General features: G+C 46.3%; 1 long non-coding RNA gene across 2 annotated transcripts; it reads left to right on the forward strand.

The window, feature by feature from the left end:
- Window positions 1–36,606: 36,606 nt before the first annotated feature.
- On the forward strand, window positions 36,607–39,263 carry LOC125521094 (uncharacterized). 2 transcript variants are annotated; one of them, XR_007289011.2, is made up of 5 exons: window positions 36,607–36,858; window positions 36,950–37,061; window positions 37,604–37,651; window positions 37,744–37,863; window positions 39,004–39,263. It is a non-coding gene; the product is annotated as an uncharacterized LOC125521094 (long non-coding RNA). The 2 variants fall into 2 exon arrangements; XR_015611910.1 differs by lacking the exon at window positions 39,004–39,263 and having other exon boundaries at window positions 37,744–38,997.
- The last annotated feature ends 32,826 nt before the right edge of the window (window positions 39,264–72,089 follow it).

The following is a 72,089-nucleotide window of genomic DNA, read 5'->3' on the forward strand; positions in this document are numbered from 1 at the left end:
CGTGGACGACCCGGGACTCTTCTGACCCAACTTAGTCCCAAAAATCATATAAAATAGCATATAAATTCATATAAAACATCCTAGATGGAAAATATAATAGCATGGAACAATAAAAAATTATAGATATGTTCGAGACGTATCAAGCATCCCCAAACTTAATTCCTGCTCGTCCTCGAGTAGGTAAATGATAAAAACTGAATTTTTTATGTGGAATGCTACCTAACATAATTTTCAATGTAATTTTCTTTATTGTGGCATGAATATTCAGATCCAAAAGATTCAAGACAAAAGTTTAATATTGACATAAAAACAATAATACTTCAAGCATACTAACCAAGCAATTATGCCTTCTCAAAGTAACATGGCCAAAGAAAGCTATCATTAGAAAATTATATAGTCTGGCTATGCTCTATCTTCATCACACAAAATATTTAAATCATGCACAACCCCGATGACAAGCCAAGTAATTGTTTCATACTTTTGATGTTCTCAAACTTTTTCAATCTTCACGCAATACATGAGTGTGAGCCATGGACATAGCACTATAGGTGGAATAGAATGGTGGTTGTGGAGAAGAAAAAAGAGGAGATAGTCTCACATCAACTAGGCGTATCAATGAGCTATGGAGATGCCAATCAATATATATCAATGTGAGTGAGTAGAGATTGCCATGCAACGGATGCACTAGAGCTATAAGTGTATGAAAGCTCAAAAGGAAACTAAGTGGGTGTGCATCCAACTTGCTTGCACACAAAGACCTAGGGCACTTTGAGGAAGCCCATCATTGGAATATACAAGCCAAGTTCTATAATGAAAAATTCCCACTAGTATATGAAAGTGGCAACATAGGAGACTCTCTATCATGAAGATCATGGTGCTACTTTGAAGCACAAGTGTGGTAAAAGGATAGTACCATTGCCCCTTCTCTCTTTTTCTCTCATTTTTTTGGGCCTTCTCTTTTTTTATGGCCTCTTTTTCCTTTCTTTTTTATTTTTTGTCTGGAGTCTCATCCCGACTTGTGGGGGAATCATAGCCTCCATCGTCCTTTCCTCACCGGGAGAATGCTCTAATAATGATGATCATCACACTTTTATTTACTTACAACTCAAGAATTACAACTTGATACTTAGAACAAAATATGATTCTATGTGAATGCCTCTGGTGGTGTATCGGGATGTGGAATGAATCAAGAGTGATATGTATGAAAATATTATGAATGGTGGCTTTGCCACAAATACGATGTCAACTACATGATCATGCAAGGCAATATGACAATGATGGAGCGTGTCATAATAAACGGAACAGTGGAAAGTTGGATGGCAATATATCTCGGAATGACTATGGAAATGCCATAATAGGTAGCTATGGTGGATGTTTTGAGGAAGGTAAATGGTGGGTTTATGGTACCAGCGAAAGTTGCGCGGTACTAGAGAGGCTAGCAATGGTGGAAGGGTGAGAGTGCGTATAATCCATGGACTCAACATTAGTCATAAAGAACTCACATGCTTATTGCAAACATCTATTAGTTATCGAAACAAAGTACTACACGCATGCTCCTAGGGGGATAGATTGGTAGGAAAAGACCATCACTCGTCCCCGACCGCCACTCATAAGGAAGACAATCAAAAAATAAATCATGCTCCGACTTCATCACATAACGGTTCACCATACGTGCATGCTACGTGAATCACAAACTTTAACACAAGTATCTCTCAAATTCACAACTACTCAACTAGAATGAATCTAATATAATCATCTTCATATCTCAAAACAATCATCAAGTATCAAACTTCTCATAGTATTCAATGCACTTTATATGAAAGTTTTTATTCTACCCATCTTGGATGCCTATCATATTAGGACTAATTTCATAACCAAAGCAAATTGGCATGATGTTCTAAAAGACTCTCAAAATAATACAAGTGAAGCATGAGAGATCAATAATTTCTATAAAATAAAACCACCACCGTGCTCTAAAAAGATGTAAGTGAAGCACTAGAGCAAACGACAAACTACTCCAAAACATATAAGTGAAGATCAATGAGTAGTTGAATAATTATGTAACTATGTGAAGACTCTCTAACATTTAAGAATTTCAGATCTTGGGATATTATTCAAACAACAGTCAAAACAAAATAAAATAAAATGACGATCCAAGCAAAACACATATCATGTGGTGAATAAAAATATAGCTGCAAGTAAAGTTCCCGATGAACGAAGATGAAAGAGGTGATGCCATCCGGGGCATCCCCAAGCTTAGGCTCTTGGTTGTCCTTGAATATTACCTTGGGGTGCCTTGGGCATCCCCAAGCTTAGGCTCTTGCCACTCCTTATTCCATAGTCCATCGAATCCTTACCCAAAACTTGAAAACTTCACAACACAAAACTCAACGGAAAACTCGTAAGCTCCGTTAGAATAAGAAAATAATATCACCACTTTTGGTACTGTTGTGAACTCATTATTTATTTATATTGGTGTAATATCTATTATATTCCAACTTATCTATGGTTCATACCCTCCGATACTACTCATAGATTCATCAAAATAAGCAAACAACACAATGAAAACAGAATCTGTCATAAACAGAATAGTCTGTAGAAATCTGGAGGTTTTGAATACTTCTGTAACTCTGCTACCTCTTGAGCATGCCTTGGTTTTCCCTTGAAGAGGAAAGGGTGATGCAGCAAATTAGCGTAAGTATTTCCCTCAGTTTTTGAGGACCAAGGTATCAATCCAGTAGGAGGTAACATGCAAGTCCCTAGTACCTGCACAAACGAACAAGAACCTCGCAACCAACGTGATAAAGGGGTTGTCAATCCCTTCACGGCCACTTACGAAAGTGAGATCTGATAGAGATAATAAGATAAATATTTTTGGTATTTTTATTGTATAGATTGGAAAATAAAGATTGCAAAATAAACAATGATAGAAATAGCAAGTAGATAGGAAAAAAATATAATGGAAGATAGACCCGGGGGCCATAGGTTTCACTAGTGGCTTCTCTCAAGATAGCAAATACTATGGTGGGTGAACAAATTACTGTCGAGCAATTGATAGAATATCTAGGCATGATCATGTATATAGGCATCACGTCCGCGACAAGTAGACCGAAACGATTCTGCATCTACTACTATTACTCCACACATCGACCGCTATCCAGCATGCATCTAGAGTATTAAGTTCATAAGAACAGAGTAATGCATTAGGCAAGATGACATGATGTAGAGGGATAAACTCAAGCAATATGATATAAACCCCATCTTTTTATCCTCGATGGCAACAATACAATACGTGCTTTGCTGCTCCTGCTGTCATTGGGAAAGGACACCGTAAGATTGAACCGAAAGCTAAGCACTTCTCCCATTGCAAGAAAGAACAATCTAGTAGGCCAAACCAAACTGATAATTCGAAGAGACTTGCAAATATATTAAATCATGCATAAAAGAATTCAGAGAAGAATCAAATATTTTTCATAGATAATCTTGATCATAAACCCACAATTCATCAGATCTCGACAAACACACCACAAAAAGAATTACATCGAATAGATCTCCAAGAGAATCGAGGAGAACTTTGTATTGAGATCCAAAGAGAGAGAGAAGAAACCATCTAGCTAATAACTATGGACCCAAAGGTATGTGGTTAACTACTCACACATCATCAGAGAGGCTATTGTGTTGATGTAGAAGCCCTCTGTGATCGATTCCCCCTCCGGCGGAGTGCCGGAAAAGGCCCCAAGATGGGATCTCATGGGTACCTAAGGTTGCGGCAGTGGAAATAGGGTTTTGTGGTGCTCTCGAATGTTTTCGAGGTAGATGAGTATATATAGGCGAAAGAAGTAGGTCGGCGGAGCCACGAGGGGCCCACGAGGGTGGGGGCGCGCCTACCCCCCTGGGCCCTCGTTTCTTCCTGGACGTCCACTCCATGTCTCCTGGATTGTGTTTGTTCCAAAAATAACTCTCCCGAAGGTTTCATTCCGTTTGATATTCCCTTTCTGTGAAACACTGAATTATGCAAAAAAAACAGCAATTTGCACTGGTCCTTTGGTTAGTAGGTTAGTCCAAAAAGTAATATAAAAAGGTATATTAAAGCCCATTAAACATCCAAAACAGATAATATAATAGCATGGAACAATCAAAAATTATAGATACGTTGGAGACGTATCAAGCATCCCCAAGCTTAATTCCTGCTCGTCCTCGAGTAGGTAAATGATAAAAACTGAATTTTTGATGTGGAATGCTACCTAACATAATTCTCAATGTAATTTTCTTTATTGTGGCATGAATGTTCAGATCCGAAAGATTCAAGACAAAAGTTTAATATTGACATAAAAATAATAATACTTCAAGCATACTAACAAAGCAATCATGTCTTCTCAAAATAACATGGCCAAAGAAAGTTATCCCTACAAAATCATATAGTCTGGCTATGATCTATCTTCATCACACAAAGTATTTAATCATGCACAACCCCGATGACAAGCCAAGCAATTGTTTCATATTTCTGATGTTCTCAAACTTTTTCAATCTTCATGCAATATATGAGCGTGAGCCATGGACATAGCACTACATGTGGAATAGAATGGTGGTTGTGGAGAAGACAAAAAGGGAGAAGATAGTCTCACATCAACTAGGCGTATCAACGGGCTATGGAGATGCCCATCAATAGGTATCAATGTGAGTGAGTAGGGATTGCCATGCAACGGATGCACTAGAGCTATAAGTGTATGAAAGCTCAACAAAAGAAACTAAGTGGGTGTGCATCCAACTTGCTTGCTCACGAAGACCTAGGGCATTTTGAGGAAGCCCATCATTGGAATATACAAGCCAAGTTCTATAATGTAAAATTCCCACCAGTATATGAAAGTGACAACATAGAAGACTCTCTATCATAAAGATCATGGTGCTACTTTGAAGCACAAGTGTGGTAAAAGGATACTAACATTGTCCCTTCTCTCCTTTTCTCTCATTTCTCTTTTTTTATTTTGTTTTTTGGGCCTTTCCTCTTTTTTATGGCCTCTTTTATTTATCTTTTTTTATTTTTCGTCCGGAGTCTCATCCCGACTTGTGGGGGAATCATAGTCTCCATCACTCTTTCCTCACTTGGGATAATGCTCTAATAATGATGATCATCACACTTTTATTTACTTACAGCTCAAAAAATACAACTCGATACTTAGAACAAAATATGACTCTATGTGAATGCCTCCGGTGGTGTACCGGGATGTGCAATGAATCAAGAGTGACATGTATGAAAATATTATGAATGGTGGCATTGCCATAAATACGATGTCAACTACATGATCATGCAAGGCAATATGACAATGATGGAGCGTGTCATAATAAACGGAACGGTAGAAAGTTGCATGGCAATATATCTCGTAATGGCTATGGAAATGCCATAATAGGTAGGTATGGTGGCTGTTTTGAGGAAGGTAAATGGTGGGTTTATGGTACTGGGGAAAGCTACGCAGTACTAGAGAGGCTAGGAATGGTGGAAGGGTGAGAGTGTGTATAATCCATGGACTCAACATTAGTCATAAAAAACTCACATACTTATTGCAAAAATCTATTAGTTATCGAAACAAAGTACTATGCACATGCTCCAAGGGGGATAGATTGGTAGGAAAAGACCATCGCTCGTCCCCGACCGCCACTCATAAGGAAGACAATCAAAAAATAAATCATGCTTCGACTTCATCACATAACGGTTCACCATACGTGCATGCTACGAGAATCACAAACTTTAACACAAGTTTCTCTCAAATTCACAACTACTCAACTAGCATGACTCTAATATCACCATCTTCATATCTCAAAACAATCATCAAGTATCAAACTTCCCATAGTATTCAATGCAATTTATATGAAAGTTTATATTGTTCCCATCTTGGATGCCTATCATATTAGGACTAATTTCATAACCCAAGCAAATTACCATACTGTTCTAAAAGACTCTCAAAATAATATAAGTGAAGCATGATAGATCAATAATTTCTATAAACTAAAACCACTACCGTGCTGTAAAAAGATATAAGTGAAGCACTAGAGCAAACGACAAACTACTCCGAAAGATATAAGTGAAGATCAATGAGTAGTTGAATAATTATGTAACTATGTGAAGACTCTCTAAAATTTAAGAATTTCAGATCTTGGGATATTATTCAAACATCAATCAAAAATAAATAAATTAAAATGACACCCCAAGCAAAACACATATCATGTGGTGAATCAAAATATAGCTCCAAGTAAAGTTACCGATGAACGAACACGAAAGAGGGGATGCCATCCGGGGCTTCCCCAACCTTAGGCTCTTGGTTGTCTTTGAATATTACCTTGGGGTGCCTTGGGCATCCCCAAGCTTAGGCTCTTGCCACTCCTTATTCCATAGTCCATCGAATCCTTACCCAAAACTTGAAAACTTCACAACACAAAACAAAACAGAAAACTCGTAAGCTCTGTTCGTATAAGAAAATAAAATCACCACTTTTGGTACTGTTGTGAACTCATTATTTATTTATATTGGTGTAATATCTACTGTATTCCAACCTCTCTATGGTTCATACCCTCCGATACTACTCATATATTCATCAAAATAAGCAAACAACGCAATGAAAACAGAATCTGTCAAAAACAGAACAGTTTGTAGAAATATGGAGGTTTCGAATACTTTTGTAACTCCAAAAATTCTAAGAAATTAGGACAACCTAAATAATTTTTATATTGATCTACTGAAGTTGGAATTGGTATTTTATTGCTCTTTGGTAAAAAATGAAAATTATTCTCGTGAGCGCATACTTTCTGTTTTGCAGCAGAATCAAATCAACTATCACCGTAAGCCATCCCAAAGGTCTTACTTGGCACTTTATTGAAACAAAAGCTATAAAACATGATTACTACAGTAGAATAATCATGTGAACACACAAAAACAGTAGGTATAAATGTTGGGTTGTCTCCCAACAAGCGCTTTTCTTTAATGCCTTTATAGCTAGGCATGATGATGACAATGATGCTCACATAAAAGATAAGAATTGAAACATAACGAGAGCATCATGAAGCATATGACTAGAACATTTAAGTCTAACCCACTTCCTGTGCATAGGGATTTTGTGAGAAAAAAACTTGTGGGAACAAGAATCATCTTGCATAGGAAGGTAAAACAAGCATAACTTCAAGATTTTCAACATGTAGAGAGGAAACTTGATATTATTGCAACTCCTACAAGCATATATTCCTCCTTCATAATAATTTTCAGTAGCGTCATGAATGAATTCAACAATATAACCATCACATAAAGCAATATTTTCATGATCCCCAAGTATAGAAAATTTACTACTCTCCACATAAGCAAAATTCTTCTCGTTCATAATAGTGGGAGCAAACTCAACCAAATAACTATCATGTGAGGCATAATACTCCCTCATTACTATTTATAGCATACATGTCATCACAATAATCATCACAGATAGGAGGGATGCTTTCATCATAATAAATTTTCTCATCAAAACTTGGGGGACAAAAAATAACATCTTCATCAAACATAGCATCCCCAAGCTTGTGAATTTGCATATCATTAGCATCATGGATATTCAAAGAATTCATACTAACAACATTGCAATCATGCTCATCATTCAGAGATTTAGTGCCAAACATTTTAATACATTCTTCTTCTAACACTTTGGCACAATTATCAGAATCCTTATTTTCATGAAAGACATTAAAATGATGAAGCATATGAGGCAACCTTAATTCCATTTTTTTGTAGTTTTCTTTTATAGACTAAACTAGTGATCAAACAAGAAACTAAAAGATTTGATTGCAAGATCTAAAGATATACCTTAAAGCACTAACCTCCTCGGCAAGGGCGCCAGAAAAGAGCTTGATGTCTACTACACAACCTTCTTCTTGTAGACATTGTTGGGCCTCCAAGTGCAGAGGTTTGTAGGACAGTAGCAAATTTCCCTCAAGTGGATGACCTAAGGTTATCAATCCGTGGGAGGCGTAGGATGAAGATTGTCTCTCTCAAACAACCTAGCAACCAAATAACAAAGAGTCTCTTGTGTCCCCAACACACCCAATACAATGGTAAATTGTATTGGTGCACTAGTTCGGTGAAGAGATGGTGATACAAGTGCAATATGGATGGTAGATATAGGTTTTTGTAATCTGAAATTATAAAAACAGCAAGGTAACTAATGATAAAAGTGAGCGAAAACGGTATTGCAATGTGTTGAAACAAGGCCTAGGGTTCATACTTTCACTAGTGCATGTTCTCTCAACAATAATAACATAATTGGATCATATAACTATCCCTCAACAAGTGATAACCCACAAGTATAAGGGATCGCAACAGTTTTCGAGGGTAGAGTATTCAACCCAAATTTATTGATTCGACGCAAGGGGAGCCAAAGAATATTCTCAAGTATTAGCAGCTGAGTTGTCAATTCAACCACACCTGGAAACTTAATATTTGCAGCAAAGTGTTTAGTAGCAAAGTAATATGATAGTAGTGGTAACGGTGGTAAGAGGTAACGGTAGAAAAAGTAATATTTTTGGTGTTTTATAGTGATGATAACAATAGCAACAAAAAAGTAAATAAGCGAAGAACAATATATGGAAAGCTCGTAGGCAATGGATCGGTGATGGAGAATTATGCCGGATGCGGTTCATCATGTAACAGTCATAACCTAGGGTGACACAGAACTAGCTCCAGTTCATCAATGTAATGTAGGCATGTATTCCGAATATAGTCATACGTGCTTATGGAAAAGAACTTGCATGACATCTTTTGTCCTACCCTCCTGTGGCAGCGGGGTCCTATTGTAAACTAAGGGATATTAAGGCCTCCTTTTAATAGAGTACCGGACCAAAGCATTAACACATAGTGAATACATGAACTCCTCAAACTACGGTCATCACCAGTAAGTATCCCGATTATTGTCACTTCGGGGTTAACGGATCATAACACATAATAGGTGACTATAGACTTGCAAGATAGGATCAAGAACTCTCATATATTGATGAAAACATAATAGGTTCAGATCTGAAATGATGGCACTCGGGCCCTAGTGACAAGCATTAAGCATAGCAAAGTCATAGCAACATCAATCTCAGAACATAGTGGATACTAGGGATCAAACCCTAACAAAACTAACTCGATTACATGATAAATCTGATCCAACCCATCACAGTCCAGCAAGCCTACGATGGAATTACTCACGCACAGCGGTGAGCATCATGAAATTGGTGATGGAGGATGGTTGATGATGACGATGGCGACGGATTCCCCTCTCCGGAGCCCCGAACGGACTCCAGACCAGCCCTCCCAAGAGAGTTTAGGGCTTGGCGGCAGCTCCGTATCGTAAAACGCGATGAATCCTTCTCTCTGGTTTTTTCTCCCCGAAAGTGAATATATGGAGTCAAGGTTGAGGTCGGTGGAGCGTTAGGGGGCCCACGAGGCAGGGGGCGCGCCTAGGGGGGTAGGGCGCGCCCCCACCCTCATGGACTGGTGGAGGCCCCCCTGACGTGGATCTTCCTTCCAGTATTTATTATATATTCCAAAATAATTCTCCGTTGATTTTCAGGTCATTCTGAGAACTTTTATTTCTGCACAAAAATAACACCATGGCAATTCTGCTGAAAACAACGTCAATCCAGGTTAGTTCCATTCAAATCATGCAAGTTAGAGTCCAAAACAAGGGCAAAAGTGTTTGTAAAAGTAGATACGACGGAGATGTATCAAATCCCCCAAGCTTACACCTTTGCTTGTCCTCAAGCAATTCAGTTGATAAACTGAAAGTGATAAAGAAAAACTTTTACAAACTCTGTTTGCTCTTGTTGTTGTAAATATGTAAAGCCAGCGTTCAAGTTTTCAGCAAAGGTTATGAACTAACCATAGTCACAAGAACATTTAGGTCTCATGTTTACTCATATCAATGGCATAATCAACTAGCGAGCAATAATAATAAATCACGGATGACAACACTTTCTCAAAACAATCATGATATGATATAACAAGATGGTATCTCGCTAGCCCTTTCTGAGACCGCAAAACATAAATGCAGAACACCTTTAAAGATCAAGGACTGACTAGACATTGTAATTCATGGTAAAAGAGATCCAGTCAAGTCATACTCAATGTAAACTAATAGTAATGAATGCAAATGACAGTGGTGCTCTCCAACTGGTGCTTTTTAATAAGAGGATGATGACTCAGCATAAAAGTAAATAGGTAGGCCCTTCACAGAGGGAAGCAGAGATTTGTAGAGGTGCCAGAGCTCGGTTTTTAAATAGATATGAATAATATTTTGAGCGGTATACTTTCATTGTCAACATAACAACCAGAGATGGCGATATCTTCCATGCTACACACATTATAGGCGGTTCCCAAACAGAATGGTAAAGTTTATACTCCCCTTCCACCAACAAGCATCAATCCATGGCTTTCTCGAAACAACGAGTGCCTCCAACTAACAACAGTCCCGGGGGAGTTTTGTTTGCAGTTATTTTGATTTGATTTGCATAAAGCATGGGACTGGACATCCCGGTGACCAGCTGAGGGAGTCCTGGATTAGGGGGTGTTCGGATAGCCGAACTATACCTTCAGCCGGACTCCTGGACTATGAAGATACAAGATTGAAGACTCCGTCCCGCGTCCGGAAGGGACTTTCCTTGGCGTGGAAGGCAAGCTTGGCGATACGGATGATCGGATCTCCTACCATTGTAACCGACTTTATGTAACCCTAACCCTCTCCGGTGTCTATATAAATCGGAGGGTTTTAGTCCGTAGGACAACAGACACATCAACAATCATACCATAGGCTAGCTTCTAGGGTTTAGCCTCTCTGATCTCATGGTAGATCAACTCTTGTAATACCCATATCATCAATATTAATCAAGCAGGATGTAGGGTTTTACCTCCATCGAGGGGGCCCGAACCTGGGTAAAACTTCGTGTCCCCTGCCTCCTGTTACCATCCAGCCTAGACGCACAGTTCGGGACCCCCTACCCGAGATCCGCCGGTTTTGACACCGACATTGGTGCTTTCATTGAGAGTTCCTCTGTGTCGTCGCTGTCAGGCCCGATGGCTCCTACGATCATCAATGGCGATGCAGTCCAGGGTGAGGCCTTCCTCCCCGGACAGATCTTCGTCTTTGGCGGCTTCACACTGTGGGCCAATTCACTTGGCCATCTAGAGCAGATCAAAAGCTACGCCCCTGGTCGTCAGGTCAGATTCGGAAATTTAAACTACACGGCTGACATCCGCGGGGACTTGATCTTCGGTGGATTCGAACCACCGCCAAGCGCGCCGCACTGTCGTGACGAGCATGATCTAGCTCTGCCGCCGAACAGTGCCCTGGAGGCCACACCCGCATCGGCTCCGACCCCTAGTTCGGAGCCAACCGCGCCGATCGAGGATGGGCGGTTGGACACCACCTCGGGGGCTGCAATCCCAACGGCAGTTGAGCCGAACACCAGCCCCGTACTCTGCAAGACTCGTGACTCCATGGAGCCGGATTCTTCTCCGGACTCCGAGCTCTCCGCGCCCCTGCCGAGTGAATCCGATTGGGCGCCGATCATGGAGTTCACGGCCGCAGACGTCTTTCGGCACTCACCTTTCGGTGATATCCTGAAGTCACTGAAGTCTCTCTCTTTATCAGGAGAGCCCTGGCCGGACTACGGTCAGCAAGGTTGGGATTCGGACGATGAAGAAATTCAAAGCCCACCCACCACCCACTTGGTAGCCACTGTCGACGATTTAACCAACATGCTCGACTTCAACTCCGACGACATTGACGGTATGGACGCCGATGAAGGAGATGATGAAGAACCAGCGCCCACTAGGCCATGGAAAGCCACCTCGTCATATGACATATACATGGTGGACACCCCAAAAGAGGGAGAGGGCGATGGAACAGCGGAGGACGACCCCTCCAAGAAACAGCAAAAGCACTGGCGTCAGCGGCGCCGCTCAAAATCCCGCCAACACAAAAACGGCGATTCCAGCACGGGAGATAATAATACCCCTGAAAGCGCCGAAGAACATCCCCCTGAGCAAGATTTAGCACAGGAGGATGGAGAAACCAGCCCTCATGAGAGAGCGGCCGACAGAGAGGTCGAAGACAATAATTGTATGCCTCCCTCCGAAGACGAGGCAAGCCTCGACGACGACGAATTTGCCGTGCCAGAGGATCCCGTCGAACAAGAGCGTTTTCAACGCAGGCTTATGGCCACGGCAAGAAGCCTCAAGAAAAAACAGCAACAGCTTAAAGCTGATCAAGATCGGCTAGTCGATAGATGGACTGAAGTCCTTGCGGCCGAAGAGCATAAACCCGAATGCCCCTCCAAGTGCTACCAGAAGCGTAGGTTGCTACCCCGGTTAGAGGAGGAAGCACTCGACGCGGCCGACAGGCCACCTTGTGGCCGCGACAGAGAGGCCTCATGGCCCTCCACCCAAGCCGCACCCCGTACCAAGGCACGGGAATATGCGCCGGACTTACGAGACATGTTGGAGGATAAGGCAAGGCAAATAAGATCGATCTACGGACCGCGTAGGCACCCCACGGCTCGAGACGACAACCGTCACGCCGGCCACAAATTCGGCAGGGCCGAACACAGTAGACAAAGCTCATTGGAGCTACATCATGATATCGCCCAGTACAGAGGCGCCGCATACCCATTGTGCTTCATAGACGAAATAATGGATCATCAAATCCCCGAGGGTTTCAAACCCATAAACATCGAATCATATGATGGCTCAACAGATCCCGTGGTATGGATCGAGGATTATCTCCTTCATATCCACATGGCACGCGGCGATGATTTCCACGCCATCAAATACCTCCCACTCAAGCTTAAAGGACCAGCCCGGCAGTGGCTTAACAGCCTGCCAATAGGGTCAATCAGCTGTTGGGAGGACCTAGAAGCCGCATTCCTCGACAATTTCCAGGGCACTTATGTGCGACCCCCAGATGCTGACGACCTAAGCCACGTAATTCAGCAGCCAGACGAATCGGCCAGGCAATTCTGGACACGGTTCCTAACAAAGAAAAATCAAATACTCGACTGTCCGGACGCAGAGGCCTTAGCAGCCTTCAAGCATAATATCCGTGACGAGTGGCTTGCCAGGCACCTAGGACAGGAGAAGCCGAAATCTATGGCAGCACTCACGGCACTCATGACCCGCTTTTGCGCGGGAGAAGACAGCTGGCTTGCTCGTAGCAACAATATGACCAAGAACCCTGGTCGTTCGGACACCAGGGACATTAGTGGCAAGTCGCGTCGCAACCAACAGAAGTGCCGCATCAACGGCGACAATGCTAAGGATACGGCAGTTAATGCTGGATTCAGAGGCTCTAAATCCGGTCAGCGGAAAAAGTCATTCAAAAGGAATCCCAGGGGCCCGTCCAACTTGGACCGAATACTCGACCGCTTGTGCCAAATACATGGCACCCCCGAAAAGCCGGCCAATCACACCAACAGGGACTGTTGGGTGTTCAAACAGGTAGGCAGATTAAGCTCTGACAATGAAGACAAGGGGTTGCATAGCGATGACGACGAGGAGCCCCGGCCGCCGAACAACAATGGACAAAAGGGTTTTCCCCCACAAGTGCGGACGGTGAACATGATATACGCCACCCATGTCCCCAAAAGGGAGCGGAAGTGCGCGTTAAGGGACGTATACGCGGTAGAGCTAGTCGCCCCAAAGTTCAACCCATGGTCCTCCTGCCCAATCACCTTTGATCAAAGAGACCATCCCACTAGCATCCGTCATGGCGGATTCGCCGCATTGGTTCTCGACCCAATTATTGACGGATTTCATCTCACTAGAGTCCTTATGGACGGCAGCAGTAGCCTGAACCTGCTTTACCAGGATACAGTGCGGAAAATGGGCATAGATTCCTCGAGGATTAAGCCCACCAAAACGACCTTTAAAGGCATAATACCAGGTGTAGAGGCCAGCTGTACAGGCTCAGTCACACTTGAAGTGGTCTTCGGATCTCCGGATAATTTCCGAAGCGAGGATTTAATCTTCGACATAGTCCCATTCCGCAGTGGTTATCATGCACTGCTCGGGCGAACCGCATTCGCCAAGTTCAATGCGGTCCTGCACTACGCATACCTTAAGCTCAAGATGCCAGGCCCTCGAGGAGTAATTACGGTTAATGGAAACACCGAACGCTCCCTCCGAACAGAGGAGCACACGGCGGCCCTTGCAGCGGAAGTACAAAGCAACCTCTCCAGGCAGTTCTCCAGTCCGGCCATTAACCGTCCGGACACCGTCAAGCGCGCCCAGAGTAACCTAGAACAAGACCGCCTGGCACGTTCCGAGCAGGCATAGCAATGCGGCCCCAACCCCAACCCTCGCAAAAAGGCGACGCCAGTACTTCGCGTCCATAACTACGCTCTGGAAATACCATGGGCATAGGGGGAGGGGCACCATCACGGCACGCCCAAAACACGGCTTAAACCGCACCAGGGGTTGCCGATTTTTTACTCTTCTCTTACTTTCAGGACTCCACTCTTCGGAAGGCCTGTTCGGCAGTTCAACTGCCGCACAAAACGATGCAAGAACCAGAGAAGCAGACAAGACATGCCGCATTACAGAAATCCCAGGTGGTCTCTATCACGAGCACTATACCTGTTCCGCATACTATTCCGCAGCTTGCCCCTGGAGCAGACATGTTAAATAGTCCAACTTTTCGTTTATCGCATTACTTGTATCGTTCTACTTTGATCGCAGCTATTTTAATTAAGAATGCATAACTTTTGTCCATTTTTTGCATTACCTTTTTTTATATATATGTTCCTTAATGACATGTTGCACCCGTACACTTTGGTACGGCCAAATACGCCAGGGGCTTCAGTACCCCTCAATATGGTGTAAGAAGTCCGAACACTTTAACAAGTGCGGCACCCCGAACTTATAGCATTATATGCATCGGCTCTGAATCATGTCTTGGGTCAATAGTTGGGTTTGCCCGACTCCTATGTTTTGGTGCCTTACGTTCCGCTATATCAGCTAAGGTAGCACTAGGAGAACCACTGCGATTGTGCCCCGATTGAGCTGGGTCGAGCACCTCAGTGGAGAAAGCTAAAACTGACCGTCATGATGAGGCGAGAGATGGTCGCTGTTCGAGAGGTCTTTTCGAGTCCTTAAAGACTTATGCCGCTTAGGGCGAGGAGTCGGCTCTGTCCGGCCAAGGCGTGGATAGCGCCCCGAATTCGGTCTTCCGAATACTAGGGGCTTCGCTAAAATTTAAAATTATAGAATTCTATGGCTAAGTGAGAGTGTTCACGCATTATAGTCTGATTGCCTCGTTCGTTGGGCTGAGCGCCTCCCTCGAAGGACCCAAATATGGGAAAAAGAGCGCCCAGGTTTATCCCCGAACACCCCAGCACTAGCGGCAAGGGGGCAGAAGCCGATGACTCGCCATCTCTCAGTATTGATAAACAGCCGCACAGAAGGTAATATTTTAAATTCAAGCAGCATTGCTTAGCGCATATGAACAAGTTTTCAGCGCACAGGATAACACGAGCGGGTTTTACTCAAAAAATACATCCTTGGTACATTCATCCGCGACAAGGCGGGCACCCTTCAGAACATCCTTATAATAATTCTCGGGCTTGCGATGCTCTTTCCCCGGCAGTGGCCCGTCCTTCACAAGCTTCTCCGCATCCAGCTTGCCCGAGTGCACCTTAGCACGGGCAAGGGCCCTACGGGCACCTTCAATGCAGATGGAGCGCTTGATGTCTTCAAGCCTCGGACAGGCCTCCACCAGCCGCTGCACCAGCCCGAAGTAGCTCCCAGGCAGAGCCTCTCCAGGCCACAGCCAAACTAGGAGGCCCTTCATGGCCTGTTCGGCCGCCTTGTAGAACTCGACCAGTTGCTTCAGCTGGTCGCTCAGGGGCACGGGGTGTCCGGCCTCAGCGTACTGAGACCAGAACACCTTCTCCGTCGAGCTGCCCTCCTCGGCTCGATAGAATGCGGTGGCATCGTATACACTCCGGGGAAGATCTACGAACGCTCCTGGAGAGCTCCGGATTCGGGTAAGTAACAGGTAACTCACATTTATGTGTTTGCTTTGCATTAAGAATGCCTTACCCATCGCTATTCTCTTCACCTCATCCAACTCCTGGAGGGTCTTCTGGGATTCGGCCTTGGCAGACTTGGCATTTTCAATAGCCGCTGCGAGCTCGGACGCTCGCGTCTTCGAGTCAAGCTCCAAACTCTCATGTTTCTTCACGAGAACCTGGAGCTCTTGCCGCACCTTGCCAACCTCGGCCTCATACCTCTCCCGCTCGGTGCGCTCCGTGGCCGCACTCTTCTCGGCCTCGAGCAGCGCCTGCTTAAGGGTCGCCACCTCAGATGTGGCCCCTACAAAATAGCCATGTTAATCCTGTCATCTCTTGCAATTGCACCTTTTCTATATACACATTCAACCAAGGTATTTCTTACCTTCCTTCTCCTCGAGCTGCTTCTTGGCACGCCCGAGCTCTTGCTCGGACTTCTCGAGGCTCTGCTTCAGCACGTCCACTTCCGCAGTCAGTGCGGCGGACGCTAGCAGAGAAGCCTGCATACGCATATTGACTCCTTTTGTTAGACTCCTGCGAATTCTTTGATCCTCTATTCGGCTTTTCTTCCCAAACGCCCAACAAAGCATCAGGGGCTACTGTCTATGCGGTAATATTATTTGAACATTCTTTACTTACCTCAAAGCCTGTTAAAAGGCTTGTACAAGCTTCAGTCAGTCCGCTTTTGGCGGACTGAACCTTCTGGATCACCGCACTCATAATAGTGCGGTGCCCCTCGTCGATGGAGGCACCTTGGAGCGCCTCCAACATATTGTCCGGCGCCTCCGGTTGGACGGAGGTCACCGGCACGGTAGACCTGCTCCTCTTGGAAGGAGGTCGCCCGCCGGAATCTGGAACCTTTGAAGATTCCGGAGCTGTGTCCGGCCTTAAGCCGGACTTGGAGCCTTGGGGGGTTTCCTCCCCTTTACTCCTGGAGTCCGGGAGGTCGCCTTGCGGCGCCTCTAGGACCACCTCCTCCCTGCTTGGAACCTGTTGGGACAACACTTCGGTGTCGCCCGTAGGGCGGGGGGAGGAAGCCGTCGGAAGCGAGTTCACCTCCGACGAGTCCAGTGAGCCGCTCGACGACGCGTTGAGCCAGTCTTTGGGTGGGCTGCATAAACACATTCGACATAAGGGAAAGCTGTGCAATAAACAAATACTATGAGTCACTCCGGTATCCGGATACTTACGATTTCGCCAGGGGCTTGGCCCTGGGCTGCCACTCCTCTTCGTTGTCGGTGGCGTCGGTGGATCGGTCTGGAGGAAGGGTTTTCCCCTTCTTGGACCCTCCGGCCTCCTCAGAGAGGGAGGCCTTCCTTTTCTTCTCTCCTCCCGCTGGAGGGGGAGAGGTCTCTTCTTCTTCGTCCTCGTCTTCACAAGAGGAAGGCGCTTCGGGACCGTCGGATGACGAATCCGACACCTCCTGGCGCCGGGCACTCTTTCAAGTCCCCGTGGCGCTTTTCGTGGCCTTCTTCTCCGGCACCACATAGGGCGCCGAAACCAGTAGCTTCACCAAGCGAGCGTCCGCTGGGCCTTCGGGTAGAGGAGCCGGACAGTTGATCTGTCCGGACGTCACCACCCAATCCTATCAAAGATAAGGGAACTCAGATCCCGCATAGAGTCAAACTATGAAAAACTGATACCCTGCAAAGGGACAAAAGTAGCTTACCGCATGAGTGTGATGCTGAGTACTGAATCCGCGATCCTCGGCAGTGGATGCGGGAGCCTCGGCGCCCTTGAAAAGCATCCTCCAGGCATCTTCGTACGTCGTGTCGAAGAGCCTGTTTAGAGTTTGATGCTACGCCGGGTCGAACTCCCACAAATTGAAGGCCCGTCGTTGACACGGGAGGATCAGGCGGATGAGCATAACTTGGACTACGTTGACAAGTTTGAGATGCTTATTCACCAGGGTTCGGACGCATGTTTGGAGTCTGGTCAGCTCTCCGTTTTTACCCCACGACAGGCCGGTCTCCTTCCAGGTGGTGAGCCGCGTAGGGGGTCCGGACCAAGACTCGGGGCTGCGACCCATTCGGGGTCGCACGGCTCGGTGATGTAAAACCACCCCGATTGCCACCCCTTCAGGGTCTCCACAAAGGAGCCCTTGAGCCACAGGACGTTGGCCATCTTGCCAACCATGGCACCGCCGCACTCCACCTGGCTGCCGCGCACCACCTTCGGCTTGATGTTGAAAGTCTTAAGCCATAGGCCGAAATGGGGGCGGATGCGGAGGAACGCCTCGTACACGACGATGAACGCCGAGATGTTGAGGACGAAGTTCGGGGCCAGATCGTGGAAATCTAGGTCGTAGTAGAACATGAGCCCCCGGACGAATGGATGCAGAGGGAAGCCCAGTCCGCTGAGGAAATGGGGGAGGAATACCACCCTCTCATGGGGCCTAGGAGTGGGAATGAGCTTCCCCTTTTCGGGAAGCCGGTGCGCGATGTCGCTGGCCAGATATCCGGCCTTCCTCAGCTTTTTGATGTGTCCCTCCGTGACGGAGGAGACCATCCACTTGCCTCCCGCTCCGGACATGACTGGAGAAGGTTGAGGTGGTAGTGCGGACTTGGGCGCTGGAGCTCGAGTGCGCAAGAATGGATAGGCAAAAGAGGAAGAAGGCGTGGGTGAAAAGGTGGATCCTTATCCCCTTATATGGGTGGGCGCGACTACATGTCCCCACCAACCTGGTAAAACTTGCTTATCTCCAAGCGCCGTAATCAAAGGCGCGGTTGGGTTACCCACGCCCATATTGATGAGAATCCCGGAATAAAGGGACACGATCTCTGCTTTGACAAGACGTGCCAAGGAAACCGCCTCGCATAACGCGCTGAGGTGGGATAATGAAACGATTTGGATAAAGGCTTGGCCATGGCGTGTCGCACCACGGAATACGTCAGCAGATTAGATTTGTGTTAATATTATTATTCTCTCTATGGCAATATGTGGAAACTTATTTTGCAGAGCCAGACACTATCTTTGTGTTCAAAATCTTCTATGAAGTACTTGGAGGAGGAACCCGCCTTGCAATGCCGAAGACAATTTGCGTGCCGGACTCGTCATCATTGAAGCCTGGTTCAGGGGCTACTGAGGGAGTCCTGGATTAGGGGGTGTTCGGATAGCCGAACTATACCTTCAGCCGGACTCCTGGACTATGAAGATACAAGATTGAAGACTCTGTCCCGCGTCCGGAAGGGACTTTCCTTAGCGTGGAAGGCAAGCTTGGCGATACGGATGATCGGATCTCCTACCATTGTAACCGACTTTATGTAACCCTAGCCCTCTCTGGTGTCTATATAAACCGGAGGGTTTTAGTCCGTAGGACAACAGACACATCAACAATCATACCATAGGCTAGCTTTCTAGGGTTTAGCCTCTCTGATCTCGTGGTAGATCAACTCTTGTAGTACCCATATCATCAATATTAATCAAGCAGGACGTAGGGTTTTACCTCCATCGAGAGGGCCCGAACCTGGTAAAACTTCGTGTCCCCTGCCTCCTGTTACCATCCGGCCTAGATGCACAGTTCGGGACCCCCTACCCGAGATCCACCGGTTTTGACACTGACACCAGCCATTTTCTCATGAGTGAGGAGCGGAGTCCACTCCTCTTGAGAATAACCCGCCTAACATGGAAGATACGGACAGCCCTAGTTGATACATGAGCTATTAGAGCATACAAAATAGAATGTTTATTTGAAGGTTTAGAGTTTGGCACATACAAATTTACTTGGAACGGCAGGTAGATATAGTATATAGGTAGGTATGGTGGACTCATATGGAATAACTTTGGGGTTTATGGAATTGGATGCACAAGCAGTATTCCCTCTTAGTACAGGTGAAGGCTAGCAAAAGACTGGGAAGCGACTAGCTAGAGAGCGACAACAGTCATGAACATGCATTAATATTAATTAACACCGAATGCAAGCATGAGTAGGATATAATGCACCATGAACATAAATATCGTAGAGGCTATGTTGATTTTGTATCAACTACATGCGTGAACATGTGCAGGATCAAGCCACTCGAATCTTTCAAAAGAGGATACCACCCAATCATACCACATCACAACCATTTTAATAGCATGTTGGCACACAAGGTAAACCATTATAAGCTCCTAACTAATTAAGCATGGCATAAGCAAATATAATCTCTAATTGTCATTGCAAACATGTTTATCCATAATAGGCTGAATTAGGAATGATGAACTAATCATATTTACAAAAACAAGAGAGGTCGAGTTCATACCATCTTTTCTCATCTTAATAAGTTCATCATATAATCATCATTATTGCCTTTCACTTGCACGACCGAATAGTGTGGATAATAATAATAGTGCACGTGCATTGGACTAAGCTGGAATCTGCAAGCATTCAATTCAAGAGAGAATGCAAGGTAATATGGGCTCTTTGTCAGATCAACAATAATGCATATAAGAGCCACTTTAACATTTTAATTATGGTCTTCTCCTCTCGACCCCCAAAGAAAAGAAATAAAACTATTTACACGGGAAAGCTCCCAATAAGCAAAAGGAGAACGAGAAATATTTTTGGGTTTTCTTTTTAATTACTACTACAAGCATGGAAAGTAAACTAATTAAAGGCTACAACTAATTTTTTTTGTTTTTTATTAAGGTTTATTAAACTCACAAGAAGAAAACATAAAAAGGAAAATAAACTAGCATGGATGATACAGTGAAAAAGTATGAGCACCGACAACTAGCAATGAGTGCGTGAACATGAATGTAATGTCGGTGAGAGATACGTACTCCCCGAAGCTTAGGCTTTTGGCCTAAGTTGGTCTATGGCCACGGCTGGCCTGGCGGATATCCATAGTAATAGTTGGGGTCGTACTATGAAGAAGCCTTGGATTGCCACTGGTTGGCAATCACCTCCGGATCCCACTGGTAATCAGACTGTCATGGAGGATCAAATTGTGGTTCCAGCTCTGGCTCTGTAGCTGATGTGGGGTTCCGTTAGGCATGAAAGGACTCCAACGGAACAAGGTACTTGCCTGCGGATAAGTTAAACAAGGAAGGAGCAAGCAAGGTAATAGTCTCAGGATGATTTTTACCAAATATTAATTTGTACTTAAGCTCCTTTTCCCTATTATTAACAATAAAGTCATGTGCTACCATACTCTTATAATCTAGATAAACAAGAGGCAGCAACTTCTCTTCCTTCTCATAATGCCTAATAGGTATGTTGAAGTGTGCAGCAAGGCGCGAGGCGAAGATGCCTCCAAGGACGGGGCCCTTAGTACGGTTAAGATTTAACCGCTTTGCAACAATAGCGCTCATACTGAATGTGTCATCACGAAATAAGGCATGGCACAAAATAACAATATCAGGGGCACTCAGGTTTCCACAGTTTCCACGCCCAATTAAGCATCTACTAGCAAATATAGCAAAGTAACATAGAACAGGAAAGTGTATGCTAGTAATTCGTGCGCCGGAAACCTTCCTCGTTTCCCCTACAGCAATGGTATCGATAAAACCATCCACATCGTCACGATGTGGTTCCTCTACGCTGCCCTCGAAAGGGATCAAACAAACCCGACAAAAATCATAAAGTGACATCTCCTTATGCTCATCATATAAATAAAATTCCACCGTAGGTGGTGAGCTCCTGGCATGGAAATGAAAGTTTTGCACAAAGATATTGGTGAGTAAGAGATATTGTTCATGTTGGACATGGAGGAAGGCGGTGAGGCCTGCATTCTCAGTCAACTCATAGAAATCATCATAAATCCCGGCTGCTCTCAAGAAATTATCACAAGGCCATTCACACGGACGAACTTCCGTGGTGCTAGGGAGATTATATTTGGGCCTCTTATCCTCCTCACTTTGCTTATCCTTCGAGCTTCGGCTCGATGAGCCCCTCAAAAATCTCTTCATCTTTTTCTGAAAATTTCTAAAATTTTAGTAACTTCAAAATAAAAGTGAACCAAACTCAATAAAATTGATATCAACTACTCCCACAAGTGCCTAGAGGATATATCATGCATTAAAACTAATTTTGACCATACAAAATTGACATGCAAGCTCAAGAACAGGGTCAACTAAGCAGCAAAAATGTGCAATGAATAAAGCACTAGAACAAAAACTAATTGGACCATTGGAGGAGTCACATACCAAGGAACAATCCCCCAAAGCAATTTTGTGAGAGGTACTTTGAGCAAGGAGATCGAAATTGGCAGCAAGATGAGCTTGGACTCGGGTTTGAGCTAGTTAGTGATGTTTGTGGGAGGAAGAAGGAGTGTGTGGTAGCTGGAATAAGTGGAGGAGAGTCACCATGGGCCCACGAGGCAGGAGGCGCGCCCAGGGGGTAGGGCGAGCCCTCCACCCTCGTGGCCAGGTGCTTGCTCCCCTGCTGTGATTTTAGTGCCAGAAATTCTCAAATATTCCAGAGGAAATCATATTTAATTTTCAGGGCATTTGGAGAACTTTTATTTTCAGGGTATTTTTTATTACATTGATAATTTAGAAAACAGACATAAATTGATATTTTTGCTTTATTTAATATTAATAACAGAAACTAAAAGGAGGGTACAGAGAGTTGTGTTTTCTAAATTCATCCATCTCATGCTCACCAAAAGGAATCCACTAACAAGGTTGATCAGGTCTTATTAACAAACTCATTCCGAATAACATGGAACCGGAGAATTTTTGAATAACACTAGGTTACCTCAATGGGGATATGCACATCCCCAACAATAAGAATATCATATTTCTTCTTGACAGTAGGAAGAGGAAATTCAAAACCTCCAAAAATAATCGATGGGATTTTTCCAATAGAATTGATACTGTGGACTTGAGGTTGTTTCCTCGGAAAGTGTACCATATGCTCATTACCATTAACATGAAAAGTGGCATTGCCTTTGGTGCAATCAATAACGGCCCCTGCAGTATTCAAAAAGGGTCTTCCAAGAATAATAGACATACTATCATCCTCGGGCATATCAAGAATAACAAAGTCCGTTAAAATAGTAACGTTTGCAACCAGAACAGGCACATCCTCACAAATACCGACAGGTGTAGCAGTTGATTTATCAACCATTTGCAAAGATATTTCAGTAGGTGTCAACTTATTCAAATCAAGTCTACGATATAAAGAGAGAGGCATAACACTAACACCGGCTCCAAGATCACATAAAGCAGTTTTAACATAGTTTTCTTTAATGGAGCATGGTATAGTTGGTACTCCTGGATCTCCAAGTTTCTTAGGTATTCCACCCTTAAAAGTGTAATTAGCAAGCATGATGGAAATTTCAGCTTCCAGTATCTTTCTTTTATTAGTAACAAGATCTTTCATATATTTAGCATAAGGATTCATTTTAAGCATATCAGTCAAACGCATACGCAAAAAGATAGGTCTAATCATTTCAGCAAACCGCTCAAAATCCTCATCATCCTTTTTCTTGGATGGTTTAGGAGGAAAAGGCATGGGTTTCTGAACCCATGGTTCTCTTTCTTTACCGTGCTTCCTAGCAACAAAGTCTCTCTTATCATAACGTTGATTCTTTCATTGTGGGTTATCAAGATCAACCGCAGGTTCAATCTCTACATCATTGTCATTACTAGGTTGAGCATCAACATGAACATCATTATTAACATTATCACTAGGTTCATGCTCATTACCATATTGTGTTTCAGCATCAGAAATAGAAATATCATTGGGATTCTCAGGTGTGTCTACAACAGGTTCACTAGAATCATGCAAAGTCCTATCATTTTTCTTTTTCTTCTTCTTAGAAGGACTAGGTGCATCTACATTATTTCTCTGAGAATCCTGCTCAATTCTCTTAGGATGGCCTTCAAGATACAAAGGTTCCTGAGTCATTTTACCAGTTCTAGTAGCCACTCTAATAGCAAAATCATTATTCTTACTACTTAATTCATTGCGCAAATCATTCTGAGCTTTAAGTACTTGTTCTACTTGAGTGGTAACCATCGAAGCATGTTTACTAATAAGTTTAAGTTCACCTTTAATATTTTTCATATAATCACCCAAGTGTTCAAGCATATCAGCATTGTGTTTTAATTCTCTACCAAAATAAGCATTGAAGTTTTCTTGCTTAACCATAAAGTCATCAAACTCATCCAAGCATGGGCTAGCAAACTTAGTAAATGGGATTTCAGCTTTATCATATCTATAGAGAGAATTTACCTTTACTACCCGTGTCGGGTTATCAAGACCATGTATTTCTTCAACAGGCGATAAATTAAGACCATGTATTTCTTCAATAGGAGGTAAATTCTTAACATCTTCACCTTTAATACCTTTTTCTTTCATAGATTTCTTTGCTTCTTACATATCTTCAGGACTGAGAAATAGAATACCCCTTTTCTTCGGAGTTGGTTCAGGAATTGGATTAGGGATTGGATCAGGAAGTGTCCAATTATTTTCATTAGTCAACATATTATTGAATAAAATTTCAGCTTCATCTGGTGTTCTTTCCCTGAAAACACAACCAACACAACTATCCAGGTGATCTCTGGAAGCATCGGTTAGTCCATTATAAAAGATATCAAGTATTTCATTTTTCTTAAGAGGATGATTAGGCAAAGCATTAAGTAATTGGAGAAGCCTCCCCCAGCTTGTGGGAGACTCTCTTCTTCAATTTGCACAAAATTATATATTTCCCTTAAAGCAGCTTGTTTCTTATGAGCAAGGGAATATTTAGCAGAGAAGTAATAGATCATATCCCGGGGACTACGCACACAACCAGGATCAAGAGAATTAAACCATATATTAACATCACCCTTCAATGAGAACGGAAATATCTTAAGGATATAATAGTAGCGAGTTTTCTCATCATTAGTGAACAGGGTGGCTATATCATTTAATTTCGTAAGATGTGCCACAACAGTTTCAGATTCATAGCCATAGAAAGGATCAGATTCAACTAAAGTAATTATCTCAGGGTCGACAGAGAATTCATAATCCTTATCAGTAGCAAAGATAGGTGAAGTAGCATAAGCAGGATCATATTTCATTCTAGCATTCAGAGTTTTTTGTTTGAGCTTAGCTAATAATTTCTTAAGATCACTCCTATCATTGCAAGCAAGAAAGTCTCTAGCAGTTTCTTCATCCATAACATAACCCTCAGGAACAACAGGCAATTCATATTTAGGGGGAGAACCTTCATCATCACTTTCATCAATATTATCAGTCTCAATATTTTCATTCTCTCTAGCCCTAGCAAGTTGTTCATCAAGAAATTCACCAAGTGGGACAGTAGTATCAAGCATAGAAGTAGTTTCATCATAAGTATCATGTATAGCAGAAGTGGCATCATCAACAACATGCGACATATCAGAATGAATAGCAGAAGCAGGTTTAGGTGTCGCAAGCTTACTCAAAACAGAAGGTGAATCAAGTGCAGAGCTAGATGGTAGTTCCTTACCTCCCCTCATAGTTGAGGGATAAATCTTGGTTCTTGGATCTTTCAAGTTCTTCATAATGATAAGAAGATATAAATCCCAAGTGACTCAAAGAATAGAGCTATGCTCCCCGGCAATGGCGCTAGAAAATAGTCTTGATAACCCACAAGTATAGGGGATCGCAATAGTTTTCGGGGGTAGAGTATTCAACCCAAATTTATTGATTCGACACAAGGGAAGCCAATGAATATTCTCAAGTATTAGCAGCTAAGTTTTCAATTCAACCACACCTGGAAACTTAATATCTGTAGCAAAGTGTTTAGTAGCAAAGTAATATGATAGTAGTGGTAACGGTAGCAAAAGTAATATTTTTGGTGTTTTATAGTGATGATAACAATAGCAATGGAAAAGTAAATAAGCAAAGAACAATATATGGAAAGCTCGTAGGCAATGGATCGGTGATGGAGAATTATGCCGGATGCGGTTCATCATGTAACAGTCATAACCTAGGGTGACACAGAACTAGCTCTAGTTCATCAATGTAATGTAGGCATGTATTCCGAATATAGTCATACGTGCTTATGGAAAAGAACTTGCATGACATCTTTTATCCTACCGTCCCGTGGCAACGGGGTCCTATTGGAAACTAAGGGATATTAAGGCCTCCTTTTAATAGAGTATTGGACCAAAGCATTAACACATAGTGAATACATGAACTCCTCAAACTACGGTCATCACCGGTAAGTATCCCGATTATTGTCACTTCAGGGTTAACGAATCATAACACATAATAGGTGACTATAGACTTGCAAGATAGGATCAAGAACTCTCATATATTGATGAAAACATAATAGGTTCAGATCTGAAATGATGGCACTCGGGCCCTAGTGACAAGCATTAAGCATAGCAAAGTCATAGCAACATCAATCTCATAACATAGTGGATACTAGGGATCAAACCCTAACAAAACTAACTTGATTACATGATAAATCTCATCCAACCCATCACCGTCCAGCAAGCCTAAGATGGAATTACTCATGCACGGTAGTGAGCATCATGAAATTGGTGATGGAGGATGGTTGATGATGACGATGGCGACGGATTCCCCTCTCCGGAGCCCTGAACGGACTCCAGATCAGCCCTCCCGAGAGAGTTTAGGGCTTGGTGGCGGCTCCGTATCATAAAACATGATGAATCCTTCTCTCTGTTTTTTCTCTCCCCGAAAGTGAATATATGGAGTCAAGGTTGAGGTCAATGGAGCCTCAGGGGTCCCACGAGGCAGGGGGCGCGCCCAGGGGGGGTAGGGAGCGCCCCCATCCTCGTGGACAGGTGGAGGCCCCCTGATGTGGATCTTCCTTCTAGTATTTATTATATATTCCCAAATAATTCTCCATTGATTTTCAGGTCATTCCGAGAACTTTTATTTCTGCACAAAAATAACACCATGGCAATTCTGCTAAAAACAGCGTCAGTCCAGGTTAGTTCCATTCAAATCATGCAAGTTAGAGTCCAATACAAGGGCAAAAGTGTTTGGAAAAGTAGATATGTCGGAGATGTATCAACGTGCAACAAAGAGTCACTCCAAAGTCACTAATAGCGGAGAACAAACGAAGAGATTATTGTAGGGTACGAAACCACCTCAAAGTTATCCTTTTTGATCGATCTATTCAAGAGTCCGTAGTAAAATAACACGAAGCTATTCTTTCTGTTCAATCTATCCTAGAGTTCGTACTAGAATAACACCTTAAGACACAAATCAACCAAAACCCTAATGTCACCTAGATACTCCAATGTCACCTCAAGTATCCGTGGGTATGATTATACGATATGCATCACACAATCTCAGATTCATCTATTCAACCAACACAAAGAACTTCAAAGAGCGCCCCAAAGTTTCTATCGGAGAGTCAAGACGAAAACGTGTGCCAACCCCTATGCATAAGTTCACAAGGTCACGGAACCCGCAAGCTGATCACCAAAACATACATCAAGTAGATCACATGAATATCCCATTGTCACCATAGATAAGCACATGCAAGACATACATCAGTTGTTCTCAAATCCTTAAAGACTCAATTCGATAAGATAACTTCAAAGGGAAAACTCAATCCATTACAAGAGAGTAGAGGGGGAGAAGCATCATAAGATTCAACTATAATAGCAAAGCTCGTGATACATCAAGATCGTTCCGAATCAAGAACACGAGAGAGAGAGAGAGAGAGATCAAACGCATAGCTACTGGTACATACCCTCAGTCCCGAGGGTGAACTACTCCCTTCTCGTCATGGAGAGCGTTAGGATGATGAATATGGCCACCGGAGAGGGATTCCCCCCTCCGGCAGGGTGCCGGAACGGGTCTAGATTGGTTTTCGTTGGCTACGGAGGCTTGCGGCGGTTGAACTCTCGATCTAGGTTATTTTATGGAGGTTTCAGTATTTATAGGAATTTTTGGCGTCAGGAACAAGTCAGGGAGGTGCCTGAGTCATCCACGAGATAGGGCGCGCCCCCACCCTTGTGGACGGCCCGAGACTCTTCTGGCCCAACTCTTTTACTCTGGGGGCTTCTTTTGGTCCATAAAAAATCATCAAAAATTGGCATGTCAATTGGACTCCGTTTGGTATTCCTTTTCTGTAAAACTCAAAAACAAGGAAAAAACAGAAACTGGCACTGGGCTCTAGGTTAACAGGTTAGTCCCAAAAATCATATAAAATAGCATATAAATCACTACTGCAGGATGCTGCTAACACGACACTACGATCGGAGACCCTTCGAGAAACTGTGTGCGATGCAATAATCGCAAACGGTGCTGTATGAAAACCGTCAGAAATGATGCAGAACGTTTGCGATGAATGATACATCAAACGTGGTTCTGATTATAGTTGCGTGTGCGATGAGGGGCATACGGTTGATCTGTACGAACTGTTTGCGATGAGACAGAACAATATAAATGGGCAGCCAGATCAAGGTGTGTGCGATATTCAGCATACAGTTTGGTCCGATGAACCGTTTGCGATGAGTGAGGTGAACACATACGATTCAGCATAATAAGATGTGTGTGATACCCGGCAAACAGGTCGGTAATCAGAATTGTGTGCGATCATTATAGACAGCCCATACGGTCTTTTTTGTTACTTGTGTGCTCGTCAGGGCACACAGTTCAACAAACCAACCTGTTGGTGATAATGTAGAAGATCTCTGTCGAATACATATTACTAACCGTGTGCGATGAGATTGATAGGATAAACAGAGATATATACAGTCTGCTTAATTTAGTCCTTCTTCTTCTTGTTCTTGTTGGATGGCCCTGCGACATCGTCTTGGCGAGGACGCTTCTTGCCGCTGACCGTTGGCTTTTCATCGCCGCCGCGGTCGTCATCTTCGTTCCTGTCGTCATCGTCCTCCTCCTCGTTCGACCATTCCTCCTCCTCATCATCATCGTCCTCTTCTTCGTCCTTCGACGACTCCTCGTTCGTCTGGTTGTCATTTGACGACTCTGGAGGTGGCGTCCCTTCCATGAACTGGATATAATCGAGGTCTGGGCTCGACGCCGGAGTCATGGAAGATGAGCGGGATGATTCCGATGTTGACATATCATCGGGCGCTAGACTGCTGGCTGAACTGTCATCCTTGCTATCGCTCGACATGGCTGCAGAGTGTGCCAATGTGTAGCGCGGCCTGCCGGGGACGATGAATATGGTGGACACTTAAGCAGGGTATGCAGAGAAGAGGAACTGCCAATTGAAGCGGGGATTGAAGCGGGGTTTGATGTATTATCTAACCGCTGACATAATCAACCGCAATTATTTGTACCCAGTCGCTCCAAATTCCCGGGGTTGCGTAGGACTCCTTTTTTTAGGGTTGGTTGTGCAGGAGTCCTATTGGCTATTTGGCTGGTTTCCTTTTTCAGGACAAAAACAAGGAACAAGTTTTGGTATTATGCACCGGTACCGGTACAAACGGAGTAGGACAATTGGCAAGCAATACATTGAGCTCTTCTTATTGATAAAGCCAGTAATAATCAAACTAGAAAGGAAAAGAAAAAAGACAAAGAAAAATATTTGCACAAATCTTCGCGTAACATCAATGGCATAGGACCTAGATGTGCATTACTTAGAGCACATCTAGATGTGATTTAGCAATACTGTTAAACAAAACCCCTAATCATCATTGCAAACAACGCATAGAACATGGCCAACGCGACAGCCACAACTAGACATGCTAGTTCCTTCTTGTCTCTTGCTTTCATCTGTTGCCTGTGATTGATTCATCTTGTCTCTTGTGATTGTACATTCCAGATTAGCCGGTTTCTTCTTCAGCTTTACGTTATCTTCTGTGAGCTTGGTGATAAAACTCCGAGCCCTGCCATGCCATTCTTCATCCAGCCAGTTAACAAAGGCACAAGCCTCATATCCCTGCCAATGTTAAATAGTATTCTGGATGAGCGATGGCTTTAACTGAAGTAAAATGATGAACTTAATTAGCACCAACCTCTAAGGGGCACCTGAGAAACCGCCTGCCAATGTTGAATCCCTCCATGCATACACGTTGAGCGGGAGTATGCCCGTGCACACAACCCAGCTTTTGGTACTTCTCGGTGCCGCAAAACTCGGAGTCGAACTCGTGTTGCGGGAGTCTAGAGTCAAGCCCCGGATCCAGCGGCAGATCGCTTTCCTGGGGGGGGGCTCATTCAGGACAGATTCAGCAAGGATCTATACTTTGGAAATGCCAAAAAAGATCGGGACAGATTGGAACCTGACAGGACGATTCAGATCCGTAGTACACCTGCCTTTTGATGACCTTAGGCAAGTGCTCGGCGGCGACTACCATCGTGGCGGCGATACGAGCAGGAGTAGCCGCACCGAAACCATCAGCACCACTTGTCCGCATTCCCCCAATGAAGTGCCACACGAGGGATTTTGGAGGCTATGTAGAGATTTGGGGCAAATGGGGAAACTGTGGAGATAAGCTAACGGTCGGGAACTACTAATGGCACTATATATATGTTGTATACGGCACACTGTTTGCACATGTCGTTTGTGTTGGTTATTACAACGTCACACACGATTTCCGCACCAAACTGTGTGAGAAGACAACGTAGGTTAGACACGGTTGCCGTTACATAACCGTATGTGATATACTACCCTATCCATATAATTTGTTACGGTGAGATACCATGTGAACAGCCGCTCCACGGATATCCGTAAAAAAACAGCCGCTCTGCATATAGAGATGGCGGCGGCAGCCTAGGCAGCGGCTACCGGAGAAGAGGTCAATCCTCGGTCGGTAGGCGTTGGCGGCAACATAGGAGGTTAATCCTCGGTCTATGACAGGAGATAGGAGGAGCTCAACCATCAAGGTCGGCGGCGGCATGATTCGAGCGCATCCATCACGGTCGATGGCGGGATAGTGGAGGTCGAACTTCAGGCGGCGGCCGCACTAAGCTTTGCTCCTCGACCCTGCTGTCTCGGCATGCCGCTGCATCGTGCTTGTGATTTCTTCAACAAATTATAATAAACACACTCATTGACCTTTGTGATTTCTTCAACAAATTATGGCAGAAAGTTGTAGATCCTGAAGAGTTGGATAATATGCAAGATGATATTGCAAGAATATTGTCCAACCTAGAGATGTTTTTTCCACTATCATTCTTTGATGTCATGGTCCATCTCATTGTGCACCTTGTCGACGAGATGAAGTATTGCGGTCCTGTGTTTCTTCGCAACATGTGGGAATACTAAAGCGCTTTTGTCGGAACCGAAACCATCCAGAGGCAAGCATCCTACAAGGTTATACCGCGGAGGAGGTGGTTGAGTATTGCACCGAATACATGAAACAAAGACCTATAAGTTTGCCCCTCTCTCGCCACGAGGGAAGGCTGAAAGGTAAGCCGGTCCTTGCTGGCACGCAAATGGCTACACCCGGAGAATTGGCAGAGAACACCCATTTGACGGTACTGCTTAACAACCCAGTTATCATCGCTTATGCCGAAGAACACTTGGCGGATATACGCCAAAGCTTCTTACCAATGGTGCCTGTCGGTGTCAAAACCGGCGGATCTCAGGTAGGGGTATCGAACTATGCGTCTAGGCCGGATGGTAACAGGAGGCAGGGGACACGATGTTTTACCCAGGTTCGGGCCCTCTTGATGGAGGTAAAACCCTACATCTTGCTTGATTAATATTGATGATATGGGTAGTACAAGAATAGATATACCACAAGATCAGAGAGGCTAAACCCTAGAAGCTAGCCTATGGTATGATTGTATGTTGTGATTGTTGTCCTACGGACTAAAACCCTTTGGTTTATATAGACACCGGAGAGGGTTAGGGTTACACACACTACTAGGAAAAGGGCTATAGATGGAATGGACACTAATGGCACACTTGTCATGTGGTGCGCCACTACTATATAGCAGTGGCACACCATGTGCTGGTGCGCCATTAGTGTGGAAGACACTAATGGCGCACCAGGCACACGGTGCGCCACTAGTAACAAAATGTTTTTTTTCATTTTTTCAAACATACTAATGGCGCATCCGGGCAGAGTGCGCCATTAGTAGTTAGAACTACTAATGGCGCACCAGCCATAGAGTGCGCCACTACTGTATTTTTTTTACTTTTTTGCAAAACTACTAATGGCGCACCGTTGCATAGTGCGCCATTACTAGTTTAAACTAGTAATGGCGCACTGTGCCATGGTGCGCCATTAGTATAAAAATTATTTTTAATACTTTTTTGCAAAACTACTAATGGCAAACGTCACCGCGAAAAATGAGCCATGGGTACTGGCTTCACAATTGGACCAATGCTTCTTCATTACCGACCCGTCAAAGCCCAGTCGTGTTGTCGTGAGGAGAGGCAAAAGGAAGATCATCGGAATGGATGGAGTAGCCAATGAGCAAGACTTCAACAAGTACTGTTTTTATAAAAAATATTACTATTTCATATTCATATTCATTTTTTAAAAAATAATAAAAAAAGTGTAGACTACAATTGTTGTTAAACAACAATTATTACTGTTTTTTTAAAAAAATATTATTGTTTCATATTCATATTCATATTCATATTCATTTTTTAAAAAATAAAAAAATTCTTACTTATGGCGCACGGGTAACTGGTGCGCCATTGCTATCTAAAAAAAGAATACTTATGGCGCACTGTCCCGCTGGTGCGCCATTGCTATGAAAAAAACATTCTAATGGCGCACCGCTTGGGGTTGCGCCATTAGTAATCTTCCCCCATCCATACACCACCGACCCACTGCGCCCCCGCCGCAGCCGCCCACGCGCCCCCGCCGCCTCCCTCTCCCCTTCCTCCCCCTCGAGCGCCGCCTCCCTCCCGAGCCCCGCCTCCCCCCGAGCCCCGCCTCCCCCCCTCGAAACCCTAGAAACCCCGCGCCCCCCGCATCGGCCCCTGCCCTGCGCCGCCTCTACCTCAGTCCGGGCACGGGGTGCAGGATGACGACCGCGGCCGCCGGCCTCCCCACGACCAACCAAGGCACCCTAGAGCCATCCCTTCGACGCCGCCGCCGCCGACCCCGACCCCTCCGGCGATCGGCCGCGCCTGCGCAGGTACCTCTCCTCCTTCCTCCTTCCTCCCTCTCCTCCTTCCTCCTTCCTCCCTCTCCACCCTTCCCCGACCCCTCCGGTGACCGACCGCGCTCGCCCAAGTCTGTTCTTTGCAGGATCAGAACAAGTTTGTAACAGGATGCTCTACAATTTTTTTTCAATTGTGCTGTGCTATTTACAAGGATGTAGAAGTCACCCTAAAAAAAGGATGCAAAAGTCTTTCAGTGCAGATTAACTTTGTAGGTTGGAGTTTGGTTAGCCATGGTTCAGCCAACTATTTCTAGCTTGATTGTTTGCTGGTTTAGGTGGTGTAATCTAGTGCTGTGCCGCTGATGCAACTGGTGTCCATGAGTACTTATAAATCTGGTTAGAATTAGTTTAAGAATTGATCTGTGTGTATCAATGTGATTGTAGTTTTTCTTGTCATCAAGTTTAGTTGATGTTTATTTAAATATAACTTATATGATCAGCCACTCTATGTATGATTGTGGCTTGATGGTTCTGGAAGAACATTTTTCCTTCAAATTCTATCTGGTGGCATTGTCCTAGACTCCTTTGTTCTGTTGTTAATTGTGCTTCTATTAAAAGAATTGGGAGTTACTCACTGTACTAGAACTCTGTAGGTTCAATTTTGGTTAACTAATACTGACGTTATGAGAATGTAAGCACCTATTATTGCTACTGATATCATTGGCTCATTGCTACCTTTGTGCAATGCAGAACTGTTAAGAGTGATTTGGAGGATTCAAGATTCTGTGAAGCTCTTTTGACATTTAAAGCTCAGAACTGAAGGTACTTAATAAACTCAAAAGCATTGATGATAACTCTTGTTGCCTAGAAACAGAGGTAGTTTACATCTTGCATTGCTGGTGTTTGTTTATGTTTAGAGTTTAAGCACGTGTAGTGTAGTGTAGTGTGTGTAGTGAGCTTGTTCTAGTGTAAAATCAGACTAGTATGGCCCTGACCACAATCTATCAACTTAGCCTTCTCTGATTTTCAAAACAAGTTAACTGCATTCAGATCTCTTGATGCTCAAAACTGTCAATTTCTATCAGCTTTTGATCTATCAAGTTGATATTCAGTCAAGTTGATGTCAAACTTGACACATAAACAACAACTTTAATAAACAGAGACAAGATGTAGGGTTTTTTAGGTGCTGCCAAAACACAAAGTCTATAGATGCTGAAGTTGTCAGTATTAATTATCAAATCATTCAGAGTAGATGATGCTCTATTTTGTGGACGTAGTGAACATGATAAGACAAGCCAGATGCTCTATTTTTAATTAACAGTAATCCATGATCTTGCTTACTAGTGAACATGATGTTCGTTTGTTTACAGAGATCCTGCTTATATATACTGATGATGAGTCTTGTTGAAACCTTACATATACAGTGAGGAGCTACTGTCAAAAACTTGAGCTACTGTAAAAAAATTCAGTTAGGTACAGTGAGGAGCTAACTGTGTATGAAGGTAACAAGTGTTAAATCGGTGAAAGTAAAAAAGTGTAGTAGTAGTACTTGGTACCAATAATTCTCTGGGCAAAGCAAAAGAGCAAGAGGAGGGAGACATGGAATAAGTCTTGACCTGAAATGTAAACTGAACCTAAAACAAGACTTTCTGCATTTAAACGAGTCCCAATGGACCTACTGCCAGCTTATTTGTTCTAGGACAGTATAGTTTTACAAGCTTCGGCAACTTTTTCTTAACTACTGCTGCTGCTGTTATGCCTGTATTCACTTCTGCTACTATTGTACTTGTCATGGTGTTGTACTTGTGATGATGCTACTTGTGATCTTCTGAATGACCCATTGGCGACTTCATTATGCGGGGATAATGATTTTGCAGGTACCCCGAGAGGCCCTTGAGTTTGCCGGAATGTCGATTAACTTCCGTTCCGGCAAATTCAGGTACTCCATATGTCCTATTTTCATCAAAGGTCATGCTAAAATTTTCCGTGAATTTTAGCATGACTTTGCTAAAAATAGGACATATGGGGTACTTGCGACTAATGTTGATTATCTTCTACTCAAAATTTATGCTACTATAATGTTGTAAGGGTACTAATTGGTCTCTTCTGCTGCTTATCAGAGATGGGGGGAAGCAGCCACCGCCACTCTACCTCACCGGAGTACGAGTTGGATGCTTTCGAGTTCTTCACCAGCATACTTTCTTCTTCGGTATCAGCCACGAGGCAGGTATATAAAACGAGAGATCTCCCCTTCACCCATCTCATTATGATAACTCTGTTGTTTGCTAAATCACTCCTTGTCCCAAATTGCAGAGGCTGCCTGATGCTTTTATGAAGATGCTGGGTGAAGATCCGCCAGATAATGTGAAGCTCCGACAGGTCGGCAGCGGGGTTCGCAGGCTGTGGGACGTGGAGTTGGTGATCGAGGAGGGCCACATGTACCTGTGCCGTGGCTGGGAGAAGTTCTATAGTGCCTATGACCTGCGGACCGGGTACTTTCTTCTCTTGAGGTACGACAATGACGCCACAATGCTCATCGTGAAGGTTTTCAACAAGACTATGTGTCGCATGCGCTACGCTGAAGACAAAGATGCCAGTGCGTTCTGCCTCTTCTTATTCCTCCATATTTGGCTTTGTCTCACATTGATTGTTAATGGTCATTGTTGCATTTGGACAGGCAATGGGAGCAGCAGCAGCGACACTGGCTACAGCCAAAGCAGCAACGATTATGGCTGTAGCAAAAGCAACATCGATTCTGGCCTTAGCGAAAGCAGCAGTGATTCTGGCAGCAGCGAAGACAACAAGAAGGATGATCCGGACTGGAGTGGGGGAGAAGAGGAGCAGAGTGGGGATGAGGAGCTGCAGGATGACGATGGGCATCAGGCTGAGGATGACCTAGCGCTGGTGGTGGCTGACCAAGGGCAAGAGATGGTGGTGGCTGACCAGGTGCAAGAGATGGTGGTGGCTGACCATGGGCAAGAGATGGTGGTGGCTGACCATGGGCAAGAGATGGTGGTGGCTGAGGGTGGCCTCGCGATGGTAGTGGTGCCTGACAATTACCACGCACTGGTGGTGGCGCTGGCGATCCCACAGCTGGGCGACATGATCACGCCAATTGTGGTAGAAGACTACATCCGACAGCTACCTCCACCGCCTCGCCGCTCTTGGCGCATCAGGCTGAGGAAGGAGAAGGAGAAGCACAATGAGAACTGAACTATGTCAGGTATGTCACATCTCCAAAATGGTATATATATATATATACTTAGTTACCTATTTATCTCTAATATGCTTAGTTTCCTATAGGTTAGCTCCAAAATTACTTATGTTAGCACAAAATGATCAAGTTTACATAATAAGCTTATAGTCTTCTTCTTATTCTTCTTCTTATCCAAAATGACATATGTTAGCTTCATTTCACTACAAGAAACCTGTTAATCCATGACGGATTTCCGGTGATAGTTTCGAAATTCGTCATGAACCGCCTAGTACAGACCCGCAAGCCCAGTAAAGCCCGCCTAAAGCCCTAAACCTTTGCCCCGTATAAAAGCTAACCCTAAGACACTTGTGCCCCCAATCTATTCCTCCATCCGCCGCCAGAACGCTTTGCCCCCCCCCCCCCTCTGCCCCGTCCTCCGCCACCAAGCGATGAGAACGACCCGAGATCCATGGCTACAGCGGCCGCACCGGCCCGATGGAAGCGGCGGCCAACCCTCTGCTGCTCACAACCAACGACCTGGGCCATGGATCTGCCGCAGTGGCCTCCCTCCTCTGTCTCCCAGGCTGCGTAGCTGCCTTTCCATCTAGAGATTTGGAGCAGCAAGCACCGGATGCGGGAGGCCCGCGCTTGACCTCGCCGGCGACATCGCAAGGTCCCTCCCTTCTTCCCCCCATCGTCTCCTCTCTCCTCCATTACTTCCTTTTCTCTCCCATCCCCAATCAATATTTCTTGCTTCGATTCAGATCTGCAGGAGCGCTCCGCCTCTTCAGTTCAATGGACGGTGACGACCAAGACCCGGACGAGCTCGATGGCCAGGTCCTCCACCCCGACCACCATGATTCCGCAGAGAACAAGGTCGACCCTTCTCCCTCAGTTTTTCTTTTCTTCCCAAGTGATTGCTGCTCTGCACTAGCGTAGTTCTCCAGGGGCTGTCCTTTTTTCTTGGACTGAACCCGATACAGAAAACGTGGCCACTTCGTTTCCTGATACTGGCAAGTTCCTTCCAACGATAGACTAGTACTGGTGGCTATTTGCCTTTTCTTCTCTCACCATGCAAGCACTAGCAGTGTAGAATTTGTGAGATCCGCTGGTTTGTTAATAATCTACTAGTTTAATAATTAAATGCCCATGAGATGCTTCTGTTGGTTCCTTGAAATTTTCTTGTTTATGGAATAAAAGTAATTCATTAATCTCACTCAATCAATTGACCAAAAGCAAGATTGTTAACTTGGGCTGCTATTACACCGCTACCCTGTTATATATTATGTGCAAACTTTCTATGTGTTATCATCATTTCGTTGATCAGTCCTCCTTGCCAACTCTCGCTCTCGCACTAATTACATACAAGTTTAGTGTCAGATCCATGAAATGTACTTACTACCATCATTTGGTTGCAGCAAAATTACATATTTTGTTCATCGCACCTTGTTGTACTCACCGGCAAGGTATTATTTCCTGCCATCTTGGATTGTAACAATTGGTTTATTTACTATTATTCTGTAAGCTTTTTCTCATGCTAGTTTTCTGGTTTGTCTAGCCTGAACAGCCTCTAACATTGGTTTTCGTGGAGAGAAAATGAGAAGCTGATCCATTGAGATATTGGCTATACAACAGATGTTTCCCTGCAACGGCGATCCATGGTGAAAGAACAAAGGAGGTTAATACATATTTTGAACTCTTCTGTCACTTCCTAATTTTTCCGTTAGCAACAATATAAAACTGCAATGACCGCACGTTATAGCTAATATTTTAGTTTGAGATATCTGCCATGCTGTTTTAACACTAGAAGCTCAAGAACAGGTTACATTTTTCTGAGCATGTTATATACTTGTACGAGTTAGACTTCATAAGCATCAAGGATATATCTAGCTTAAGCATATGTACACCTCTTGTTATACTTATGGGTCTGCTTGGAGTATCTCTGCTAAGATTTTAGCTAGTTTTATCTACCTCGTGTCCACCTGTTCTGTTTGGCTGGATATAAAAACAATTAGGATGTAGTTATCATTACACTATCAATGAGAGTTGTATGTAGTTACTCCAACATGTGATTCACATTATTTCTGAAAGAGGCAAAAGCTTTTGCATATTAAGAAAGAAAAAATTGTCAAACTGTAAGTGTATGCTAGAGTTGCATATGTAACAGGGACATCTGCTCACAGATTGCTGCTAGTCTATTTCTTGTAACCATGTGAATGGATTATTTGTTAGACGGCACTCCTTTGGCATTTTCTTAAAAGTTGCTTGATCAGTCTATACCACTTAAATATGTTATGCATTGTTTGATGTTGTCTTTTTTTCCGGGGGACATTGTTTGCTGGTGCCAGCGCTTCGAGATGAACTTGCAACATAAACATTGAGTTTCATGTGTAAACTTGTTTTCATTTGAAGTTTACGCTACCTGGTTCGACCATCAGAGGCTTCCCGTTGTGCATATGTTTATTAGTGCTGCCATATTTTTGGCGTGTAGATACTTTGTTATTCTTATTTGTAGGCACTGTAAGATTTAAGAGCTCTGGACAGTACGTAATTAATTGTTTTCGTTTATTCTAATTCTTTTGTTTCTACTATCTATTCATATCACAAGCGAAAGCTCTATCACAAGTATCTAATGTTGTTGTAAATATGCTGGGTATGACGATGAAATGATAGTTGCCTTCAGGTGGTTTGACGACAAGAATCTCAATGATATAGTACTTAGTTCTATGATGTGTGTTTCGATACTTCATCATAATTATATATTATTTCTACTATCTATTCATATCTACAAATATCTAAGGTTCTTGTAAATATGCAGGTAAGATTGGGAAGTAGGCTACTTGGTGCTGCTCAATCAGCCAAGACATGATGGTTGCCATCAGGAGGGCTGACAGCAAGAACCTAAATAGCAGCCTAGATAGTTTGTATGTTCCGTTGATGTAAAATGAATTGTACTCATTCCTAACTACGATGTGTGATATATTTTGTCAATCTATATTGTAAGTTATCATTTTGTCGACGATTTTGTAAACTGCTATGTTGTAGATACATACAGCTTGCTGCATACTGGTTGAACTATGTAATGTCATACACTTTGCAAATACTTTCTCTTACCAAAATTGGCATTATGATTTGTCTTATGCATTATGCTAAAAACGTATCAGGTAATAATTCGGCCGAAAGAAATGGGCTAATGTGCTCAATCATGACGAATTTTGTGACAGAAAATAGTATCCACGTAGGCAGCCACGTCATCCGAATCAGTCAATAAAAAATCCTACATGGCGTTAGTCCATGACGGTCTGTTCCATCAACAATGGATTGGGCCTGGGCGGGCTTCGGGTAGGTCCATGACGGAAAAGAACCGTCATGCAATGTACGCTGTCCAATTATGACGCGGTATACATGACGGATTCTGGATCTGTCATGGACCGGCACCCATGACAGTTTTCTGCTGATCCATGACGGATCAGAACTGTCACGTATTAACAGATTTCTTGTAGTGTTTTACCTAAGTTGGCTCTAATATGCTAACTTAGAGCTTATATGCTTAGTTTCCTATAGGTTAGCTCCAAAATTACTTATGTTAGCACAAAATGATCACGTTTACATAATAAGCTTATAGTCTTCTTCTTATTCCTCTTCTTATCCAAAATGACATAGGTTAGCTTCATTTTACCTAAGTTGGCTCTAATATGCTAACTTAGAGCTTATATGCTTAGTTTCCTATAGGTTAGCTCCAAAATTACTTATGTTAGCACAAAATGATCAAGTTTACATAATAAGCTTATAGTCTTCTTCTTATTCTTCTTCTTATCCAAAATGACATAGGTTAGCTTCATTTTACTTAAGTTGGCTCTAATATGCTAACTTAGAGCTTATATGCTTAGTTTCCTATAGGTTAGCTCCAAAATTACTTATGTTAGCACAAAATGATCAAGTTTACATAATAAGCTTATAGTCTTCTTCTTATTCTTCTTATTCTTCTTCTTATTCTTCTTCTTATTCTTCTTCTAGTCTTCTTCTTCTCTTCTTCTTCTTCTTCTTCTTCTTCTTCTAACTTCTTGTTTATCATTCTGCATATTTGATTTAATTCACGGAAGCTTGCATGGATGGAGTGCTTCTTTTCCATTTGTGTTTTTATTTTGTATCAATGTGAAACTTTTGTGAATTTATGGATAACGGTGTTGAATGAACATTGTGAAACTTTTGTAATATGTAACGATGGAACTATGTGTTGGCTATGTATGTATATATGATGAAACTTGTGTGTTGGATATGATCTGGTGGACGCAGGTAACATCATTACATATGGCCCCCTGTATGTAAGCTAAGCAGATCTGTGTTGTATGTTATCTCTAATATTTTTTAACCTGTGAAAATATCAGAAATGAAAAAAAAATCCCTAATATTCATACTAGTGGCGCACCACACAAGACACTAATGGCGCACTGTTATAATCACACTAGTGGCGCATCACCCAACAGTGCGCCATTAGTATGCCAAAGCACATGGTTAAATATGGCACCATGGGAGGCATACTAATGGCGCATGGTGTTATATACTAATGGCGCACTGGGTGGTGCGCCATTAGTAATAAATACTAGTGGCGTGATACTAATGGCGCACCAGTGATGCGCCATTAGTAGGCAAAACTGGTGCGCCATTAGTAGGCCTTTTCCTAGTAGTGACAAGGTCGGTTACAAAGGAGGAGATATCCATATCTGTATTGCCTAGCTTGCCTTCCATGCCAAGTAGAGTCCCACCCGGACACGAGACGAAGTCTTCAATCTTGTATCTTCATAGTCTAATAGTCCGGCCAATGGAGATAGTCCGGCTGTCCGGAGACCCTACATCGTCGTCCATACCGTCGATGTCTTCGGAGTCGAAGTCGAGCATGTCGGTTAAATCATCGACAGTGGCTACTAAGTGGGTGGTGGGTGGGCGTCGATTTTCTTCGTCGTCCGCATCCCAATCCTGTTGGCCATAGTCCGGCCAGGGCTCTCCTGACAAAGAGAGAGAGAGACCTTAGTGAATTCAGAATGTCGCCGAAGGGCGAGTGCTGAAAGATATCCGCAGCGGTGAATTCCATGATCGGCGCCCAATCGGATTCGATTGGCAGGGGCGCGGATGGTTTGGGGTCCGGAAAAGAGTCCGGCACCTTGGAGTCACGGGCTGCGCAGAGGGTTAGGCTGGTATTCGGCTCGATCGCCATTGAGACTACAGCCCCTGAGGCGGTGTCTAACCACCCATCCTCGATTGGCGCAGTTGGCTCCGAGCTAAGGGTCGGAGCTGATGCGGGCGCAGCCTCTGAGGTACTGCTCGGCGGCAGAGCTAGGTCATACCCATCGTGACAGTGCGGCGCGTCCGGCTGCGGCTCGAATCCGTCGAAGATCAAGTCTCCGCGGATGTCGGTCGTGTAGTTCAAACTTCCAAATCTGACCTGAGGGCCAGGGGCGTAGCTTTCAATCTGCTCCAGAAGGCCAAGCGAATTAACCCGCAGTACAAAGCCGCCGAATACGAAGATCTGTCCGGGGAGAAAAGTCTCACCCTAGGCCGCATTGCTATCGATGATAGTAGGAGCCATCAAGCCTAACGGCGATGACACAGAGGAACTCTCAATGAAAGCACCAATGTCGGTGTCAAAATCGGCGGATCTCGGGTAGGGGGTCCCGAACTGTGCGTCTAGGCCGGATGGTAACAGGAGGCAGGGGACACGATGTTTTACCCAGGTTCGGGCCCTCTTGATGGAGGTAAAACCCTACGTCCTGCTTGATTAATATTGATGATATGGGTAGTACAAGAGTAGATCTACCACGAGATCAGAGAGGCTAAACCCTAGAAGCTAGCCTATTGTATGATTGTATGTTGTGATTGTTGTCCTACGGACTAAAACCCTTCGGTTTATATAGACACCGGAGAGGGTTAGGGTTACACAAGGTCGGTTACAAAGGAGCAGATATCCATATCCGTATTGCCTAGCTTGCCTTCCACGCGAAGTAGAGTCCCATCTGGACACGAGATGAAGTCTTCAATCTTGTATCTTCATAGTCTAACAGTCCGGCCAAAGGATATAGTCCGGCTGTCCGGAGACCCCCTAATCCAGGACTCCCTCAGTAGCCCCTGAACCAGGCTTCAATGACGATGAGTCCAGCGCGCAGTATTGTCTTCGGCATTGCAAGGCGGGTTCCTTCTCCGAATACATCACAGAAGAATTTGAATACGAGGATAGTGTCCGACCCTACAAAATAAGTTCCACATTCTACCATAGAGAGAATAATATTTTCGCAGATCTAATTTGCTGGCTTGTTTTGGCAGCATGACGTTATGTCATGGCCCGGTGATTATTCGAACCGTTTTCTTTAACCAGCCCCGCACATAACGCGAGGCAGTTTTTCGACACGTCTTGTCAAAGCAGAGATCGTGTCCCCTTATTACGGGATTGTCATCAATACGGGCGTGGGTAACCCAACTGCGCCATCAATTGCGGCGCTTGGAGGATAAGCGAGTTTTACCAGGCAAGTGGGGACGCTTAGCTTCACCCATATAAAGGGATAAGGATTCACCTTTCTATCCATGACTTCTTCCTCCTTTGCTCATCCGTTTTCGCACACTCGAGTTCTAGCGCCCAAGTCCACACTTCCCACCTCAACCTTCTCCAACCATGTCCGGAGCGGGATGCGGGTGGATGCACTACTGGAATCAGCTACTTTGCCATCTGCCAGTTCTTTGCCGTCCGCTAGCAGACGGCAAAGAAGCTCTTTGCCATCAGCTTCCAAAAAGCAGACGGCAAAGAACTGGCTGATGGCAAAGACCAAATTTGCCATCAGCCAGTTCTTTGCCGTCCGCTAGCGGACGGCAAAGAGGGAGGGGCCCCACTGACGAGCTGCAAAAAAAAACCTAACGTCCCCCCTCTTTGCCGTCCGCTAGCGGACGACAAAGAGCAAGAAGGCGGACGGCAAAGAGGGAGGGCCCCACGTAATGTTAACGGCCGCGCCCCACACCCCCTCTCTCTCTTTCTCTCCCACCTCTCGCCACCGCCCCGTCGCACCACCCCGCCGCCGCCCCAGCGCCCCCCGTCCCGTCGCCCCACCACCCCACCGCCGCCCTGGCGCCCCCCCCCCCGCCCCGTCGCCCCCGCCGCCCTGCCGTCTGGGCACCGCCACGCCCCGGCGCCCCGGCACCTCCTCGCCCCGCCGCCCCGGCCGGGCCCGGCGCCGCCGCCCAGGCCGCCCCGCCCCCCTCCTCCGCCGCCCCGCCCCGCTCCTCCGCCGCCCCAGGCCGCACCGCCCCCCTCCTCCACCCAGGTGAGTCTCTGCTTCCTTTTTTTTCCTTTTTTCTGTTTTTTTAGTTTTAGGTTTATGTTTAGTTTAGATTTAATTTTAGTTTTAGGATTAGTTTTAGGTTTATAGGTTTGGTTTTAGTTTAGTTTTATTTTAGATTTAGTTTTTTCCTTTTTCTGTTTTTTTAGTTTTAGGTTTAGGTTTAGTTTAGTTTTAGGAAAGAAGAAGAAGAGAAAAAGAGGAGAGGAGAAGAAGAAGAGGAGGAGGAGAAGAAAAAAGAAGAAGAGGAAGAAGAAGAAGAAAAAAGAGGAGAGGAGGAGAAGAAGAAGAGGAAAAAGGAAAGGAGGAGGAGGAAGAAGAAGAAGAAGAAGAAGAAGAAGAAGAAGAAGAAGAAGAAGAAGAAGAAGAAGAAGGGAAAAAAGGAAAAAAAAACCCGACCCGACACGGTACCCAGACCCCGACCGGGCACCCCGACACGACACCCCGACCCCGAGACCCCGACCCCGACACCCCGACCCCGACACCTTGACCCCGACCCCGACACCCCGACCCCCCGAGCCTGACCCGACACCCCGACCCCGACACCGACACCCCGACCCCCCGAGCCTGACCCGACACCCCGACCCCGAGCCTGACCCGACACCCTGACCCCAACACCACACCCCGACCCCCGAAACAACACCCCGACACTGACACGGCACTACCCCGACATCGACACGACACCCCGACCCCCCGACCCTGAAACAGCACCCCGACCCCGACACGGCACCCCGACACCGACAGGACACCCCGACCACCGACACCTCCCGAAAAGGTGTTCTTTGGCCTTCCAGAGGCCGACGGGGTCATATATTTGTGAATTATTAGTTAGGTCATATATTTTTCGATTTTGTTATGAAAAACATCATATATAATTGTGTTGATCGTGTAGTTTTAAATGTCCAGTTGTTTCATCACTCGAGGTTTGGTGTTCGACGACCTCGCCGTGCGTTTGACGAGCTCTGCCCCTTCGTTCGTGGGTGAGCACAAATGACAAGTCCTCCTCCCCCATTAATTATTTGATCTATTCTGATGAAACTTGATAGCTAGCTATATATGTGTCTTGAATCATCAGTATGCGTAACCAATATGTGTCTCCCGTTCGAAAGCGTCATAGTTATAAATATGCATGCATTTGCATATTTATAACCTTGATTCTTTCGAATTGTCCAACGCTATCCATGGACAGCCCGAGTACGTGTAGATTGGGTTCATTTTCCCATATGCTTTGCTCCGGATCCGACGCATATATTTCGTCAGTGCCTCCCCTGTTGTTCTCCGGGTACACATCCTCTCTGTTTATTGTAGAGACGTGTATCAGGAGAACAGCGGGGAGGTGCTACCAAAATTTTGCATCGGATCCGGAGCATAGCATGGAAAATGAACCCAATCTACACATACACGGGTGGGATTAGGACCTATCATTACCTATTAGAGTGTAGGTTGCATGGACGTAATAAAATTGACAAAGTAGATCAACTGATGAATATATACATGGTGAATTACATATATAATTGTTGTGTGTCCAGTAGCTCTGAAAGTCAAGATGAGTGACCGTGCTTGGATGTATACCGGTCACACTGGTCAGAACAAATGGAGCGCTGAATGGTTCACAAAAACTAAGGGGTTTGTGCAAGCCGCATTTGCAAATGGCCAAAAGAAAACCTGGTGCCCCTGTTTCCGGTGCGGCAATTGGGAAAAGAAGACAGAGGCTGAAATGGGTAAACACCTGCAGAAGAGTGGTTTTACGCCCGATTATACGGTGTGGACATTTCATGGTGAGTCTGCCCAACGTGACCGAGCTGAGGTGGATCATCGTCGCACCGACGAGCATGGTACCGGGATGGAAAACATGGTGCAAGGCTATGATGATGCTCGGGATTCGGACGAGGAGATGGAGGAATCTGCAAAGGCCTTCAATGAAATGTTGGAGTCTTCGAAACGTCCGCTCCACGAGCACACTGAGCTTTGTCAGTTGGATGCCATCTCACAAGTAATGGCTCTGAAGGCTCAGTTCAACTTGGGCAGAGAATGCTATGATGCAATTATGACAGTATTTGGACGCTTTCTACCCAAAGGCCATGTAATGCCTGCAAACCTGTACCAGTCGGACAAAATCCTTCGTGCACTGAAGATGCCCTATGAGAAGATACATGCCTCTGAGAAAGGATGTGCCTTATTTAGGCTTGACTATGCGGACTTGAACTATTGTCCCATTTGCAAGTCTTCCAGGTATATTGTGGTAGACAACGGTATGGGTGAGAAGACACAGACCAAAATCCCCGTTAGTGTTCTTCGGTATATGCCAAACGTACCAAGACTTCAACGTCTTTTCATGGTCGAAGAGACGGCCAGACAGATGACATGGCACAAAACAGGCAAAAGAACCGAACTAGATGCAGATGGGAATCTGATGATGGTACACACATCGGATGCTGTTGCGTGGAAAAAGTTTGATGAATTACATGCTGACAAAGCGGCAGATCCTAGGCATCCTCGAGTCGGCATCAGCACGGATGGGTTCAGTGTGTTTGGTATGACGGCAGCCCAATACAGTTGTTGGCCCATATTTGTCTTTCCACTCAATCTCCCCCCGGACAGATTATGCAAAGAAAGAACATTTTCCTGATGTTGATAATTCCAGGACCCAACTATCCGGGCAAAAATATGAATGTGTACATGCAGCCGCTTAAGGACGAATTGCAAGAAGCCTGGGATAATGGGTTCAAGACATACGACGCCTTTAGCAAACGGAACTTCATAATGCGTGTCTGGTACATGTACTCGACGCATGACTTGCCGGCGTATGCGCTATTCGTTGGCTGGTGTGTGCATGGAAGGTTCCCGTGCCCCACATGCAAGGGAGCTCTTGAGTTTCGTTGGCTTCAGGCTGGTCGCAAGTTTTCTTGCTTCGACATGCATAGACAGTTCCTGGATCCTCGCCATAAGTTCAGGAAAGACAAGAAGAACGTCATCAGGGGTAGAGTTGTCAAAAACTCTGAACCACCTGCATTGACAGGCCAACTGACCCTGGATCAGTTAAACGCTCTCGAGCCAAATCCACAACATCCAGGGTACTTCAAGGGGTATAATACTAAGCACGCATGGACTCACAAAACATGCTTATGGGATCTGCCTTACTTCAAAGACCTCCTTTGCCCACACAACATCGACGTGATGCACACTGAGAAGAATATCGCCGAGGCACTTTTTGGTAGATTGTTCGACATAGATGGGAAGTCAAAGGATAATACTAAGGCTAGAGTCGATCTGGAGGCGCTATGTGATAGGCCGTTACAAAACATGAAAGAACCGAAAGGAAAGCAGAACTGAACGAAGCCAAAGGCATGGTTCAATCTTGGAAGGCCAGCTATGAGGGAAATTCTCTTGTGGGTGCAACATCAGTTGATGTTCCCCGATGGGTATGCAGCGAATCTAAAGAGGGGAGCGAATCTTGATAAACTGAAGATATTTGGTCTCAAGAGTCATGATTGGCACATATGGATTGAGCGGGTAATGCCGGTGATGTTGCGTGGCTTCATCCCTGAGGATGAATGGCTAGTACTGGCAGAACTCAGCTATTTCTTCCGTGTTCTTTGCGCGAAAGAACTATCGCCTGGCGTGCTAGAAGAAATGGAAGAGTTGGCGCCGGAGTTGATCTGCAAGTTAGAGAAGATCTTTCCACCGGGCTTCTTTAATCCAATGCAGCATTTGATTTTGCATCTCCCGACCGAGGCAAGATTGGGGGGGCCATGCAAAATCGTTGGTGCTACCCAACTGAGAGGATGCAGAAGACGCTTCGAGAAAAATGTAAAAATAAATGTAGAATTGAAGCATCGATGGCTGAGGCATTCATCACAGAGGAGGCGGCAAACTTCGTAACAGCTCACTACGAAGCCAAAAATCGTCATTTGCATAATCCGAAGCCTCGGTACAATGCTGACGAGCCTAAAAAGGGTGGATCCAACCTCAGCCTATTCAAAGGGAATCTCGCACCAGCTAGTGTTTCACATCCAGTATCTTTGGATAACGAAGAATGACGGACCATTTCGTTGTATATCTTCAACAACCTGATAGAAGTGCGGCCGTACATCGAGTAAGTTCTCGGTACATTGTTTCGCAACTTCTATTTCCTCTGAACTACTCTTATTCCTGGATATGTCATACAGTCGATACGTCGCCATATTCTCGTATGGAGCGGAGATCCAAAAGGATTCCGTCGAAGAGTATGAGCTTCTCGCAAAGCAAGGAGGTGGCTATCCCGGTTTCATCTCTTGGTTCAAACAAACGGTAATTTCTATTAGACAATTTCATTTCATCCAAGTTAGCTCTAAAATGACCCATTTTACCTAGGTTAGCTTATAAATGATCCAGTTCATCCAAGTTAGCTCAAAAATGACCCATTTAACCTAGATTAGCTCCTAAATGATCCATTTTACCTACGTTAGCTTTAAAATGACCCATTTCACCTAGGTTAACTCCAAAATGACCCATCTTACCTAGGTTATCTCATAAACGATCAATTTCAACTAATTTAGCTCATAAACGATCCATTTCACCAAGTTAGCTAAAAAACGATCCATTTCACCTAAATTAGCTCTTAAATGATCCATTTCACCTAAGTTAGCTCAAAAAGATCCATTTCAACTAAATTAGCTCATAAATGATCCATTTCACCTAAGTTAGCTCAAAAACGATCCATTTCAACTAAGTTAGCTCATAAATGATCCATTTCACCTAAGTTAGCTAGAAAACGATCCATTTCACCTTAGTTACCTCAAAAATGATCCATTTGACCTTAGTTAGCTCATAAACGACCCATTTCAACTAAGTTAGCTCATAAATGATCCATTTCACCTTAGCTAGCTCATAAACGACCCATTTCAACTTAGTTAGCTCATATATGATCCATTTCACGTAAGTTAGCTCATAAATGACATACTCTTCTTTTTCTAGTCTTCTTCTTGTTCTACTCTTCTTGTTCTAGTCTTCTTCTTGTTCTACTCTTCTTGTTCTAACTTTCTTATTTTTCATTTTGCAGATTTCATTCACTTGACGAAAGCTTGCATAGATGGAGTGCTCCTTATCCCTTTCTCTGTTTCTTTTGTATCGTTGAACTATGCATGTATCGTTGGATGAAACTATTGTAATATATATGGTTGGATGCCTCTATGTTGAACTTGTTATGTATGATGGAACTATGCATGTAATATATATGGTTGGATGATGAAGTTATGTGTTGGATATCTTATATGTTTGCTCTGTAATGGCCTTTTGAAATATATCTATATGTGTCATATATATTTGTGATGAAAATTGTTGGATTTAATAAAAAACAGATAAAAGAGCCAATATGCAGGCTCTTTGCCGTCTGCCACCGACGGCAACGGGCTCTTTGCCGTCTGCCGCGGACGGCAAAGAAGACACGTGGCATCCAGCTGTGCTTCCTGGGAGCTGACCCATTTGGTCAGTTTGCCTACAGTGGCAGATGGCAAAGACTTTGCCATCAGTGGCAGACGGCAAAGAACCTGCACTTTGCCATCAGTGGCAGACGGCAAAGAACCTGCCATGTAGTGACGTGTAGATGACATCATACGGCGAACGGCAAAGACATTAGAAATTTTGCCGTCAGCGGTGGTTGGCAAAGGCCTGCCGTTAGCCACTTAACGGACTGACAACTCAATTATTGCCTTCCGCTCTCTTTGCCGTCCACCGTAGACGGCAAAGGGCCTTTGCCGTCAGCCGCCAGGAAGCAGACGGCAAAGTAGCTGTTTACCGTAGCCTACTTTGCCGGAGCCTTTTGCTGTCCGCGGCTGACGGCAAAGGCCTTTGCCGTCCACCGTTCATGCCTTTGCCGTCCGCCGTGGCAGACGGCAAAATAGCTGATTCCTGTAGTGATGGTCTCCTCCGTCATGGAGGGAGACATCAAGAAATTGAGGAGAGCCAGATACCTGCCCGACGACATCGTGCACCGGCTCCCAGATGAGGGGCAGCTCATCCCCACCCCGAGGCCCCATGAGAGGGTAGTATTCCTCACCCATTTCCTCCGCGGACTGGGATTTCCTCTCCATCCATTCTTCCGGGGGCTCATGTTCTATTACGGCCAGGATTTCCACGATCTGGCCCCGAACTTCGTCCTCAACATCTCGGCGTTTATCGTCGTGTGCGAGGCCTTCCTCCGCATCAAGCCCCACTTCGGCTTATGGCTGAAGACCTTCAATGTCAAGCCGAAGGTGGTGGGCGGCCGCCTGGCGGAGTGCGGAGGCGCCATGGTGGGCAAGATGGCCAACGTAACATGGCTCGAGGGCCCCTATGTGGAAACCATAAAGGGGTGGCAATCGGGGTGGTTCTACATCACCGAGCCGCGCGATCCTGTATGGGCAGCGGCCCCCGAGTTCCGATCTGGCATCCCCACGCGGCTCACCTCCTGGAAAGAGCTAACCGGAATCCAAACATGTATTCAAAACATGGTGAACAAGAAGCTCAAGCTTGTCAACATAGTCCAAGTTATGCTCATTCGCCGGATCCTCCCGTGCCAACAACGGGAGTTCAACTTGTGGGAGTTCGACTCGAAGCAGCACCAAACTCTGAACAGGCTCTTCGACACGACTCATGAAGATGCCTGGAGGGTGCTATTCAAAAGTGCCGAGGTCCCCCCCTCCTATTACTGAGGATCGCGGATTCAGCGCGAAGCGCCAAGCCAGTGGAGTAAGCTGCTTTACCTTTCATAGCATACTTATTTTTTTTTATAGATTGACTCTATGCGGGATCTAAACTCCCGTACGTTTGACAGGACTGGCAGAAGATGGTCGGACAGATCGACTGTCCGGCTCCTTTGCCCGAAGGCCCCGCAAACGCTCTTCTGGCGAAGATGTTGAATCCGGCCCCTTATACGGTGCCGGAGAAGACCAAGAAGTCCAAGGGAACCTGAAAGAGTTCCCGACGCCAGGCGTCATCGGACTCACCGTCCGATGACTCTGTGGCGCACTCTTTCCCCGAAGACGAGGACGAAGAAGAAGAAGATGCCCCCCCACCGACTGGGGGAGACAGGAAAAGGAAGGCCGCCCCAACTAGGGAGGTCGGAGGGTCCAAGAAGGGAAGGACTCTCCTACCGGACAGTTCCACCGCCGTCGACGAAGGCGAAGACGAGTGGTTGCCCAGGGACAAGCCCCCGGGAAGATCGTAAGTATTTGGATACCAGAGTAACTCATGGAATTCCTTTGTCGCACTGTTTTCCCTAATCGCTGAACATAATTATGCAGGCCGCCACGAGCCAATATCGAGGTATCGTCAGACGGCTCCTTGGGCTTGTCGGACATGGATAGCGATCCAGTCCCGACCACCACCTCCCGTCATACTGCCGACGACGCCGAGGTGTTGTCTCAAGAGGCACCGGATCGAGGGGAGACAGTCCCGGAGGCGCCTCAAGGTGACCTTCCAGACTCCGGGAGCCGAGGGGATGGGGCCCCTGAGAGCTCCGAGTTCGGCCCTCAGCCGAACACTGCGCCGGACCCTCCAGCGGTTCCGGGCTCGGGCAGGCAGCCTCCTTCTAAGAGGGGCAAGACGCCTGTGCCGGTGACCTCTGTCCATCCAGAGGCACCGGACAGTCTGCTGGAAGCGCTTCGCAGCGCTTCCATCGACGAGGAGCACCGCACTATCATGAGTGTGGTGATCCAGAAGGTTCAGTCCACCAAGAGCGGATTGACTGAAGCCTGTGCCAGCCTTCTAATAGGCTTCGAGGTAAGTGTTTTAAAATGTAGTAGAAATATTACTGCATAGACAGTATCCCCTGATGCTTTGTTCGGTGTTCACAAAGAAAAGCCAAGCAGAGGATCAAATAATATCGCAGGAGTCTAATATAGGTATGTCAACATGCATATGCAGGCTTCACTGCTGGCGTCCGCCGCACTGACTGCGGAGGTCGCCGTACTGAAGCAGGACCTCGAGGGGTCCAAGAAAGAGCTCGTCCTTTCCAAGAGGCAGCTCGAGGAGAACAAGGGTAAGTAATACCCTGTCTATAGATATGTATATATAAAAGAGGACGCGATTGCAAAATGACAGGATCATCGTATATTTGCCAGGGGCCACGACCGAGGTGGCGACCCTGAAGCAAGTGCTAACCAAGGCCGAAGATAAAGCGGCCAAGGACCGCACCGAGTGGGACAAACAAGAGGCTCGGGTGGGCGAGGTGCAGCAAGAGCTCCAGGCTCTCGTGACGAAGCACGAGGTGTTGGAGCTTGACTCGAAGACGCGAGAGTCTGAGCTTGCCGCGGCCCTCGAGGACGCAAAAAGTGCCAAGGCCGAAGCCCAAAAGGCCCTCCAGGAGATTGACGCAATGAAGAAGATAGCGGCGGGTAAGGCATTCTATATGCAGAGCAAGCATGCAAAAGTAAATTACCGATTACTTACCCGAATTCGGAGCTCTCCAGGAGCATTCGCGGATTTGCCCCGCAGCGTGTCGGATGTCGCGCAGTTTTACCAGGCCGAGGAGGGAAGCTCAACAAAGAAGCTGTTCTGGTCTCAGTATACTGGGACCGAACACCCGATGCCTCTGAGCGACCAGCTAAAGCAGCAGGTCGAGCTGCACAAGGCGGCCGAACATGCCATGAAAGGCCTTATAGTCCGGCTGTGGCCTGGCGACGTCCTTCCGAACAACTACTTCGGCCTGGTGAGGCGGCTTGTGGATGCTTGCCCATGGCTGGAGGTCATCAAGCGGTCCATCTGCATCGAAGGTGCACGCCGGGCTTTCGCCCGTGTGAAGGTGTAGTGGGCCAAGCTAGACGCTGTGAAGCTGATTAAGGAAGGGCCGCCGCAGGGCAAGGAGCATCGCACCCCTGAAATTTATTATGAGGGTGTCCTGAAGGTTGCCCGTCTTGTAGCGAACGAATGTTCAAGGGATGTAATATTTGAGTAAACTTGCTCGTGTGATCCTGTATGATGAAAACTTGTTTCATATGCGCTATGCAACGCTTGTGTGAATTTAAAATATTACCTTCTGTTTGGCCGTTTATCCAATATGAGAGATGGCTAGTCCTCGGCTTCTGCCCCCATGCCACGAGTGCTGGGGTGTTCGGGATAAACCTGAGCACTCTTGTTCCCATATTTGGGTCCTTCGAGGGAGGTGCTCAGCACAACGAACAAGGCAACCGGACTAATAATGCTTTATCACTCTCACTTAGCCATAGAATTCTATAATTTTAAATTTCGGTGAAGCCCCTGGTATTCGGAAGGCCGAATTCGGGGTGCGATACACGCCTGTAAGCCGGACAGGTCCAGCCCCTCGCCCTAAGCGGCATAAGTCTTTAGGGACTCGAAAAACCTCGCCGAACGGCGACCAGTCTCTCGCCTTATCATGACAGTCAGTTTTAGCTTTCTCTACTGAGGTGCTGAACCCAACAGAACCGGGGCACAATCGCAGTAGTTCTCCTAGCGCTACCTTAGCCGATAGAGCGGAACATAAGGTACCAAAACATAGGAGCCGAGCAAACCCAACATTTGACCAAAGACATGATTCAGAGCTGATGCATATAATGTTGTAAGCTCGGGGTGCCGCACTTGTGAAAGTGTTCAGACTTTTCACCCCGTATTGTGAGGTACGTAAGCCCCTGGTGTATTAGCCGTACCAAGGTGTACGGTTGCAAGGTGTCATTAATGAACACATAGATATATATACATAACAATAATGCAATAATAGTCGTAATGTCATGCATTGTTTATTAAAAAGTTGCGTTAAAGCAGAGTGATACAGATAGTGCGATAAGCAAAGACTAGGACTATGTCCCTTCCAAGGGCAAGCTGAGGAACGATATTAAATCGAATATTTCACTCATTACTGTAATCAACCTGGGAATTCCGTGGTATGACGTAGCTGTCTGCCTCCTTGGTTGCTGCATCATGTGTTCGGCAATAGTGCTGCCGGACAGTGTTTCCAGAGATTAAGGCCCTGAAGAAAAAAAAAAAGAAAAATAACCAAACGGGAAGCGCCTAGTGCTGTTTAAGCTGCGTCTTGGGGCGTGCTGCAGTTGTGCCCCCTCCCCACCTGTGGCCATGGTATTTTTAATGCGTAATTATGTATGCGCGGCACAAGTTTCGCCGTTGGGCTGGGATTGGGGTGGCCGCCATATTGCTACGCGAGCCAAGATGGCGCCAGGCGGTCTATTTTCCGATTGCCCCGAGCGCGCTTGAAGGTGTCCGGGCTTTGAAGCGCCAAACTGGTTGATTGCCTTGAGAGGCTGCTGCGCTTCTGCTGCGAGGGCCACGGTGTGCTCCTCTGTTCGGAGGGAGCGCTTTGTGTTTCCATTGACTGTAATAACTCCGCGAGGTCCTGGCATCTTGAGCTTGAGGTATGCATAATGTGGTACCGCATTGAATCTAGCAAATGCGGTTCGCCCGAGCAACGCGTGATAACCACTGCGGAACGGGACTATATCGAAGATTAACTCTTCGCTTTGGAAATTATCCGGGGATCCGAAGACCACTTCCAGTGTAACTCAGCCTGTGCAATGGGCCTCCACACCTGGAATGACGCCTTTAAAGGTCGTTTTGGTGGGTTTGATCCTTGAGGGGTCTATACCCATTTTGCGCACTGTGTCCTGATAAAGCAGGTTCAGGCTGCTGCCGCCATCCATAAGGACTCGAGTGAGGTGGAATCCGTCAATGATTGGGTCTAGGACTAGTGCAGCAAACCCGCCATGACGGGTACTAGTGGGGTGGTCCCTGCGATCGAAGGTGATCGGACAGGAGGACCAAGGGTTGAACTTTGGGGCGACTGGCTCCAACGCATATACATCCCTGAGCGCACGCTTCCGCTCCCTCGTGGGGATGTGGGTCGTGTATATCATGTTCACCGTCCGCACTTGGGGGGAAACCTCTTCTGCCCTCCGGTGTGCGGCTGCCGGGGCTCCTCCTCGTCATCGCTATGCGGCCCCTTGTCTTTGTTTTCGGCAATTAACTTGTCGGCCTGCTTAAACACCCAACAGTCCCTGTTGGTGTGATTGGCTGGCTTTTCTGGGGTGCCGTGTATTTGACACGAGCGATCGAGTATACGGTCCAAGCTGGACAGTCCCAGCGTACTTTGTTTGAATGGCTTTTTCCGCTGACCGGGTTTAGAGCCTTTGAATCCGACATTGACTGTCGTATCCTCAGTATTTTCGCTATTAATGCGGCGCTTATGTTTGTTGCGACGTGACCTGCCATTGCCGTCCTTGGTATCTGAGGTACCATGGTTCTTTGATATGTTATTACTGCGAGCCAGCCAGCTGTCTTCTCCTGCACAAAAGCGGGTCATGAGCGTCGTGAGAGCTGCCATAGATTTCGGCTTTTCCTGACCAAGGTGCGAGGCTAGCCACTCGTCTTGGATGTTGTGTTTGAAAGCAGCTAAGGCCTCTGCATCCGGACAGTCGACGATTTGAGTTTTCTTTGTAAGGAACCGAGTCCAGAATTGCCTGGCCGACTCTTCTAGCTGCTGAATTATGTGGCTCAAGTCATCGGCGTCTGGTGGTCGCACATAAGTGCCCTGAAAGTTGTCAAGGAATGCGGCTTCCAGATCTTCCCAACAGCTAATGGAGTCCGCTGGCAAGCTGTTAAGCCAATGCCGCGCTGGTCCTTTGAGCTTTAGTGGGAGGTATTTGATGGCGTGTAAGTCATCACTGCGGGCCATGTGGATGTGGAGGAGGAAATCCTCAATCCATACTGCGGGATCTGTTGTGCCGTCGTATGATTCAATATTTACAGGTTTGAAACCTTCTGGGAATTGATGTTCCATTACTTCATCTGTGAAGCATAAGGGGTGTGCGGCGCCTCTGTATTGGGCTATATCGCGATGCAGCTCGAATGGGTCTTGCCCGCTGTGTTTGGCCCGGCCGGATTTGCTTTTACTGTATCCGGTGTGACATTTATCGTCCTCCAATATGTCTCGCAGGTCTGGCATATCTCCCCATGCCTTTTTATTTGAATGGCGCCGGGGTGGAGGCCGAGCTTTTGGCTGGAATGCCTCTCTATCATGGCCACGAGGTGGCCGATCAGCCGTATCATACGCTTCTTCCTCCAGTTGGGGTAGTAACCTGCACTTTGGGTAATTCTTGGAGGGGCGCTCGATTTTATATTCCTCGGCCGCGAGGACTTCAGTCCATCTGTCAGCTAGCAGATCTTGATCAGCTTGAAGTTGCTGCTGCTTTTTCTTCAGGCTATTTGCCGTGGCCATAAGCCGGCGCTTGAAGCGCTCTTGTTCGACGGGATCCTCTGGTACGGTGAATTCACCATCGCCGAGGCTTGCCTCATCTTCGGAGGGGGGCATGTAATTGTCATCCTCCTCCTCTCCGTCTGCCGCTCTCTCAGGAGATCTGGCTCCTTCATCCTCCTGCTCTAAATCTTGATGGAGGGGATTGTTGTTGTCTTCGGCACTATTCAGAGTGTTATTATCTCCTGTGTCGGTATCACCACTTTTGCTTTGGCGGGACTTAGAGCGGCGCCGCTGACGTCGGCGCTTGGGTTGCTTCTTGGAGGGGTCATCCTCCGCTATCTCGTCGTCATTGCCTTCGTTGGGTGTATCCACCATGTATATGTCATATGACGAGGTGGCTTTCCAGTGCCCTATAGGCGCTGGTTCATGTTCGTCTCCTACATCGTCGTCCATACCGTTGATGTCTTCGGAGTCGAAGTCGAGCATGTCGGTTAAATCATCGACAGTCGCTACTAAGTGGGTGGTGGGTGGGTGTCGATTTTCTTCATTGTCCGCATCCCAATCCCGTTGGCCATAATCCGGCCAGGGCTCTCCTGACAAAGAGAGAGAGAGACCTTAGTGAATTCAGAATGTCGCCGAAGGGCGAGTGCTGAAAGATATCCGCGGCGGTGAATTCCATGATCGGCGCCCAATCGGATTCGATTGGCAGGGGCGCGGATGGTTCGGGGTCCGGAAAAGAGTCCGGCACCTTGGAGTCACGGGCTGCGCACAGGGTTAGGCTGGTGTTTGGCTCGATCGCCATTGAGACTGCAGCCCCTGAGGTGGTGTCTAACCACCCATCCTCGATTGGCGCATTTGGCTCCGAGCTAAGGGTCGGAGCTGATGAGGGTGCGGCCTCTGAGGTACTGCTCGGCGGCAGAGCTAGGTCATACCCATCGTGACAGTGCAGCGCGTCCGGCTGCGGCTCGAATCCATCGAAGATCAAGTCTCCACGGATGTCGGGCGTGTAGTTCAAACTTCCAAATCTGACCTAACGGCCAGTGGCGTAGCTTTCAATCTGCTCCAGAAGGCCAAGCGAATTAGCCCGCAGTGCAAAGCCGCCGAATACGAAGATCTGTCCGGGGAGAAAAGTCTCACCCTGGACTGCATTGCTATCGATGATAGTAGGAGCCATCGAGCCTAACGGCGACGACACATAGGAACTCTCAATGAAAGCACCAATGTCGGTGTCAAAACCGACGGAACTCGGGTAGGGGGGTCCCGAACTGTGCGTCTAGGCCGGATGGTAATAGGAGGCAGGGGACACGATGTTTTACCCAGGTTCGGGCCCTCTTGATGGAGGTAAAACCCTACGTCTTGCTTGATTAATATTGATGATATGGGTAGTACAAGAGTAGATCTACCACGAGATCAGAGAGGCTAAACCCTAGAAGCTAGCCTATTATATGATTGTATGTTGTGATTGTTGTCCTACGGACTAAAACCCTTCGGTTTATATAGACACCGGAGAGGGTTAGGGTTACACAAGGTCGGTTACAAAGGAGCAGATATCCATATCCGTATTGCCTAGCTTGCCTTCCACGCCAAGTAGAGTCCCATCCGGACACGAGACGAAGTCTTCAATCTTGTATCTTCATAGTCTAACAGTCCGGCCAAAGGATATAGTCCGGCTGTCCGGAGACCCCCTAATCCAGGACTCCCTCAGTGCCTTCATCCGAAGTGGAGATGAAGGAGCACACTAAGAAGTACGCCGAATGGCTGAAGAATTGTTTGGCACAAGGATCCATCGATGACATTGCTACATGGTTGGCACAAAAGCCATCACCTACAGTGTTGACGTACCAAGCATATGACATAAATGGATACACGTTCTACACCGAGGAACGTGATAAGAAGACCTCGTATCAGAACAGCTCTGTTCGAATAGAATGCATGACTGTGAATGAAGCTGATAAAAGGGTATACTATGGAACCATCAAAGAGATTTGGGGTCTTGACTATGTGAAAGTTAAGGTGGCATTATTCAGGTGCGCATGGATCCCTCTTGGTCAGGTAAGGATTGATGAGTACAGGAAGACCTGTGTTAATAGGACAACAATGGCATATCACGCGGACCCATTCATTCTTGCCAACGATGCTACCCAGATTTTCTTTGTGGAAGACCCCTTGCATAAGAACGGCCATTTAGCGATGGATGGGAAGATAAGGGTACTGGGTGTCGACGATGTTGCCGATCAGGACGAGTACGATGAATTTGATGAGTTGCCAGCCAAGGGATCGCGCACCAGTGCAACAGAGAAGCGTAAAATCATCAAAAACCCCAAGTTCATTCATGGTCAACTTAATGATCCCAGTTCCCCCATGTACATGGGAATTAAGCCGTAAGACTAGTCTTTATGCCTACCCTGCAACTTAATTCATTCAATTTAGAACTGTCGCGTGTACTGAATTTGTGAGTTATGCCCGGTTTTCTGTTGATGTAAGAACCATTAATATGTTGACCTTGATATGCTGTCAACTCAGGCAATGAATATGGACTATTTTTTGTTATTATTATTACTACTACTACTACTACTACTACTACTATTATTATTATTATTATTATTATTATTATTATATCATAGAGGTAGCACACTCAATCGATCTCACTACAGTATATGTGAACAAAAATATGCAATCTGGTTTGCGAATAGCACACGGTTCATTGATGAAAGTCGCGTGCCGACCAAACCCCGTCACCCTGCCCACGATCTGAGTCGTGCTTTCTGATTGGCCAGAACCCAAACCTCACAGATCGTACGTCTGCACCATTGGATGCTCCTAGATCGAACGGCGATCCTCATCCCTTTCGACAGCACATGCAGTTCCGGTTGTAATTTTATTTTTATGCACAAAATGCACATTAATCTCAAAAAATGTCTTAAATATAGCGAATGATACCTGAAATGCGCCAGAAAATCAAACCCGTGGTATAATGGTGATTGCGTACCTTGGAAATTTTTATGAGGTCAAACGATGAAGTCACCGACCACAGGAGTTTGAATTGACAAGTCTCCTTTTGGAAAACCATGATCCTTCATGTGAGATGCTCCGGTTTGGAAGGAGCGGTCATCAAAACTTGTGGCAAACTTTACCAATTTTTTCCACAGGGTCGTGAGAGCACGCCACAGGCACACATCTATTTTGATGATGTCCGAACTCCATCTGAAATTTCTGTAATTAAAATACCAACTAGGCCTATGCCAGTGGTCGCACCTCGCGGCCAAAATGTTTGAAACTTCTCCCCGCTTCTCGAACAAACGGATGAAAAATCACAAAGCGACGCACAAATGATATGTACACCTTTGCTAGGCTGATAGTAAGGGGGTATCATAGCTAGTATATATCATGCATGCCAACTAGGCAATTTTGATGAGCCGTCATAGATTTAATTAAATGAAGAAAGAGGGGTTAAGTATCATATCATGAAACCGTATCATAATAAATGTTATGCTACTATGTGTCATGCATGACAATATAAATAAAGTACTACATATGATACTAGCTAGCTACTCTATGATACTATGCATTAGAGCAAGTAAGTACACAATAGTGACATAAGACTAGCGACAATGGGTAACATAGAATGTTACTAGTCTATGTTACTACCTCTATAGTGGGGAGTAACATATGTGTAGTAACATGCAACACTTCATTTATTAGGCTATAGACTCATCTTGCCTTGAGACGTGTGATGTTACTCAGACTAGCCACAATGGGTAGTAACATAGACTAGTAACATGCCCACGTGTTACTAGTCTATGTTACTACCTCTATAGTGGGGAGTAACATATATGTGTGGTAACATGCAACACTTCATTTATTAGGCTATAGACACATCTTGCCTTGATATGTACATGTGATGTTACTCATACTACTAGTAACTAGCTATGTTACTACTTTTCTCTCTTTCTTCATTTATTGCTTGCCACATCATCTACTTAATTTATCTAGATATGTGTGATGTTACTATATACCTATGTTACTCCCATTGTGGGTAGTCTCATACTATAGTAACTTAGCTAGTTATTGTAGCATCACATGCATGTCCCAATGCAATATGACTCTGTAACCTAAGAAATGAAGCTTTGCATGACACTACACTTATGTTACTACCCACTATGAAGGTAGTAACATATATAGTCTAATGATACATGTATGTTACTAGTGCACTACTCTCCATTGTGGCTAGTCTCATACTCCCCCTCCTTTCCGGTTTAGGCTGGTTGTAATGGTATTATCATAAGCGGTATCATGCATGCCAACTAGACTTTCTGGATGATGTGGCACACAAGAGAGGATGTGGTATCATATCATGATACCGTGTCATATTAAATGTTGTACTACTACTTTGTGTGATGCATGACAATTAGTAATGCAACCTAAGATGTTAACTTATGATACTATACATTATAGAAGTAGTATCCTAGCTACACTATCATATATATGCATGATACTCCCCATTACAACCAGCCTTATAGGGCTCAATTCATAAGTACGGTCATATATGATATATACTCCCTCCGTAAACTAATATAAGAGCATTTAGATCACTATTTAGTAATCTAAACGCTCTTATATTAGTTTACATAGGGAGCTAGTACTACTCTATGATACTATATATGCACTACGTACGTAGTATCATACACTAGTATCATATGCATGATACTATATATATATAGTATATATGATACTCCCCACTATATAAGGCTGGCCATAGTGGTGGTATTATAGCCGACGATGCCATGCACTCGGAAATTGCAAGTATGCTGATGTGGCAAAGAATTATATATATATATATATATAAAGAGGGTTAGAGTAACATATAGTAGGTAGATACCGTATCATGTTAAATGCGATGCTAATTTGTGTCATGCATGGCAATAAATATGATCTATATATGATACTATACTCTATGTATTATACTATGCTCTATAATTAATTAAAGGTAGTATCATATGTATCGTATATTCATGATACTAGTATATGACATTCTCCACTATACCCATGATTTATTACCGTGGAAAAAATTGGAGGCGAAACGATGAACTCGTGTTTTCATTCGAACAAAAATATGATGTTAGGTAATGTAAATGTTTTCAAAGAGCACACGGTTCACTCACGAAAGCCGTGTGTCCACTAAACCATGGCCGATGCACCCCCCACCCCTCTGCCACGTGCACGATCTGAGTTGTGCGTTCTGATTGGCCAAAACCCAAACCCCACGGATCATATGTCCGCACCGTTGGATGCTCCCAGATCAAACGACAATCCTCATCCCTTTCGACACGAAATGCAGTCTGTCTAGGAATTGATTTATATGCCAACATGCATGGTAAATGCCAAAAAATGTCTTACATATAGCACATGAGACCTGAAATGCGCCAGCAAATCAAACCCGTGGTAAATTTGTGATTGGTTTACATGCGAAAAATTTAGAGGCGAAACGATGAACTCACGTCTTCATTTCAAAATTAGTACGTCTTCATTTCAAACGAAATTATTCTGTTTGTGCACACGAGCGCTTAGAGGCAACCGTTTGCATAGGCTTTTCCGCGCGCGCGGCGACCAGGGATATTTTTCATCCTTTTCACCTAGGCCGCCAACACCCCACTCCCCCCACCGTCCGCCCGCGTTTAACTCAACTAGTCCACCCAATCTCCTTCGCCAGCTCCCCCCTCCCCCAGATCCACAGCAGAACCCTCTCCGGCGCCGCCGTGCTCATCCCGGCCGTGTGCCCACTCTTCGGAGTCAAGCCTACCTCCACTGCTATTCCCAACACGCGGCGGCCCGTGCCTCGCCGTGTTCGTTTGCTCGCCAGCCACCCTCGAGCATATCGATGCAGTAACCCTTGCCTCTCCTGTGGTCCGACCGGGTTTGCATTAAGAAGCCTGTTAGTTACTGCTCTCCATCATGGTGAGGCATATTTCCTCGCAATCCCTCTTCCAATTTCGTTCCGTATGTTCCCAAATTGGCTATAAAATAACGGAGAGCATATATATGTTCATTATCTACCTTCCTTACTACATATAAAATGTATTTGTTCCAATAAGTTACTGCCTATTTACAGATCGTGGGCGCATGAGTCACACAGACTTAATAAATTAGCCGTACATTTTCAAAATTATTGTATGGCATGTTTAGAAAGCTTGATACCAAGTTGTTAGTTTTATGCTTATCCTCCTTTCCTGAGTTTCGTATGTGTTCTCTGTAGACGCCGAGTAGCAGCGACAACACTCATTCCGGCCATGTATCTTCATCTGATTTGGATAACCCTAGGTCTTCAGCAGATTGTGAGGGATCAAGTAGTCTTGAACGGGATGGAGCTGCAGCAATTACCCTTCCGGTCAGGACACGGAGGAACGCTCCAAGGAATCCCACACACAAGCCTAAAGGTGTATATGAAGTAACCGAGATTGATTTAAAGTCCTGGGCTCCAACTAAACCAGATAAAGCATGCATGAGGTTCAGGAGTGTGTGTGGATTTGTTGGCAGGGAAAGGCTCAACATTAATCTTCCGGGGTTTCAGAAGGCTGACATAGAAACACGGTGAAGGATAGTTCGGGAGATAATGGATCACTTCAACGTTCCATAGCAGTGGAGAATGCAGGTGGAACACGCTGCACTGAAGAAGGCTAGGGATGCTTGGAGAAACTGGAAGCACATGTTGTACAAGAAGTACTTGAGTGAAGGCAAGGACCTAATCCCCGCATACCCCCAAATTACAAAGGCAGACTGGGCAGAATTCAAAAGGGTCAGGGCAACTCCAGAGTTTGCTGCAAAGATTTTCAAGCAATTGGAACTTCAGAAGAAGAACATACACCCCCACCATATGGGTGTGGTAGGATACTACGGCATAAAACTGATATGGGAACAGGAGGACAAAGAAGCAGTAGCGGCGGGTGGGAATCCGACCTTTAGTGAAATCAAGGGCGAACGCACCAGAGACTACTTACGGGCATGTGCAAAGGGGTATAGGTGTTAATGTCCCGCACAAGAGGGCTTTCACACTTAGCAAAGAAGAGAGGCTCAGCATGAAAAAAGCGAGGAGTGAAATGAAGCAGAGTGCATTGTTTCAAAAGTTGAAGAAGGAGATTTATCCGGCTGTTCGAAAGGATATTGAGGAGTCCATGATGATTCAGAAGACTCTAACACTGACAGATAGCCAGCAGATGGGAGGGGAGGCAGGCATGGATGATGTTGCTTATTGCGCGACGACAGCACTACACAAGAGTAGCTGTGCATCAGCTGACCCCAGCAACACTGAGACTGCAGCTGCTCGTGATGATGCTATATCTGATCTATCTGGAATGAAAGACAGACTAAAGGGCGTGCTTACACATTATGAAGGTACATTAAAATGTGCAACAGCCTGGGTTTGCCCACCCTTCTTGGAAGATGGCCTCTTTTTGGACAATGTGTCATTGAAGCCAGGCTGTGTGAAGTGCTACGTGACTAAAGTAAAGCATGGATTCAATGAATTTTCCCTAAAGAATGTCCTAGGAGACTTCGATGAGCTAAGGACCTCAGGAGAAACACGGTTACATTACATCCAGTGGCCACGAAAGGAAATATAGTTCATAGATGAGATTCCTGAAGCCCCGCCAAGAGCAACCATTGTCGCCCCTCAACCGGTGACGCTCTCCTTGCCAAAGCAGCTCTCACGGGCTGATGCATCAACCTATGATCAGCCAGACCAACTTTGTGGCATACAGGCCATGTCATCCTCCGCCCCAAAGCGGCCAGTGGCAAGGCCTACTGATGAAGCTATATACCTAGGGTAGGGTCATGGACCTGTCCAAACTGACCTACCCAAGGACACCTCCAGAAGAAATCACATTTCAATCGACTTGGCGGTGTTTCACTCGACGGACTCGAAGACACTCGACCAAGAAGAAACCACTCGACCAAGATCCAACCACCTGACGGCCAGGAGACCTAAAGTCACTCCGCACGCTAACGGTCGGTCATTAAGTAGATTTTATGGTCATCATATCACTTTATTAGGGGCATTACCAGTAAATGCCCGACCTTAATGTACTTAAAACCCTGCATAACTGAGGGCCAGAGGGGTCTGGCAGACTCAATATAAGCCACCCCCCTCCTCAGTGTCAAGGGTTCGCACCCCTATAATTCATACTCTCATAATCCAGTCGACCGCCTCCGGGCTCCGAGACGTAGGGCTATTACTTCCTCCGAGAAGGGCCCGAACTCGTAAACCTTGCGTTCTTACAACTTCTCCATAGCTAAGATCTTGCCTCTCCATACTTACCCCCCTACACTATTGTCAGACTTGGAACCACGACAATTGGCGCCCACCGTGGGGCGGTGTTTTAGCGTTTGTTGGAGGAGTTGCGACCTTTTCTGACCCGAATCATCATGGTTTTCGGCGGAGTTTTGGTGGAGGACCGCGAGATCTGTCTCGGTGCGCTCACGTTCATCGTCGACGACTCTGCTTGGCTCTAGGAGGCTCCGCTTGACGTGGACGCACTCCCTGTTCGCGGGGCAATGCACTTTAGCGCGTGCGTCCGCGGCGTTCTCTTGTGGCAACCGTCGACCCCCTACCAGTCGGCTCCTGTGTTGTCCTCCCTCCCCGTCTCCTGCCGGCGCAAGCGCTCCGGTCGGTCGAGACTTCAGCGGTGGGTGAGACACGCGGTGGCACGTCAGTCGGCCACCCCTCAAGTCGCGGCGATCGAGCCCGACGAATCCCTATACGGCCTGTTCGACCTGTCGACTGGCTCCGCAGAGACCGCATCCGAGTGCGACAGCAGCGATCCGGCGGCGGAGGTTCTGAAGGTCGATGGACCGGCCAGTCCTCCCGGTTTTCCCCGCACCGACGGAGGCGCGGGTGGAGGCGACCCGTCGCGTCCCCATGAGGAGTATCTTCCCGAGCCTCTCACGTCGCTGCAGAGAGAAGAACTTCGCCGCCGGAACGTGGATGCACTGCACACTCCTATCGTTGGAGAAACCCCCGAGGCTTGCGCCTTGGAAGACGCGCGCCTAGCAAACTTGGCCGAGCGCAGTCGACTGGAGAACCTCCAGCGAGCACTCGATGAGCGTGCGCAACAACGGGTTCCCGAATCCAGTCGACGTCAGCTCTTCCCGCCCCCGCAGGTATATCGAACTCCGATTCAGAATTTAGCAGCTGCGGCCCGTATAGCGGAGTCAATTCAGCCTTCCCAGTCGGAGGCTGGCAGAGGCTTGCTGCAGATCAGAGCGTTACTCCGGGCAGCAGGAGACCAGAATTCCGCTGTTTCTCAGTCGCGGAACAGGATTCACAGCAGATCCGTTGCTGCGAACACAGTCCAGTCGGCTCACAGCCCGAGATTGCCCCCGAGGTGTGAGGGACGTGGAGACCGGCGTGACCAGTATGGGAACCATGAGCAGTATGATCACCGAGTCGATCGTGACGGTCGACGTCGAGTGCCCACGCCTCCCCCGAGGAGCGGGTCGTATGTGCCTCGCCAGCAGGATGACAGGCGCCCTCATAGTGGTGGGCGAAGGATTCCAGTCGACCCCAGAGGGCCAGGCTTTGATGCGAGATCCATTCTCGTCCAAGGTTTGGTCGACAGGAACAGGGCTCACCGAGAAGGTCACGACAGAGATGCACCTACCAGCAACAGAGTACATGTTTCAGGGCCAGAGTGCTTTAGTAGAGCCATCAGGGCCGTTGTGATTCCTCCCAACTTCAGGTTGGCAACTGGAGTCAGTAAGTTCACCGGCGAGTCCAAGCCCGATACTTGGCTTGAGGACTACCGAGTGGCCGTCCAGATTGGCGGCGGCAATGATGAAGTGGCCATGAAGCACCTGCCTCTCATGTTGGAAGGCTCGACCAGAGCGTGGCTGAACCATTTAGCGCCTAGTAGCATTTACACTTGGGAAGATCTCTCCCGAGTGTTCGTCACCACATTTGAAGGCACATGCAAGCGACCGGCAGGGCTGACAGAACTGCGGTCTTGCGTGCAGAAGCCGAATGAAACTTTGAGGGATTACATCCAGAGGTGGATCACGTTACATCACTCGGTGGAGAATGTGCCTGACCACCAAGCAGTTTGTGCCTTCAAGGAAGGCGTCAAGTACAGAGAACTGAATTTGAAATTCGGTCGAACCGGAGATATGTCCCTGAATCGGATGATGGAGATTGCCACCAAGTACGCTAATGGTGAAGATGAGGATCGACTCAGGAGTGGCAAGCTCAAGTCAGTCGCCCAAGAAACCAGAGGAAATTCCAATCGGAAACAGAAGCGGAAAGCCGAGCCAGCGGCTCCCGGGGAAGCCTTGGCTTTAACCCAAGGAAAGTTTAAAGGGAAACCTAAAGGACCTTTGAACCCCAAAAAGGTTAAAAACCAGGACGGAAATGATGTGTTGGACTTACCATGTCTCGTCCACACAAAGAAAGATGAAGAGGGTAATTTCATTTACCCGAAACATACCACTCGACAGTGTCGACTCTTGATCCAGCAGTTCCAGGGCAGGCAGCCCAAAGGTAAGGAAAAGGAGTCGGACAAGGTCGAGGACAAAGAAGACAGTGACGACGAATACCCTCAGGTCAATTCCACTCTGATGATTTTTGCTGATGTTGAAAGCAAAAGTCGACTGAAAGTTATTAACCGAGAGGTGAATATGGTCACTCCGGCGACACCAAGTTATTTGAAATGGTCCCAGACTGCCATCACGTTCGACCAGTCCGATCACCCAACGCATATTGCCACCCCTGGGAGGCAAGCTCTGGTGGTCGACCCAGTGGTTGAAGGCACTCAACTGACCAAAGTCTTGATGGATGGTGGCAGTGGTTTGAGCATATTGTATGCTGAGACGTTGAAAGGGATGGGCATTCCGATGTCCAGACTCAGTGCCAGCAACATGAGTTTCCATGGAGTCATTCCTGGGAACAAGGCTGAATCACTCGGCCAGATTGCTCTTGATGTGGTTTTCGGTGATTCCAAGAATTACCGCAAAGAGAAGTTGACATTTGAAGTTGTAGACTTCCAGAGTGCCTACCACGCTATTTTGGGCAGGCCGGCTTATGCACGCTTCATGGCCCGACCGTGTTGTATCTCAAATTGAAGATGCCTGGCCCCAAAGGTGTGATCACTATTACGGGCAATCAGAAGAAAGCGGAAGAATGTTTTCAGAAAGGTTCGAAGATCGCCGATGCTTAGATGGCAGTGGTGGAGTTGCAGGACTACCAGAAGACTACATACCCGAGTGATTTGTTGCGAGCCAAGAAGCCCGCTACAGAATCAGCTTTTCAGTCGACTGGCGATACGAAGACAGCTCACATCCACCCGACCGACCCCAGCGCTGCTCCAACTCATATCTCGACAACACTCGACTCCAAATAGGAAGAAGCGCTCATCCGGTTCCTCCGTGAGAACTGGGACATTTTCGCATGGAAGCCCTCTGACATGCCGGGTGTTCCCAGGGAGCTGGCTAAGCACCGCCTAAGAGTCGACTCTAAAGTAAAACCTGTCAAAGAACATCTCCGACGGTCCGCCATCCAGAAGAGAAAGGCCAATGGCGAAGAGGTGGCTCGGCTCTTAGCGGCGGAGTTCATCCGAGAAATCTACCACTCCGAGTGGCTCGCCAATGTTGTCATGGTCCCCAAGAAGGACAAGTCACTTCGCATGTGCATTGACTTTAAACATATCAATCGGGCCTGCCCGAAAGATCATTTTCCTCTCCCCCGCATCGACCAGATAGTCGACTCGACTGCGGGATGTGAGCGACTGTCTTTTTTAGACGCCTATTCCGGGTACCATCAGATCCGTCTGTATGGGCCTGACGACATCAAAACAGCTTTCATCACTCCATTCGGGTGCTTCTGTTATGTTACCATGCCATTCGGCCTCAAGAATGCCGGAGCCACATTCATGAGGATGATTCAGAATGTTTGCTCACCCAAATCAGTCGGAATGTGGAGGCGTACATGGATGATATTGTGGTCAAGTCACGGAAGGGTTCCGACCTACTGACTGACCTTGCTGAAACCTTTGCCAACCTCAGAAGGTTTGATATCAAGCTTAATCCATCAAAATGCACATTCGGGGTTCCTGGCGGAAAGTTACTCGGTTTTCTCGTTTCCGAACGAGGAATCGACGCCAATCTAGAAAAAGTTGGTACTATACTCCGAATGAAAAGTCCTGTGCGAGTGCACGATGTTCAGAAGCTTACTGGTTGCTTGGCCGCCCTAAGTTGATTCATATCTCGTCTCGGTGAAAAGGCATTGCCTCTTTACCGATTGATGAAGAAGTCTGACAAGTTCGAGTGGACTCCTGAAGCTGACGCAGCGTTCGCAGAGCTCAAAGCTCTGCTCTCCACCCAGCCGGTGCTTGCTGCCCCAATCAGCAAGGAGCCTTTGCTGCTTTACATTGCAGCCACAGGACAAGTCGTCAGTACGGTACTTACGGTCGAGCGGGAAGAAGAAGGGAAAACCTTCAAAGTTCAGCGCCTAGTGTATTATATTTCTGAAGTCTTGACCCCATCGAAGCAAAGATATCCTCATTATCAGAAGCTCGTATATGGGATTTATATGACCACAAAGAAAGTTGCCCACTACTTCTCTGATCATTCCATTACAGTCGTCAGTGACGCTCTGTTGTCAGAGATCTTGCATAACAGGGACGCAACTAGTCGAGTGGCAAAATGGGCGATTGAACTCCTTCCTCTAGATATCAAGTTTGAGGCAAAGAAAGCTATCAAGTCCCAGGCAATCGCGGATTTCGTCGCCGAGTGGATTGAACAGCAACTGCCGACTCAGGTTCACTCGGAGCATTGGACCATGTTCTTCAACGGTTCCAAGATGCTAAATGGTTCCGGTGTCGGAGTGGTGTTGGTCTCCCCCAGAGGAGATAAACTCAGATATGTTCTTCAAATCCACTTTGATTCCTCTAACAACGTGGCAGAATACGAAGCATTTTTATATGGGTTGCGCATGGCCATTTCACTCGGTGTCCATCGCCTCATGGTCTATGGCGACTCAGATTTGGTGGTTAATCAAGTGATGAAGGAATGGGACGTCAGAAGTCCAGCCATGACTGGTTATTGCAATGCAGTGAGAAAGCTCGAGAAGAAATTCGAGGGGTTAGAGCTTCATCACATACCCCGACTGAAAAATCAAGCAGCTGATGATCTGGCAAAAATAGGTTCCAAAAGAGAAGCCATTCCCAGCAATGTGTTTTTGGAACACATCCACACACCATCAGTCCAGGAGGATCCCTTCACTGAAGAGGCCCCGTAGCCAAAAAGCGCCACAGATCCGACTGAAGTTGAAGTTCTAGCTGTGGTCGACCTGATCATGGAAGTCTTGGTTATCACTCCCGTCTGGACAGAACCGTACATCGCGTACATCCTAAGGAAAGAACTCCCAGAAGACGAAGAAGAGGCTCGACAGATCGTCCGTCGATCCAAGGCCTTTACAATCATAAAGGGACAGTTATATAGAGAAAGCGCGACTGGGGTCGGCCAGAAGTGTATTACACCAGAAGAAGGTCAGATGATCCTTAACGATATCCACTCGGGGACCTGCGGTCATCATGCGTCCTCTCGGACCATTGTGGCTAAAGCATACCGAGCGGGGTTCTACTGGCCAGGAGCCAATGAGATGGCAAAAGAGATAGTCGACAAATGTGAAGGATGTCAGTATTACTCCAATATGCCGCACAAGCCCGCGTCAGCCCTGAAAACCATTCCACTCGTCTGGCCCTTCGCTGTTTGGGGGCTGGACATGGTTGGACCACTGAGAACAGGCAGGAGCGGCTTCACTCATGTGCTGGTAGCAGTCGACAAGTTTACCAAATGGATTGAAGCCAAGCCTATCAAGAATCTTGATGCTTGCACCGCTATCAGTTTCATCAGAGAGTTGATATTCAGATATGGAGTTCCACACAGCATCATCACCGACAACGGGTCAAACTTCGATTCCGACAAATTCAGGGCCTTTTGCGCCTCTCAGGGCACTCGAGTCGACTATGCTTCGGTCGCTCACCCCTAGTCGAATGGGCAAGCAGAAAGGGCGAACGGCCTGATTCTCAAAGGACTGAAACCCCGATTGATGCATGATCTCAAGCACGCAGCAGGTGCATGGGTCGACGAGCTTCCATCAGTCCTTTGGGGATTAAGAACAACCCCGAATCGATCGACCGGAAGAACCCCATTCTTTCTGGTCTACGGAGCCAAGGCAGTCTTACCGAGTGACCTGCTTCACAACGCTCCCCGAGTCAAGCTCTACTCTGAAGATGAAGCAGAACAAGCCCGGCAGGACGCAGTCGACCTCCTAGAAGAAGAAAGAGAAATGGCCTTGATTCGATCGACCATCTATCAGCAAGACTTGCGTCGATTCCATGCCAGAAACGTGAAGAGCCGAGCCTTCCAAGAAGGAGACTTAGTCCTCCGAGTGGATCAGCAGAAACCACACAAGCTCGCTCCTACTTGGGAAGGCCCGTTCATAGTCACCAAAGTCCTCCACAATGGAGCATACCACCTCTACAATGTCGATCGCCAGATTGATGAGCCACGAGCCTGGAATGCGGAGCTACTCCGCCCCTTTTATACTTGAGTTATCATTCAGATAAGATGTAATAAGAAAAAACTCCTGTAGTTTATTTATCAAAGGCAAGAGCATTATAATTTTCCCAGTGATTATTATTGTTTTTGTTTACGTAAGAAATCCCCCAGTGGGTGGCTTAGCTGCAAATCCGCTTCGCCTAAGTTTATAAAAACGATTTCCTACCGAGTGGCGAGCCAGCCTCCCACTTGGAGTCTTAGCTACGAATCCGTTTCGCCTAAGTTTGAAAAAAAATCCTACCGAGTGGAGAGCAGCCCTCCCACTCGGGGGCTTAGCTGCAGTCCAGTACTCGCCTAAGTTCTCTCGCTTGAGGACTTAGCTGCAGTCAGGCACTCGCCTAAGTTTGAAAAAATCCTACCGAGTGGAGAGCAGCCCTCCCACTCGGGGGCTTAGCTGCAGTCCAGTACTCTCCTAAGTTCTCTCGCTTGAGGACTTAGCTGCAGTCAGGCACTCGCCTAAGTTTGAAAAAATCCTACCGAGTGGAGAGCAGCCCTCCCACTCGGGGGCTTAGCTGCAGTCCAGTACTCGCCTAAGTTCTCTCGCTTGAGGACTTAGCTGCAGTCAGGCACTCGCCTAAGTTTGAAAAAATCCTACCGAGTGGAGAGCAGCCCTCCCACTCGGGGGCTTAGCTGCAGTCCAGTACTCGCCTAAGTTCTCTCGCTTGAGGACTTAGCTGCAGTCAGGCACTCGCCTAAGTTTGAAAAAATCCTACCGAGTGGAGAGTAGCCCTCCCACTCGGGGGCTTAGCTACAGTCTAGTACTCGCCTAAGTTCTCTCGCTTGAGGACTTAGCTGCAGTCAGGCACTCGCCTAAGTTTGAAAAAATCCTACCGAGTGGAGAGCAGCCCTCCCACTCGGGGGCTTAGCTGCAGTCCAGTACTCGCCTAAGTTCTCTCTCTTGAGGACTTAGCTGCAGTCAGGCACTCGCCTAAGTTTGGAAAAATCCTACCGAGTGGAGAGCATCCCTCCCACTCGGGGGCTTAGCTGCAGTCCAGTACTCGCCTAAGTTTGAAAAACAAAAAATCTTACCAAGTGGAGAGCAGCCCTCCCACTCGGAGGCTTAGCTGCAGTCCAGTGCTCGCCTAAGTTCTCTCGCTTGAGGACTTAGCTGCAGTCAGGCACTCGCCTAAGTTTGAAAAATCCTACCGAGTGGAGAGCAGTCCTCCCACTCGGGGGCTTAGCTGCAGTCCGGTACTCGCCTAAGTTTTCTCGTTTGAAGACCTAGCTGCGGTCAGGTACTCGCCTAAGTACGAAACACATCCCGCTCTGCAGTAACAAGTTGCAGATCGATGGCCACCTCCTCCTTGGAGAGCTTCGCCACAAATACAACGTGCACTCCATCCTGCTCTGCAGTAACGAGGTGCAGGTCGACTGCTACCTTCCCCTTTGGAGCCGCGCCACAAGTACAAAAAAGTTGTCTCGAAAGAAGAACTATTTCCACTCGACGGGGGATTCATAAAGATATTCAACGATAAACCGAGTTCAGATAAATCCTAAAGGGTCCGGACCAGAGGTCAAAGTGCTCAGGCATTCAGCCCGAAAGAGTTTAACGGTTACAAAAACCACTCGGCATTCCGAGGCAAATTTAAGGTGGGGCATAAAAGTTTGTTCACTCCGCAGGAGGAGGGCTGGCAAGCTCAACAAACTCGTCCAGGTCGATGCCATCGGCAATCCGAGTGGCGGAAGCAATGAAAGTCTCCATAAAAGTTCGTAAGTCGTGCTTCTGGGTGTTGGCGACCTTGATTGCGGCCAGCTTATCTTGTCGCACCTCCTTGCAGTGGACATGAACCAAAGACA

The sequence above is a fragment of the Triticum urartu genome, chromosome 7A (genome assembly GCF_056163025.1).
Source record: "Triticum urartu cultivar PI428250 chromosome 7A, HENAU_Tu73, whole genome shotgun sequence".
Taxonomy (NCBI): Eukaryota; Viridiplantae; Streptophyta; class Magnoliopsida; order Poales; family Poaceae; genus Triticum; species Triticum urartu.